We start from the raw sequence: 72089 nt of genomic DNA, 5'->3' as shown, positions 1-72089 counted from the left end.
AATGGTTATAGATCCTTGTCAATTAAAAATTATGATATTTTAGTAGATGTAAATATTATTTTATAAAATTAAATTTAAAGTTTATTTTTAATGATAACAACATTAAAGGATAGATGATGCTGAAGAGAGGATGTTAACTCTTAATATGCATCAATGCAAAATCAGTGAGAGAAGGAGGATGTATAAGATGAAAAGGAAGACAAAGTCTCAGTAACAGGAAAGATTCAAAAACAGAAAATTGAGCAATATGGCATAAAAGGTCTCTTAGGGTGCAGAATCTTAGATATGGTTGCTTTACTAGAGGATGAATATGAAAGAATATAGCTGAAGCTCCAAAATAGGAAAATATGATATATATGTCCACCTTCATTTGGATTTAAAAGGATTGGATGTACGAGGATGGAAAAAAATAAGAAGAAAGTGAGTGCTTTTAAATGGAGTTTGTTAATTAGTAAGGAAATTTTGAATTTTAAAAAAATATAAAATATAAAATACAAAATTACAAATTTATTTTTATTTTTAAGAATATTTGAATAATGAAATATGAGATATTTTTATTTTAGTTTAAGTTAATTATAATTTTGAAAATTATTTTCAAATAAATACTCTTAAATAAATATTTAAAAAAAACATATGAATTACTTAATATTATTGAAATAGTTATAAAAATAATATTGTTTAAATATATATATATAAATTTATCCTTATATTTAAATTAATTTATAAAAATAATTTATTTATTTATACATTTTAATCATTTGTAATTAAAACATTATTTCTAATATTATATACTTTTCTTTTCTTTTTTGAAAAAACTACACATTATATACTTTTGTCAGAACATTAAAAGTTATCACCGAATAATTATCTTTCAATTAAAAATAAAATTTTAATTTCAATATAAATAGAAAGTAATTTTGTAGTTGATTTAAGTAATAATATTATTATTATAATAATTTTTTATAATAATAATCATTACATAATTTTTTATTATAAATAACTATATGTGTTTTTTTTATATTATAATTTTATTTTAAAAATTATTATTATTAATTATTTTTATTAATAATATTATTAAATATTTTCTAAAAGTAAATTCATATAATATATAATATTTTTATTATTACTTAATATTATTTATTGCTATTATATTATATAATGAATTATATTTTGTATACATTTCCATATTTTTTAAACTACTCTTAGTAATTTATTTAAATATTTAACAAATTTATTTTACATTATTTTAAATTATTGTGTTATAAAATAATAATTTGAAAATAAACAATAAATTATGTATATGAATTAATATAATATTTTTTATTTGTTATTTTCATAAATTAAATTGTGTTTTTTTATTAGTTAAATTAATTTTAATTTAATTCATTATTTAAAAATAAAAATAGAGATTATTTAATAATTATATTTTTGAATCTGGAATTTTTGACAAAAGAAAATGAAAAATTATCATAAACAGTAAAAAAAAGTGTCTAATAGGATAAAGTGGGATTAGGTATAATAAAAATTAAGGATATACAGGATGTCTCACTTCTTATAACTCTAAAAAAAATAATAAAATAAAAGTCAATTCTAAAAACAAAAATAATTAATTGTTATATTCACTAAAGTAAAAGTAAAAAAAAAATAATAAATAAAAATCAATTCTAAACATGTTTAACTACTTATTGATTATCCATGTCCAAGATTTAACATCTACTAATAAAAAACTTCTACATCATCATCTGATTTTAGATTTTTAAATATAATATTATTTCTATATGAATGCATAAGATTCACATTTTAGTTACCCAGATAACTTTCCAATTTTAGATACCTATTACATGATGGAATTTAAAAAGTTTCTGTTTAACGTTATAATTTTAAACTAAGATGATAAATTATCTGCTCATTGCACCCAAACTGATGCTGACTGAAAGAAACTATCTGGAATGAAACACTTTCTAGGTAGCCGCATGATGTGTTTGGCGTCAGAATTACTTAATAATTTTGATTTGATTCGTTCAATTCAATGCCACTGCAGATTCTGATCTCTATATATGTTTTTATTATAATAAAATTATTAGAGATACTTATTATAATTTGTCTTCTTTATATTTTATATTTTAGATTTTTATTATAATTTGTATTTATAAAAAGCTACACTTACAAACCAAATGAGAATTTCTAATAATTAAATCACGATGACAGTATCCAAAAAATAGATGTTATAAATGGTCTCTTTGTAGTTTGAATTTTGAACCTTCAAAGTGTATGCCGAGTCAACCCAAAACTTTTCTTCTTCAATGAAGACACCTATCACTCAGGTCAAGGCACACCACCTGCGTGAATATATATATTCGTGTATGTGATTCTGCATCCTCCACAACATTCACATTACAATCTCTCATTTTCTCTGCCAATCACTTTCTGTTTCACCATTTCAAGACAACAAAAACACAGACAGATAACTTCAATATTCATTACGTACAGATATGTCTTTGTCTTGTTGCAGTGACAGAAGGATCCTCTTCATGGTTCTGTTTCTGATATTGTTCTTTCTGGTTGCGTCTTCTCAATTTGGAGAAGCCTGCAGGCCATTACAGGACCAGCAACTACTGTTGCTCAAGCTTCCAAAAGGTTCTCCTGTTGTTTCAAGTCCAGATCCAATTCATACGTGAAAACCTTGCATGCGTCCATTACACACACATATATATTATATATATATATATATATATATAAACTTTTGTTTTTCTTTTTGGAGCTACTAGCTTGGAACAACCTTAGCAAAAATGTTTGGTTAATCTCCAGTTAAATGCTCAGTTTGTAATACTTATTCAATTGCAATAATCGGACAAGTTGTAACATTCATTCATTGAAATAAGTCATTATCCTAATCTTCATTATTTATTCATCATTCCCTTTTACATTTTGTACAATATCTCTGTTGGTGATTGTCTTGTATTAATATTTTTGAAAAAATAATTTTAAATTAGTACAAAATATCATTTTTGATACGAGAATAACAGTTATGTAAGAATTTTTTTTTTATAAGGATTTAAATATCTATATTTATTTATTTTATTATTTACTAATAAAAATATCCTTTATAGTTGTGTACATTTCTTTATTTTTTTAGTATCATATAAATAAAAACAAATAAATATATACTCAGGAAAAAAACACATATATATTATATATGTTTAGGGTGTGTAAATTGATATAAATGGTAAGAGATTTATAAAAAAAAATTATTAAATAAAAATTAATTTTAAAAATCAAAATAATTAATAATTATATTGATTAAAATTTTGATACTAATTTAAATATCAATTTAAAAATCATTTTATAATATTTATTAATAATAGAAATTACTTATATCAATAATTTTTTAGTCTTTAAATTAATATCTAATTTAGTTAATATAGTTATTAAGTATTTTTTTCTATAAATTTAGTTATTATTTAATAATTTTTTTTAATATATATATATATTATGTAAATAATGATTTTATTTACATAAAAAATTATTGTGAGAGACTTATATATTATGTAAAGATGAAGGGTTTTCAAGGAATAGGTTCATAAAATCATTAATAAAAAGAAGAACCTTATTTTTTTTTAACGATTATCGAGGTTAAATTTATCGCCTTTAATATATACAGCCATATAGATCATATATGGCAAACCATATACCAGCTACCAAACCCTTGTTATTATTATTATTTTTCTTGTGAAGCCAAATATATGACGTAAGAAGTGATAATTATTTTCCGCTATATATATATATATTTATATTTATATTGACATTCTATTTATGATTATTGTAATAAATATTGTAGTGATCCCTCAAAAGTATGTAGAAGAAAATAAATAACGTAACAATTTTTCAGTTAATTATTTTCAGATTTTATATATTGTTATGTACAAGAATTTGAGATTTTTACACTTTTTTTAGACTGGCTTTAGAATCCTCTGTGCTATTTTTCAACTTTATTTTTTTTATCGGCATTTTTCAACTCTATAATTTTATTTTAAAGTGTATAAATGAGTTTAGATATTATTTATATATCTATTAATTTTACTCCTTTCTCTTCTTCATAAAAAATTAGGATTATTATAGTAATTGAGTTCCATATATCTAGAGGTCTTTTCTTTAAGGAAATCATAATAGACTCTCAAAGAAAAATCAAGGAAGTTGAGCTACAACAGACTTCAATCGTAGAAAATAAAGTCCAACACACCAAGATTTTTTTAAAAAAAACAACAATTTTTTAACATATTAAGAAAGTGGACTTTAAGCCTAACTCAACCCCATAAAACCGGCTCATAGAGTTGAGGTTTGCACCCACTTATATACAATGAAAGGCTCTAATCTCTAGTCGATGTGGGATCTCCAACATAACACTCTAAAAATTTTTAAAAAAAAGTATTCTACAATATTTTTTAAAATAAAATATTATATTATAATAAAATAATATTTTTGTAAGGGAATGAGATTAGTGTCATGATATTATTATCTTTTTTGAAAATCCAAAGGCACAATTTGTTAGGTAACTTCTCAAAAAATAAATAAGATTTTAGTACGTTTTCTAATATTGGTTTTCCTATTCATAAAATTTAAGAGAAATAAACATATTTTATGAAGTTTTTTTTTTATTAGCAAAGAATTAAATAAATTAAAGGGGACACTTCAGGGGTGTCTCAACCCTTATACAGAACCAATAACAACAAGTCTGAAAACATTTAAAATCAAAAAATAGACATAATACACCCGGAGTGACGCCAAGGCAAGCCAATCTTTCCATAACAATAAGCATGAGCCCATGTCCATTTCCTCAGCACAGTAGCATAAAGATTGACCCTAAAAAGCAAAACCAGCTCACATGATTAGCTGTACATGCAAAATTGCTCAATAGACAAAATGTTGATTCTATCCTTCAAGAGAGCACCATATAAAACTACACTTGTCTTAGGAACCATACCCCTACTCACCAGGACACTCCTACCACTCCAACAGCACCGAGCCTACTATTTTAAAACCTTTCCACCTTCGGCAATTGTCTTGGTTGGTTCGGTGTCAAACTAACACTGCCCGAACAGGGGCTCCATCAATGCAACCAAACCATCCTTCTTGCGATGACCACTTATGACGAATAACAGAGATTTGCTCCTTTCTCCCTTCACAGCAGAGGGTTCATAATCAACACGCACGTAACTTAATTCCCTGCATACCTCCTTGTGTTTAATCTGTGTATCATCACCCCATTCTTTTCCTTTGACAAAGCCAAAACTTAAAACTACAACACCAAAGCTTTGGCACTGCACAGACCCCTAAGAGCTTCCTCACAAGATACCACGTAACTTGTAGGGGTTTTTCCAGTGTGTGGCATCTGGGGAATGGTACCCACAACCCCATTCTTGCCACCTTGTGTAGATGGCTCAAGATTGACATCTCAGCACATGAGGGCAGCATGGAGTTGGCACGGATTTGGTCCATGCAATCATTCAACATCTCATAAACCAGTTTAGCTTCTTTGGAGTGTCACATGAAACAACTTTGTATGGTTCAATTCTAACAGAATGATAAGGGACATGATCGTCCTACACCCTATGCATAGGCTGCGTGTCCTAGCTTCCCACTGGACCACACGTAATTATGACGGCTGCCAAATACTTACACATTAAACTACGCCACATCCATTTGTGATTCCTTTCCATTTCAGCCTACCAATTCCTTCAATGCTCCTTGGCTAATACACATCCAACAGAACCAGCAAACGCCCTCCGTCCCTGCTTATAGTTCTTCATTTAGATAGTTGAACCTGCATCAACTTGTATACCTCCTACTAGGATACTCCTACCATGCCAGAAGAGCACCTCGGCCCGTCCAATTTGGCCTACACAACCACTAGAATCCCATAATGAGTTAAAACATAGATGAAGATGGTCATGGACCATAATTACAACCTCTGGAGTACACTGCAAAGGGAATCCCCTTCTCGGCACCGATTGACACCAGCACTGCCAAGTTGGTTCTGCTGGAATAAACCTGCAACAGCGCCCCCTTCACAGCATCCATTAGCTCCAACTAACAGATCCAACAATCCCAGACCCACATCCCTCACCATCAATGCCTGTTGCCTTCACATTCAACATCTCCTTCCCACTCCTACACTTAAAGTGCCTTCGCAGATCCTGCTATTTGTAGCTTTTGATGCATAACAGTGGGTTCAAAACCCAATCCACTAAGGAATGGTTAAAGGAATCTGACTTATACTTCAACCATTGCCAAGATTTGATTTGTGCTTGCTGAAAAATTTCTTTTGCATCTACAACACCTTGCTTGAACACTACCGGGTTCTTGTGATCCCAAATGTATCTTACTATCGCTGTCCATACCCCTTTCCAAACCAGATTTTGATTATGGCTAACCTGAGGCAGGTTAAAACTCTCAAAGTGGGCCACAACATCATTATGTTGAACAACCAGAACTCCAATCCACCTAAAGCACATGGACCACACTTGAGAGGCATATTTGCATTCCAAGAAAAGGTGTTTACACGATTCTCCTTGACCTGGCATAAAGCACACAGGGTTGTTTCCACCAACACCCCTCTCCTACTCAGACAGTCTCTAGTAGGTAGTCTATTCAGCAAAATCTTCCATGCTACAGTCAAAACACATGGAAAAGCCTTAGTTTTCCACAACGACTTGAAGACTTCATGTTGGTGGCCTCCTACATGCTGTGTTAGACATTCATAAGCAGAGGTCACTGAGAAACGCCCTTCCTCCTCTTTCCTCCACACCTGAACATCCTTTTCTTCTTTATGCACTACTATCGATGCTATAAGCATATGAAGATCTTCTACCAGCTCAGATTCCCACACAAATCTATCGCGCCTCCACCTCAACCGCCAACACCATCCCATCTCCTCCCATACTCCTACCTCTTCCACCTTTTGCCCCTGGTTAAGAGACAACGAGTACAATCTGGGAAACTGGGTTTTTAGGTTGCAGTTACCAATCCACACATCCTCCCAGAACCTTATTTTATCCCCACATCCTAGTTTCCATCCTACCTCTTTACCAAACCACCCTTCTCCTCCCCCCTCCCGACAGACTTTAAGCAAGTCTCTCCACCACCATGATTGCAATTTGACCGTGTTCTGCATTTCCGATCCATACTTTGATTCAAGCAACTCCTTCCATTTCCCCATGTCCTCCGAAATATATCTCCATCTCCATTTAGCCAGTAGAGCTGTATTAAACTTCCTAATGTCTCGCACACCCAGCCCACCCTCCTCTGTAGATTTACACACAACTTCCCAACTCACCCAATTGATGAACTTGTTCTCCTTCCCCCACCCCCACAGGAACCTCCTCTGGATTCTGATGATACTCTTGCAGATCAAGGTCGGGGCTTTATACAAAGATAGGTAATAGAGCGGGATTGAGGTGAGGACCGATTTGAGTAGACAAACTCTCCCTGCCAAGGATAGAAATCTACCTTTCCACACACTAAGTCTATCTTTTAACTTGTTTAACACAGGTTCCCAAAACTTACTCTTCCTAGGGTTCCCTCCCACTTCAAGACCTAGGTATTTAAAAGGTATCCCCATTTGAACACAGTTCAAAGACTTAGCATAGCAATCCAGGGCATTCCTTCGGAAATTGATACCCGTAAGTTTTGATTTGTGAAAATTTATCTTCAGGCCTGAAGCTAATTCAAACCCCCTGAGAATAGCCTTCAAAGTCACCACATTGGTGTATGATTCCTCACAAAAGAACATGGTATCATCTGCAAATTACAGGATACACACTTCGACCTCCTTCCTTCGAATCTTAAGGCCAGTGAAGAGATTCACCCTTGCAGCTTGTCTTACAAGACCTGCCAGACCTTCTGCTACTACTATGAAAAGGAACGGAGCAAGAGGATCGCCTTGCCTGAGCCCTGTAGAAGGTTTGAATTCCTCTGTAGGACTCCCATTAACCAGAACAGAAACTGTGGAGCTTTCCATACATCCTCTGATCCACTTACTTTGGAACCCCAGCCTATGGAGCATATCGTAGAGAAATTCCCATCTTACCGAATCATAAGCTTTCTCAAAATCCACCTTCATGCACAATCCACTTCCCCCACTCCTCCTTATGTCTTCCACCACCTCATTGGCCATCATCACACTATCCAAAATCCCTCTTTCCTTGACCAAAGCTGATTGGCACTCATCAATTACTGAGGCATTGACATTCCTAATTCTACCGGCCAGCACCCTAGAAATGATTTTGTATATAACCCCCACTAACGAGATGGGCCGATAGTGGTCCAACGTAACAGGGTCTCTAACTTTCGGAACCAACGCAATGAAGGATGCATTACATCCCTTCGAAACAACACCTGTCATGAAAAAGATTCATGATTGCCATAACCTCCCCTTCTATGAATTCCCAGCTTTTCTTAATGAAATTGAAGTTAAACCCATCAGGACCTGGGCTCTTAGAGCCTTCACAGTGCCACACAGCATCCCTGACTTCTTCCACAGAAAACTTCCTAATAAGGCTCATACTGTCTTCCCAGGTTAAAGATTTAAACTCAACCTCATCTAGTCTAACTCCAAGATCTTTCGTTGCTGCGAATCTACTTTCAAAGAACCTCTTCGCTTCTCCCCAGACTGTACAGGGTTCTTCACACCATTGATCCCCCACCTCCACACCTTTGACTTCATTCCTAAGACGTCTCCACCTTAGAGAGGAGTGATAGAATTTAGTACAATAATCCCCATTCTTGAGCCAGTTGGTCCTAGCTTTTTGGCTCAATAGAGATTTCATCCTTCTATCAGTTTCCTTTAGCCGACTCACTAGGCCAAGCCTCTGTAGATCCTGATCATCATCTAGGGCACCATTACATGCTTGGCAATCCAGAGTCTCAATCTCCTCCAGAATCTTCTTCTTAGTAGACTCAAGGATACCAAAAACATCTATGTTCCATACCTTCAGATCTCCCTTCAGACATTTTAGTTTCTCTTTAAACACCGTAAACGCATTCCCCTGATCAGAGTAGGAGGACCACCTACCCTTCACCATGTTTAGAAATCCCCTTTCCATAAACCATGCGTCAATGGTTTTAAAGGGTTTTGGTCCCCAATCCTTGTCCACTAACGCACAGTGATCGGAAACTTCCCTCCTTTGCACATACTGCTTACCCATAGGCCATTCCTGCATCCACTCTTCAGAGACTAACACTCTATCTAACCTACTCATTGCCTTCCCATTTGAACTGAACCAAGTGTATTTTTTACCTACAAATGGTAATTCAACCAGCATGTTTGTATAAATGAAATTATTAAACCTTCCCATCTCATTTGTGTGGTTATCTCACATACTTATTCCTTTCCTTTCTCCTCGTCTTCTTATGGCATTAAAGTCACCACAAAAACACCAACCTAGGTCCGAAGAAGCCAATTTAAGAGTAGTTAATCTTTCCCACAAATCTGTTTTTTCTCTCAAGGAGCAGGCCGAGTATACGTTTACTACCGCGCACCTACAACTTGATTTTACATGCTGTCCAACCACCGCAATAAACCCCTTACCCATTTCATGACTTTCATAGGCAAAGGCATCCTTACACCACATAGTCAGTAGGCTTCTGCTACCATTATCCCCACCAAAGTGAATTCATCCCACATTGTTATCCACCCATAAAGCAAAGCATCTAGCGTCTGTACATACACTTAACTTCGTTTCTTGAAGACACACGAAGGCTGCTCCCTTGTTTGCTATAATTTGTCTCAAGTATCTAGCCTTTGTGCTTCCCCCCAACCCTCTTATGTTCAGGTTTACAATTATCATAAATGAGCTGGGTTGTTACCCTCCTCATGCCTCTCCAAGAACTCCAAGTCCCTCTCCTCAAGACACATATTCCTTGACCACCTCCTCCTCATCCTTTATGCAGATTAGCCCCACGTGTTTACCAACCTCTCACAGCTTAGGTGGCTCCGCCACATTACCAGATTCACGGTGGCGAGAATTACAATTAATAAAGTACCCATCAGAAATGGATTCTACAGGCGTACCTTGTATATGATGGGAGGAAGCCCCGGCCAGAGTAGTTTGTGCATTAATTCTCATTGATCGTCTCAGAAGAGGAGGAGAGTCCCCCAGATCAAAGAGACCTTTGATCTTGTTCCGTAGTGAGAGCATGAGCCTGTTGCCTGTATTCGCACCTTCCTCTCCTATCTCGGTTGGTTTCGGCGTTCCAACTCCTCCGTCGTAGTCTTCCCTCCCTAGACTCCCAGATTGCAAGGGCTCAATCTCCATCCCTAGATTCCTTGACCCACTTTTGGCACACTTCAGTCCGGACCGCCCCATACTCCTCCACCTGCTTCCCTCCGCTAATGCTTCCCATGTTGGAATTTCCGTTAGCAGCGACGCACCGGGCCTCCTCTTGCATCGTGTAAAGCCCAACTCCTCGTTTTTCAATTTGTGTTACACAGGGGGACCGAACCATATGACAATGGGCCTCCACTTGGCCCACACTAGGAGTTGGTGCAACTCGTGAAAAAACACTTTCTATTTCCACAACTACTTTGGCCAGCTTAGCATGGACATTGTGACTACTACACAGGGAATTACGGCCTTGGTCAGGGTTGATATCTAAGTCAACACCTTGACACGCTACCTGGATTAGCCTTTCTTCTTTCGTGCTAGACGTGCAGCCTATTTCTTGACCAGAGTTGCCTTTGATAATAGATACCTTAAAAGGTATTTTTGTCTTATTCGCACATCTCTCTCCGCCTTCCTCCGCCTTGCCACTGCCCTCCACCCCTTTTGAACAGAGTTCCTTCCTAATCACGGGTTTTATCTCCTCCTCACAACTTCTGTTCGAGAAAACCGTTTCTTCCACAAAGGTTCCAGATAACAAAGCACTATTAGACGACTCTCCGAACCAGAATTTCGTGCGCCTACCTTCATAGCATGCAAGGGGTTTTTCTTCCAGAAGGACATCCCACACCTGATCGTTGGTCCGCAGACTCCTCTTCACCCTGATGTTGCTTCGATTCTTCAACCGGATTTGCAGTCTGGCGTATTCCAGATGTTCCCATAACAGAGTAGATGTGTCCACAGATACTAACGAGGCCATATCTCTTAGAACTTTTGCAAAACAACCTCATTCCAGAGAGGTAGCGGTAGCCCGTAGCACCTCACCCAAGCCATTTTATGGTCCGCCATACACGAAATCGACCACGGTTTGATGTTCACAAAGAGGTTGTCGAACCAATCCTTGTTACACTTGACAATATCCTCCATTTTCTCCCCTTCTCTTGGAGTCATCATCACTAATCTATCCCCCAACCCTTTTCAGTCCTCCTTTGACGAACTCTTCTCTTAGTTGGTCAACATTCAATACCTCCTTAAACTGTCCGACAACACTATTTACCATCCAGGACAAAGTGTGGGATTGCGATTTGAATGTTGGTCCCTTCCACTTCTCTTGCTGCACATCTCCATTCACAGCGTCAGCATGCGATCTAATCTTTCTCTTCTCAACCCATAACTCCTTATGTTTTCTTGTGCCCCTCTGTTCTTCCAGGTGGGTGGCCTTCGTCTCCCCTCCTCTCCTCCTTAGCAGGTTCCAGTTGGTGCCTTCTGTATCTTGGCACGTTTACATGGAGTTTCATACTCCCAATATATAGACTGTCCAACTCCCTCTCGAGACGTTCCACATTTCTGACTTCAAAGAACCTAACAAAACCAAACCTTCTCCCCCATCTGTTCAATCTGCGTGATATACCCTAGCTCTCCTTTGGAAGACCTTGATCATGTCCTGCTCCCCGTAGCCATGAGGAAAGTTCGAGAAATAGAAGGTGGTATGGTCGTTTGAACGCCCCGCATCCCCTCCCCTCCTGGATCGATCTCTGCCCAGTTTATTCGTCGCCATCTTTTCCTTAAGATACAACGTAGAGGAAATGATGCACTAGCTTCTTCTCCTCAATAATACTGCTTCAATCGTCACCTTTTTAAACTTCTCTAAACACCTCCCAGCCCGAATTGTGAAAAATAAAAAAGTTTTGCAGATAGTATAGACGGGTACTGAGTGTAATGTTTCTTCATGTTGACCCACAATTTGCTACGTTTCAACAATTAAAAAATATGACTTCTCATATTCCTTATCCCAAAACATTTTCTGAGTCTTAAAACCCTAGCTTTTCATAAACTCCTTCGTCCTCCACTTATGCCTTCATCTCCTTCCGACTCTGCTCCTTCTCTACTTGCAGTTCCGGTTCCTGATTCTGTTTCTTTTCTTGTTCATGTTCATGTTCCCGTTGCTTCTCAGTCTCCTGGTAAGTCCTTCACTTCTTCAACCTAACTTTGAAATCTATTATTCTAGTACTGTGTTTGACGCTATTTGGGATTTTGATAAAAAAGTGATCTTGAAAAATCCTTTTTAATTAATTTTGACTAAGAATGAACTTGGAAAATCCTTTTTAATCCTTCACTTCTTCCTATTTATGAAGCCAATGATCATAAGTCAAAACCTTGATTTTTTAACATATATATTTATCTATAAAACAATATCCTCACATATTTTTCTATTAGCAATATTTTTTTTTAAATTTAATAAATGAAAAATATGGACACAATGGGCTAACATAATTAAGCCATGTACTGTTGATACACAAAAATATGTGGAGTGTGTGTAAACATTTAATATTAATAAAAGGTGTGAATTGGTGAGCCACATGAAGGAACTTGATAAAAAGCTAGACTCCATAATATGCTAAAAAGCCAGAGCAACCTGGCTTAAGAATGGTGACTCCTGTACCAGATTCTATCACTCGACCCTGAGATGGAGAAGACTCAGAAATGAAGTAAAGGGTGTAGAGGTTGGGGGCAGTGGTGCGAGGAACCTAGTACTGTGCGTCTGGAAGCAAAAAACTTATTTGAGAACAGATTCAAGGCAACAAGAGATTTGGGAGTAAGACTTGATGCGGTTGAGTTTAAATCCTTATCGGTCGAGGACGACATGAGTCTGATAGCCAGCTTCACGGAGAAGGAAATAAGATACGCTATTTGGCAGTGTGAAGGCACAAAGAGTCCAGGCCCTGATGGATTCAATTTTAATTTTCTCAAGAAAAGTTGGAAAGTCCTAAAGGATGAGGTGGTGACAGCGGTGACACTTTTTCACGAATCTGGGTGTATCTCGAAAGGTTGCAACGCCTCCTTTTTTGCTTTGATACCTAAAGTAAGGGACCCTTCTAAGCTTGAGCAATATAAACCAATCTCTCTGGTGGGTGCCATGTACAAGATCATAGCCAAGGTGCTGGCAGACAGGATCAAAAGGGTCCTCCCTTCTGTAATTGATGAAAGTCAGTCAGCATTCCTGAGGGGTAGAGGAATCCTTGACAGTGTCCTTCTGGTTAACGAGGTGGTAGAGGACTTAAGGAGAAGTGGGAGAAGTGGCTTGTGCTTAAAAGTGGATTTTGAAAAGGCTTATGACTCAGTCAGATGGGAATTCCTTTATGATATGCTACATAAAATGGGATTCCACTACACGTGGATTAAATGGGTTCGAGGATGCATGGAAAGTGCAACTGTGTCAGTGCTGGTCAATGGGAGTCCAACGGAAGAGTTTAAACCATCAAGAGGACTAAGGCAGGGTGATCCTTTAGCACCCTTCCTCTTTCTTATGGTTGTGGAAGGCCTTGCCGAGCTAGTAAGGGAAGCTATGAAGGCCAATCTGTTATCTGGCCTTAAGGTGGGAAGAAAGAACGTTGAAATGGGCTTACTCCAATTTGCAGATGATACTTTGTTCCTATGTGAGAACTCTTTCACCAATGTGGTGACTCTGAAGGCAATCCTAAGGGGTTTTGAGATAGCATCAGGTCTAAAAATTAACTTCCATAAGTCAAAGTTAGCAGGTTTTAATGTCCTTAGCAGAGATATTGATTGCTACACTAGGACTATGAACTCTTCTAAGATGGGAATTTCGTTTAATTACTTGGGTCTTGAAGTAGGGGGTAATCCAAGGAAGAGAAAGTTCTGGGAGCCGGTCCTGAATAAACTGAAATCAAGATTGAATGTGTGGAAAAGGAGGTTTTTATCCATGGCAGGTCGAATATGTCTAATCAAGTCTGTCATCACTGCAGTACCACTCTACTATTTGTCACTGTACAAAGCACCGGAGTCGGTATGTAAAAGCATTATCAGTATTCAAAGGAGGTTCCTGTGGGGATGGGGAAAGGACAACAAACTGATATCATGGGTTAGTTGGAAAAACATCTGTAAACCGCGTGAGGAAGGAGGTCTTGGCATTCGAGATATTCGAAAGTTTAATGTCGCACTCTTGGCCAAATGGAAGTGGCGTTGTATCTTTGATGAGAAAGGGAGGTGGAAAGAATGTCTGGATTCGAAGTATGGCATGGAGCAGGATGTAAATCACACACCACTGAAACTCCAATCGTGGTGGTGGAGAGATTTAATGAAGGTCTGTAGGGAGGGAGAAGGAGACGGATGGTTTCAAAAAGAAGTTGGATGGAAGCTAGGGAGTGGAGATAAGGCGAGATTTTGGGAGGATGTGTGGGTTGGAAATGCTAACCTCAAAACTCTATACCCCAGATGGTTCTCTTTGTCGCTGAACACGGGTCAACAGGTGGGTGAGGTTGGTGTATGGGAGGATTCGGAGTGGTGTTGGAAGTTAAGGTGGAGACGTGACAGATTTGAGTGGGAGATCCCCTTAGAAAACGACCTTGCTATGCTTATTTCAAGGGCCACTGTAATAAAGGATGAGAGTGACATGCAGGAATGGAGACGTGATGACTCTGGGAGCATTACGGTGAGGTCCGCTTATGAATGTTTACAAGAAACAGAAATGGGTCCACAAATATCGGGTTTCGGGTACTTGTGGAAGATTAAGGCGTTCCCTAATGTGATGATCACAGCCTGGAGAGTACTTTTAGGGATACTCCCAACAAGATAGTGTCTGAGAAGGAGAGGGGTGATGATGAACACCACAGTATGTGGCCTTTGTCAGACTAAGGAAGAATCGTGCCAGCACCTTTTCTTGGAGTGTGAACATGCGCTGCGTGTGTGGGCTTTGTGCTTCAGATGGGCAGGAATTTTGTCTGTCCAACATAATAACCTTATGACCAATTTTGAGAGCTTTCACTTGACTCAGCACAACAAGAAACAAAATCTGGTTTGGAAGGGAGTGTGGGCAGCTGTAGTCCGGTATATGTGGGAGCATAGAAATACAATTGTGTTCAACCAAGGAGTTGTTGATGCAGAAGAAGTACTCCAAAACGCTCAGCTTAAAACTTGGTTATGGCTTAAACATAAGGCACTCAATTTTAATTATTCTTTTGCATATTGGATTCTGAACCCATTGTCATGCATTGATAGTGTCAAGTGAGTGAGGGCAGACGGAGGAGGATGGGAAGCGTTGTGAATTCAGAGATGTCACAACTCTAAGTTAGGATCTATGACTTTGAAGAGGATGGGGACGGTTGGTGACAGTTTGAAAAGGCTAAAGTGCTTCCCCATTTTAGAGGTATGGCTCTGGATTAGCATTCGATGTCACAGGGCGAGTAACTGATCTGATGGGATGCTGAAAATGAAGGAAGGTATATGGTGACTGCCAGTAAAACATAGCAAGAAGGAACCATGAACTGCAGTAGGTCTATACTGTTTGAGTGCAGCCAATGCTGAGTAGGAGGCATTGTCAAGACTAGTAAGGTGGTGGCATGGACTATGTTGTTTGTAGCTATTGTGTGGTCTGGTAAGGCATTGGGATGATGGAATGGCTTGATGAATAGAAGTTGGCCGTTAGTGCTTCACGTAGAAACACTACGCTAGTACCAAACAGTTGTCCAATCCTAACTTAAAAGAATTGCTCTCACGGTTAAAAGGAGGGTGTGAGCTAGACCTTGAAGGGTACTACAGCCAAAGGAATGTCAAAGCTGCCGTAATCTTTTAATGGCATGCAGTTTTGATCATTGGGAACAAATCAACTGTGGTGCTGCAGTCCTCTTAAACCTCTAGAGGCGGTAGGATGTATATGGAGTTGTGGTCTTGTGAATGCAGGTGCAGGTTTTATGAATTTTTGCAAGCGCGGCTTTAGGGGGGTCTTTGGAATGATATACCTCAGAAGAATATTTCTTGGGCTGGTGTAAATTGTTATGGCTCTTTTGGAAGGCTCTTTTGCAATCTTGAAACATTAATGATACGTTTTTCTGTCTAAATGAGTCTCTGCAGATGATGGCTGTTATGAAGGTAGAATTGGTATAATCTGAAGTTTAGGAGAGGTAGGTGTGAAGTATGGACGTTGATACGCTCTGCTCCCTGGAATCATGGAATTTTTCATCTTATTAGTTGAGTAGGGTATATTCATGCTTTGTTCAGTAAATGTAGGATGTTCGGAGATAGTTGGTAATGAAGAACCATCTCTTATCTTAACTAGAGCATATATCTTATGTATACGAGTTGAGACACCCTAAAATGTCTCATTTTTAATTCTTATCATTTTTTGTTAAAATAAAAATAAAAATTAAGAAGCGTTTTGAGAGCCTTTATCACAAACTCAACTCTAGCCATCAAAGTTTGGCTAATACTTCATGTCGCAAGCAAGACCAAGTCAAACGAAACGCAAGTTCGAAGAATATAAACATAATTTGAAATATAACAAATTGAAGAAAATTTGGGAGAATACCAGAAAAAATTAATTATCGATACTTAAATATAGGATCTAATTACAAAATTAGCTCTTTACTTTAATTTATATATATATATATATATATATTTAAAATAATGATGAGAATCATACGATGAAGTTAAAATTACTGTTAATAAACTGATATATTAATTATATTTTTCAGTCTATATATTATCTTTTAAAGAAAATAAATGCATTTCCTTCTCATAATAAATATCATCTTACGTATTTATACAAACACAGAAAAAATAATAAAGATTTTTTTATAATGTTAGATAGTTTTTTTAATCAGTAATAAAAATAAATAAATAAAAATCACTTTGGTATTTATTTAACTTCTTTTAAAAAAAAACAGTTTTTAACATCTTCAGCTTAGATATAAAAAAAAACTAAATACTGCATAAAAAATACCTTATCTCCACAAAACATACTAGTATTTTCCTTAACCAAGTTCTGCATTACTCCTTTCATAAACAACAGAAAAAAAATATTCCTCTCATTTATATTTTGCCGACAAAAAAAATTTCACCATCTATTCTTTATCCTCACCATTGACCCTTCTTAGACTTAAATCAGATTCAAAACCTTCATCGTGTTCGTGTTCTCATCACACAGCTTTTCGATTCCCAAAGCTACAAATTTGATTTGAAAAACAGATTATTTTTTTTAATCGGCTTACATTTTCATATTTAATAAATAAAAAATCGTAATTCATTGACTAACAGTAAGAGAAATTAAAATCAATTTAACATTCTCCAAAGTAAAATTACATATTTTTAGTTTACTATTAGTTGTTTTATAATACTGTGGTTACATTAATATATAAAGATTTTCTAATATATATGTGGGTTATATGTGGGTGTAAGTTTTTGAGATTCGGCATATATGTTTTCTTTTGGTTGGTTTATATTTTATCTCTTTGTTGTTTTTTTTTGAGTTGGGTGCTAGTAAAGTTGATCTTTGGTTAATAATGAAATTTAGTATGTGTTGGAGGTTCTTGATTTGGTTATGAGGTTATGAAGGATTGAAGTTTGTTGTTTCTCTTCCTTGTATTGTTTTAATTTGTTTCTTTTGGATGGAAGGACTTTATAGGCTTTTGTTAGGTGTGTATACGGTGTTACTGGTTTGTTCAATTTAGTGTTTTCGATACTTGTATTTTCGAGACTTGTATTTTCTGACCCTTTGTCTGGTTTGTGTGCGTTGTTTGGTTTGTAGATTGAAAGGTATAACATGCAAGTTTTTGTTTGTGACTTTTATCTTTTTAACTAAGGGATTTTGAACAATATGTATAAGAGTCGAAACACTCCTGAAATGTTTTATTTTATTTTATTTATTTATTGTTAAAATTTATATATATATATATATATATGTTAGAATGTGTAATAACATTTATAAATTTATCATTTGAAAAATTATTATAAATTTATAGTATAATAGTATTATATAAAAAAATATTTAAAAAAATACGGATATCCAAACAGGATAAAGCTAATTATATAATTTAACTAATCTTAATGCTAGCTGATAATTAAGTTAATTATTTTAGAAGTAATTCTGAAAATTTAAATTTTAAATTATTTATGTAAAATAACATACGTCATTCCTGCATGGATAAGTCAGCATGGGACAAGAAGTTTTACATAGGTAATTCAATATGGGTGGATTAGCATGCAATACACAGCATGACGAAGGATTGTGTCCTTTTGACTTTCTGGTTTTAATAGGAAGAAAAGGGTTTTATTTTCAATGGAGAAATATTATTTATTTGCATTTTAGTTAAAAATCACAATTAGTACGTGGTTATGGGGATTAAAAACTAGGTTTAACTATTTAAACGGAAACATACATAAGTAAGTGGTTGAGTTTATAAGGCATTTTAACGTATAAAACAAAGCATGGTATTATTATTATATATACTTGTCTACACAAGTCGTTTTCATATTTGGTGACCATGGTTTATTAGTTTTCGAGGTTTGATTCGTTCAATTTTCAATTCAACCTTCAAGTTCAAACCCTTGTATATTTGCCCAGTCAAGAAAAACGAGTCACAACGCATTCCCAATTGCAAAACTAAATAACCCTTACCTATATATATACATATGCATGCAAGCTTCTTCTCCATCCTCACCAATAATCTGCAACATATATCAGTGTTCTACCAAAGACAAACTTGTTCCTAAGCTCGATTCTAAGAGGTGCATTGTTTGAAGAGCATTGTTGTTTTTGTTTGACTGCATTCACGGGCATGGCTAATTTCTCTGCTAGGAGGATACTTTTCATGGTTATAGTGATCGTGTTCATCATCATGGTTTCTTTTTCTCGAAGTGGAGCAAGTTGCAGACCTTTGCATGATGAACAGGGTTCTGTGGAATTTGATAGTCTTCTGTTACAAGTTCTTCCACGTGGTCCTTTGAAGCCTCCATCACCTGATCCAATTAGACCATAAGCCTAGCTAGGTTGCAATTTTTACCACATGTGAGGGTTTGCTCATATACCAACATGCCTATACATTCTTTTAACTGTTGTATTATATATATTTTCAGATTCTTTTATTCAGATTTGTTCTTTGTTTATGTTCAAGTTTTCAAACTCATCAATGGAGTTGAAGATTATTCTATTTTTCCAATAAATTAGTTATCTCATAATTTGATTTTTTCTTGTTCTAATATATAAATTGAAATAAATAGGATATTTTATAGGTGTATCAACCCTTATACACAAATTATCTTTACAAATACAATTCACAAAAAATCAGATGTGCTTAACTAAATTACTCCATAACAAATGTGCTTTCCAAATTTGCAGCCAATCATATGTCCCCAGGCTTCACAAGTAAGCAACTATTATGCAGCAAAAAGCTTAAAAAAATTCAGCAAAAAGAGAGAAAAAGAGAGAAAAGGGGTTGCATCAATGAAATGGTTCACATGCATTATATGGATGGATCCAACTCTTACTCTCACTTTTAGAGAAGCGAGCTAATAATTTCTGTGTTTAAATATTTTAATTACTGAGATCTTCGTAATTTAATAATAATAATAATAATAATAATAATAATAATAATAATAATAATAATAATAATGAATATCTCTATTATTTTTTTTTTGTCAATCTAAAAAAAACTATCAGTAAAATATAATTATCAATTTTAAATTTTAAATGTGGAGTAGTTTCTTAGAGGTGAGAATGTTTTGAAGAATTTTTTTTCATATCTTCATAGTTTTTATTTTTTTTATTATTTGATTTAGTTTACATATTTTATTTAATTTTTAATATTAAAAATAATTATATATAAATAATAAAAATAAAAAATACAAATACATAAACACTATTTTAATTTAATTGACATATTTTATTTAATTTTTAATATTAAATATAATATATATAAATAATAAAAATAAAAAAGTGGATAAAAAAGTCATCTTTCCGTTAGTAATAATAATATAAACAAACCTATTTCAAGATCGCACGTATTGTTCTTTTCAATAAAAATGTTAAAATTCCGATACATTTTTTATTAATACACTTTTTTCTGTTGGTTGAAATGTATTAAAAATCATAAAATTAGATGGGCTACATATTATTTAATAAATTTATTTTTTAATAAATAAAAAATTGTATTAATAAAAGTATGATAAAAAGTACACTACTAATACTCCACTTCCTCTCAATTTACAACATAATTATTGATTGGATGTACAAATATTATTTCTAGTGAAGTTTGTCACCGTATGAAAATATTAACATGTTTCTATAATTAAAGTATACATTATAAAATTAACATTAAATTATTTACATTTGCATACACTTTAATAATTATGTTATTATAAGTTATCTAAATGTGCTAAATTATAAACTACTAATATATATACACACAAAAATGTCACCAAAAGAAAATTATTAATTAGTGTTAACAAATTTAGAGAAAAAAATAGTGAATCATTAAATTATATCTTATTTAATTAACTAAAAAATTATTAATATTTAAAATAATTTTTTATTAATATAAAATTTATAAAATAATTTTTAAATTGATAAAAAAAATAACTATCAAAATTTTAACTACTAACTATTTTAGATTCTAAATTAATTTATAATTTTAAGTGAAAAGATAATTTAAAATCTAAAGTATTTAGCAATTAAAAAGTGAGTAACTATTATAAATTAGTTTTTAATTTTAAATTAAATACTAATTATAAAGTATTTAGTAACTAAAACCTGAGTTACTAATGTAACACCATAATAAAAGTGTCTCCTCAATCAGAGTTTTTTTCTTCTTTCTTTTTTCTCTTTCCATCTCCCCCTTCTCTCTTTTCTCTTCATTTCTCACTCCATACCTCATTTATTTTAAAACCTGATCGTACCACGCTGTAGCTGAGGAGTTAAGAAACATTTTTATCCGATCAGATTTTCAAATAGAGTAAGTTCATCATTTTTGCTTTAAAGATCTTTTATTCTCTGTTTTTCTTAGGATTTAGTCATCAATCTTAGAGGATCAGTTGAGAAGAGTAATCCTCTCAACTTATTCTACTATAAACTGAATTTTTGTTCTGCTTGGATAACTTGCATTAGGCCCTTAATTCTTAAAGCTTATCCATATTAGGAGGATAAAATTCTAGAGGTTGCTTGGAAAGTAATCAATTAAAGTAAGGGAAACTAAATTTAATTTTTAATAGCACCCTAGGCTAGAAGATCTGAATGTGGAGGGGACGTGGTCTCAATATTCAATTTCTCTTGTAGGGATGTTGTGTGTTTACATATTGTGTTATTTGTTTATATATTATTTAAACTTGTATATGTATATTAGATTTTGATGGTTTAGTATTTAAGTATTGTTTTTTTTATGTTAAATAAACTTTTTAATGTTGTGGATCACATTTTGAATGATATTGTATGATGAAAATGGTATGAAATTGAATTTATACATTTGGGATAATGTATGGACCAATGCTTGTAGTGTATTAAGTATTGATTTCTATGTGGTAACAAAGTTCTTTGAGTTCCAATGATGATCTTAGTCACATAGACTAAGATAACAGGTGGTGAGAGTTAATGAGAAAGTTCATGCATATCGTGACATATGAGATGCACAACTTGGATTGTATTGAACTTTCCATGATCATTTCTCTTGGATTCGCTGTTAATCTTTGGATCAGGTGTTATAGTCCCTGGTAGAACTTACTTAATACGGATCCTCCAGAAGGTGTTGTTTGTTGAATATCCTGGATGTGTAGATTCATGCGAGATCTATGTGATTGTTTTATGTTGAGATTTAAAGAAGATTGAATAATTGAGAAATTGATAATGTAATTTGGCTTTCTCTTTTGATTTAATTGTGTATATTATAAAATTTTATTTTCACTAGCTTACCCTTATTTTTTTTGTTGTGTTTGAATTGCGATGACTGTACACGAACAAATGATCATACCAATGTCAGAGATCTGAAGAGCTTTAAGGTGGGGTGTTGATTTGAAACTTGTATGACAAATAAATGTATTTCTATAAGTCTTAATTATGTATTAGGAATTTTTTGAAAATTTTTAAGGTTATATAGAAATATGTAGAACTTGTATTGTAATAGTTAGATAAATTTTTTGGTATTACAACTAATCTTAAATACCAATTTAAAAATAATTTCTTAACTTTTTATTAATAAAAAAATTTATTTTATATAATAATAATTTTTTAATTTATAAAATAGTAAATAATTAATTATTTTTATTTCTAAACTTAGTTGTTATTAAATAATTTTATCGTAGTATGTGTATACTGTTAAGTTTTCAATTCAAATACTCTCATATGTTTACTCTTTATCATATTATTATTATATTTTAAAAATAAAATATTTTCAATTTGAAAACTTTAGTAATTAAATATTAGAAATATCTAAAATACTAAATTAATCTTAACTACATATTTAAATAAAATTAACAGAATGAAAATCACGAAAAATTCAAGAAGCATATAGATGAAACAGTGTAAAGTTGATAAAAAGTGAATAAAATAATAAATAAGAAAAAAGTAAAATTAAAAGCAAGAAAAATGTCATGTTTTTTTTCCAACAGAAAAAATAAAGATTCAATTATCACAAAACATAGATTCATCAGTAAAACGAAATAATGAAATATGTTTTTCTTTATTTTTTTATTAAAATTTATGTTGATATCTACTTTTAAAGAGATTCATTTAAGTTGTTTAATTCCAAATTTGAGTAATTTTTTTTGTATTTTTTAAAAGAGTGTTTTGTACCTTTTAATAGATTCAAAATATTAAATTTGTTCAATCAAAATTTATCAATATTAAAATATTTATTCTAAATAATTTCCGATTAAAAAAATCACAAATAAAGTAAAAGTCGTATGAAAAGTGAGTTTTACAAGGAACTGAATGATAGAGAATGCAATAAAAAATATTTTTTTGATTGTTTGTAAGGCTTTTTTAACACATTTATTTTATTATATTTATGATTTTTTAAATAAATCAAATTTTATATTTTTCATTTATATAAATATAATAGGACCAAATTTATACTTTGAATCAATGAAAAATAATTAAATCATACCACAAAATTAAAAAAAAATCAAAAATGATTTTAGTAAGAATAAAGGAAAAAATCAATTTAAGTAAAAAAGAAAATAGTTCCTCTCTATATTTTTAAATATGGATTTTCGGGAATTTTTGTTGTTTATTTATTATTTTAAAAAAATTAATATCATATTTTTTTTTAATAATTATGTTTTTTTTTATATTTTTATTACTAATTGATACATGTATTTATTAGGTGGATGGAGAGAAGAGAAAATAAATTAAGATAATGTAGAATATTGTATTGAAATAAAACAATTTATTGTATTTCTTTGATTATTAGTGAAAGAAAATCTTAAAATGTTAAAAAAATGAAGCAGTGGAGGGTATATTACGTGGTTTTCTTTTCCAGCAAATTGAAAAGATGAAAATGACTTGAAAAGGGGGTCTTCCATTTTCCAGGTTCTTGACTTTTGACTTAATTGATGTCAAAGCATTAAATATTGAATGGGTCATATCTCATGACTAATTACTTTTTCAAATCAGATTTTTATTTCACAATATAAAATGATTTAACATTGTAATGAGAAAAAAACATGCTTCTGCTGTTTTAGTTTCATAAAAGTCTTTCATCCATTCTTAAAATATTTGCAAGGTTTAATAGTTTCTTTTATTAGTAAGCATATTTAAGGTTTAATTAAGTTTTTAATTACTTTATAAATTTTAATTTTTTGTTGTATTAAGGGCTTAATATATTTATTGAAAGTTTAATATATGGTTTTATTTTGTTTCAAATAGTATATGATAAAGGTGAGATTGAAAGTTCTCAACGTGTATGGTGGGTACCCGCGAAGTCCATGCGGCGAGGAGAGAAGAGAGAAGAGGGAAGAGTGCGAAGCACAAGAATGTCTACAAGCATGGCGATTTTGCAGGGCCTTCGGACATTTCTGCTCTCACAAACCTTCATCACTATCACTCCTCCATTCGCGCTAGGCAAGCTCCAACACAACGCTTCTCTTCGCTTCTCTTCTCATTCCGATCTCTCTTGCAAGTTCAAAACCTCTGCTCCCTCGCCTCCAAGTTCGATCCCTGATTTCTCTTCCTCATCGTTGGAAAATGTCCGCACGTGCTTCTCTTGGCCTGTGACTCCTATTCGCCCGAGGTTCATATTCTCAGAATAATGGTACGGTTATTGCTGATTTCGATTTGAGTGATCGGTGTTTGCAGAATCGAATCCTTGTTAGTTAGGCTTCTAGTGTTCTCTCTACGTTGGTTCGACGTTACACGAGTTTTAAAGACATTTTACGATTCGTAAAGTAATGTGACTTTGGACGTTGATAGGGATATTAAATGAAGTGGTTGAAAACCTAGAAGGCGAGGAAGCTAATGAATGCTGCTGAAATTGGCAGATGCAAAAGTTTTGGTGAGAGTGAGATGTTTGATTGGACCAATATATAGTCATATTTTGAGTAAACAATCAATTTCGTAACTCAAGTATTGTGCTCTCTTTGGAATGATGCTATATAAGTAGTCCTCAGAGTATTGAATATCCATTAATTTAATTCTTATTTCGATATATTTCATCAACATCCAAGGACTAATTTTAAGGATTTTTTAATATTTGAGGAACTATTTTGTATGATTTCTAATACTTCAGGAATTATTTATATAATCTGTTTACTTTAAGGGCTACTTAGGAAAGAGGAATTCTTTAGGGGGAAATTGTTATTTTATATACTGCAATTCTGACCGAGATGCTTTTCCGTACTAAGAATGGGAAGGAGAGTGCAATTTAGAGTCCGATATAGCGAAGAATCATGGCTACATAAAGTGTATGGTCGTGCTAATAATGAATATTTGCTCTGGTATACCAAATAAAAATGTTAATTAGGATATCAGTCACAAGATAGGATTTGTAAGTATCTCAAGTCTCAATAACTTGGTGAGACTTGAAATATTCTTATTTCCCAAATTAGATATGAATATTTTGAACCGAGCTAACGACTTCCATGTCAAGGGTATAGACTTACCAAATCATGTTTTCCATTCATAGCAAAAGCAGGGCAATAAGGTGATATTGGGTCCCAAGAGTATGACCACAATCTCTCTGTGTATAATCCAAATATTGAATTTTGATTTGTTTAAAGTTTAAAACTAGTGCTGTGTTTGTTAATCTGAGACTGAACTTCCAAAGTAAAATGAGTTGTCGGAAATATCCTTAACCTATTCCAACATTCTTTAGAAAAATAAATGAAAACTAAAGGGTTATGGGGCAGATAATGTTGTTTTTGTTATCAGCTGTTCCCTTCGAAAGATACTTAAGAGTTCAGACACATCAAATTGACTTTGTTTTAGTCTGGACATTTACCTTCATGTGTTAATTGTAAACTTTCTTAATGCTTTTGATTACAAATGATTCAGGGGATTCCAGAAAATATTGTTGTTGGTTCTTATGTTTGGGTTGGAGATCCAGAAGTAGTTTGGACTGATGGCCAAGTACTGAATATCAATGGAGAAGAAGCTGAAATTCAAATTAGTAATGAGAAGAAGGTAAATTGAGATGTTTAACAAGTCACAGCCTTTCAATGTCGTGTTTCCAAATTATGTCTAGTTCCACTTTGTGATATTCCAGCTTTTAAGGATTCAAGATATTTTAACTTCATTTTTGTATTTTTGACATGTTATTTATTGTTCTCAGAAACACACACACATATTAGTGATTTATGAGGAGGTTCTTGTGCTTAAAATATTTAGCAAGGGTAGACTAGAAAACTTTGATATCCATTAAAATATGCTTTTGTTTACATTTTCTGTCAACATATTCGGTGCATGACATGATTAATCCTTAATTATAAAAGAAAAACTCAAGTTCAATGACAATTTTTTCGTTCTTGTGGAAGATATAGATCTTACTAGTTAATTTGCACATCCTATTTAAGAGGGATGGAGAAATGGTTGTTTTCTTTTATTTTCCAATTGAGCAGAATCTATGTTTTATGGTGCCCTCCTTGAGTTTCTAGTGTGTGTGTGTGTGTGTGTGTGTGTGTGTGTGTGTGTGTGTGTGTGTGTGTGTGTATATTCTTTTTGTTAGTCCTTCTCTTTTTGGGGAACAGTTAGTTTCAGAGCCTTGGAAGGGTAGAAGGGGATGCCTTAAACAGTGAAAGAAAGAAAGGAAAGTCTAAGCTGTTGCCCCATTGTTACAATAGTTATTTGTAATTTGAGAGGAGCACATAGACAGGCTGTCTCGTATTTGAAACACTTAACATTTCATTCTCTATCTGTATTAGAAATGTGATTGATTTTGGCAATGAGAAATGCATTCCATGGATTTTGAAGCCATTCTGTGATTATGCGACTCAGAATTGTCACTTCTTATTTCTTAAGAACTACAACTCTATAAAAGTGCAAACTGAGAAGTTCTTTGGAGACATCTATTTAAGTTCTTCAGTCAATAGACATTATGCCAGATGAGACTAAGAATGCAACTAATTTTACTTCACATGAGCAACATTGCTGCACATATGTGTGCTCATGTAATCTGGACCAATCATCTTCTTTTCTGTTTCCGTGTTACTAGGTTGTTTCCCGTTTGTCAAAATTATATCCCAAGGATGTGGATGCGCCTGCTGATGGAGTTGATGACATGACCAAGCTTGCTTATTTGCATGAGCCAGGAGTGCTGCATAATTTGAAAACTAGATACATGATGAATGAAATATATGTAAGATTACCCCCCACATTCAGTTTGAAATCATGGCAGACAAAATCTAGATACAAGGGAAATATGATACATGATGAATAATTTAAACTGCAGCCATGTATTGACATCTCTTTTATGATTAATTTTACATCATGGCAGACTTATACCGGAAATATTCTCATTGCAATCAATCCCTTCCAAAGTCTTTCACATCTCTATGATACTAATGTGATGCAAAGATACAAGGGAGCAATGACTGGAGACTTGACCCCACATGTTTTTGCTATTGCTGAAGCAGCATATAGGTGAATTTGCCCTGCTTTTACTCTCAACTTTTCTTTTTAAATGTTATTCTTATTGCTGACTGGTTGTTTAAATTAGGGAAATGATTAATGAGGAGAAAAGCAACTCTATTCTTGTTAGTGGTGAGAGTGGTGCTGGTAAGACAGAAACCACCAAAATGCTTATGCAGTACCTGGCATTTTTGGGTGGTCACACTGCATCTGAAGGACGAACTGTTGAAAAACAAGTTCTAGAGGTAAGAAGGTTATCTAACTCTGATTATGGTTGCTATTATTTCTGCATATTTGGTTGTGACTTTTACTGAAACATATTTTTAAAGCAGTTTGCATGCTCTTTTCCAAAGTAAGAACAATACAGTGATGCTTGGAAAAATAGTATCACAGACACTTAAAGAAAAATAATGAGGACCAACTATCTTACTCTCACCAGTCATTATCGAGTGACAAAATGAAAAGAATGAATTCAAATGTGAAGATAAATTGGCATAGTTAATATTTGTTAGCTAATGAATTATTTACTTTTATCTTTTACTTATATTGGTTTATGACTAATGTATAACTAACTGCTGTATCATTTAAGAAACATAGATAACATGATTATTTTTTAATAAATTTAACAGTTCATTTGTTGATTTGAGATGAAAAAATAGGAGAGTCCATAGGAGACAATCCATTTGAATAACATACACATTGGAGAGTATTATTTACTGAATAAGTCATAAAGAATGAGACAGTTTATATTCTGCTTTTTATATGTGATCTTACCACAACATTTTGCTTCTTTCCAATCCAAGAAATCAGAATTTCTCCAATAGAAAAGAAAAATCTAGATATGGATCACTTGTCAATGGGAGAGCTAGCCCAATCTATTATCCCACAAGATTGTATGTTGTTGCCCTCACAGGAGAGGTCTCAGGACTTTATTAAAATATTTCATGATACGCATCACTGCATCACAGGGAATGTTGTGGGGATAATTGATGAACTGGCTTTCCACACTAATTGGAAATGAGATATCTAGATGAATCATTGAGGTAATTTAGTTTTCAAATTAATCTTCCATTGTTTTGGGTTAAATTGGAAAAAGGCTTCCTTGTCCTAATAGAAGTTTGGTATTGGGATTCATAGGACTCTCCGCAGATTTAGTGTTCATCAACTTAATTTCCTCCATAATGTCCATTGCATATTTTCTCGGTGAAATCATGATGCCGTTCTTGGATTATGCTACATCTACCTAAGAATTAGTGAAGTATGTCAATATCCTTTGTCTAGAAAAACGATGACAATGGTTTTGTTTTACTTAAGTGATGTGATATATGGTGATCACTTTATGTGATTACACTATTATAGACGTACATAGTCTAGTATATTGCATCTTGTGGCTAAATGGCACTAAAGATTGATTACCAAAATTTTTAAATATAGTGCTGCTGAGTTTGCCAAACCATGCCCAAGAAGATTGTTTGGGACTATACAAGGATTTATGGAGATGACAAACTAGACAAGAAGAACCCAATAATAAATCTAGGAGGTGACTCCATTTAAATTTCCATGAGATCACTGTTAAAGAAAACATTGTTAGTATTAATTTAGTTGAAGGGCCAATGACAAATAACAATTATACAAAAATAATGTTTGAGACCATTTTTGCAATGAGTGAGAAAGTACTACACCTTAAGAAGACAAAGACCTACCTTTAGCAATCAAATGATCCTTGAGGTGATAGACCTGACCAGCAAGGCCAACCTTCATATAAAATTCCAATAATAGCCTACAACAATTTTCCTTAGTGGAACATGAACTAGGTAGGTCCTAAGTGCTACTACTTTAAAAGAAGTGCATCTAATCAATCATGACTTGTCTTTTGTCCAGGATGATAAAAAGGCTTTACCTACAATCTTAGAGATAGAAACAAAAGACAAAGAGGATAAAAAAACATAACGCGAAAAACAATGATAACATATGCGAAGATTATGTGAAGATGTAATGGGTAGAACATATATCTTTTCATAAAGTAATTAGGAGATCAATTACTGGAGGTAATGTTGAAAGGGGCATAGTAATTGGTTTAGAGGAGAGTTAGTCTAATCAGTAGTGGTGGTGGCACAATATATGTCTGTCCTCAATACATCTATAGGGGACAAATAGAAGGTGGTTTGCTTTGGAACATGGGACAACTTCGGAGGGTGAAAGTGTGCCAAAATTGATGGGAGAGGAAGTGAAAATAAAATCTTTAATAAAAAAATGATAATCAATAGAAGAGTTAGATGACTCATCGATAATAAGATTAAATTGAGACTCTGGAATATTGAGGAAATTATCAACCAAAAAGATGGTACAAGATGGGGAGTACCAAATTCAATGAAATGTTTGAGACCAATTAGCCAAAGGGATAAAGGGTAAATTACTAGAAATAGAGTAAAATGGAGAAAAAGGATTTACTACATGTGATATGATCAGTAGCACTAGAATTAAGGACCTAAGGACCAAGAGATGTGGATGTGGACTAACAGACACCAGTAGTAGAACTGGAAGTCTAATGTTCCTCATATCATTTGAGGAGGTTTGCAAAGATGGCTGGGTTGCCTAATTGTCAGAGTCTGCATACCAGCTATGGATCACCAAGGAGAGAGAGGGAGCAAAAAGGGCTGTGCAGGTAATAGGCAGCCCACCAAGGTAGTGGGGGTAACCCCAACATTTATGTATGTATGCTGGCCGAAGGCGTGGCCAGTGATAGCCATGACTAGCAAAGTTGTAGTGGAGAGAGAAAATGGAGCTTCTAGGAGGGGTGCATTAGAGCACATGCTGTGTTGTTTATTTACTGCAAAGTTGCAAATTTGTGTAGATTTCTCATAGTGAACACGGTGGTGGTGTTATTGGAAAGATTACTTGCCAAAAAAGTTGCTGGAAAACAGTATTTGTTGGCATGAAACATGTTCAAAAAAAGGAGGCCTAGTGGTAGAAAGGAAACTTGAAAGGCACATCGTTTTCCAAATTTTTTGGTATGGTACTGATATATATAATGGGACCACTAGGTAGACATGGATTACGGTTTTCTTGTTAGGATCTATATACCATGTTGAGATGAAAAATATGAAAAACCATTGGAGAGAATCTGTGTATAACTAACACGCTTGAGAGTATTATTTATAGAATGAGTCATGAATACAAGTATCATGATTTCCCCATTTCTGTCTTTGCATAAAGACATAGCTACCTTATTTACATTGATTATGACAAGTTCCAAATGGATCTAACCAATCAGGGCATTCTTTAATGTACTTATTGTAGCAACCTGATAGGAGTAGAGTACATAACATGCAGTTGATCAGGTAAATAAGTTTAATTTCAAGTTAGAGAGTCTGCTGAAGTAGACTCGCTATTTTTTAGGGATGTCAGGATATTGGTTGTGTTAAGATCATGAAGTAAACTAGTCCAACTAAATTCCAGTTTTATCTCCTTCTGTTTTTCTAATATTTTGTAATCTTCTTTGTATTCTCCTTCTCATTCTGGTTTTGATTACCCTTCTTTTGGTGAGTCAAGTTGTTCTTATTTCATGGTTTATTTATAAGGAATGTTGAACTCAGCATTCTAATTTTTAAATTGTAATGATGCAGTCAAATCCAGTTCTTGAAGCATTTGGTAATGCAAAAACTGTTAGAAATGACAATTCCAGGTAAGAGGTTTCTGGTTATGTTTCTATTATGCTTGGTTTTCTTATATTACATTATGTGCGTGATAAACATATCCTTTTTATGCTACATTTTTTCAGCTATGTACTTGCATTTCCATGTGTTATTTCTAGTATATGGTTTATATTCATATTATAGGTGCAGGTTTTTGAATACTTGACTCAAATTTTCTTCATCTTTTGACTATATCATCATTTACAGACTCAATGCTTTTTAGTTTGTCGCTAATTTAATTGGGAAAAATGGTTCTTCATATGAAATTTTTTCATTGGGATCTATTTCTTCTTTTCATCTTATTTGTATTCAGTCAGTAAAAAGTACTGGGCATCATAAAGGTTGTTTCTCGTTTATGAATTAGTGATTTCAATAATTAGTAGCAGTTTCACACTTCTGTTTCTTTTATTTTCTTGCAGCCGTTTTGGAAAATTCGTTGAGATCCAATTTGATAGGTATGGACGAATATCTGGTGCTGCCATTAGAACTTATCTTCTTGAGAAATCTCGTGTTTGCCAAATCTCAGATCCTGAGCGTAACTATCACTGTTTCTACCTTCTCTGTGCTTCTCCTCCAGAGGTAAGCAAGTCAAAGCTTCATCTTCTATCCACCATTCTTCATGTCATTTTATTGGCAGCATCCTGATTTTATTTAGGAAAAGGAGAAATTTAAGTTGGGAGATCCTAAATCATTTCACTACCTTAACCAATCCAATTGCTACGAATTAGTTGGTGTTAATGCTGCTCAAGAGTATCTTAGCACCAAGAGAGCCATGGATATTGTGGGAATCAGCCAGGACGAGCAGGTATAACTAAAACATTTGTGAGTGTTTCTAATAATTCACTTAGCTGTCTCTCAAAAAAACTTCTATGTAAAATTAGTAATATATTTCCACCCTTCCTCCTCTCAGGAAGCTATTTTCAGAGTTGTAGCCGGTATTCTTCATCTTGGAAATATTAAGTTTTCAAAATCAGAAGAAACTGATTCAGCAGTTCTAGAAGACGAAGAATCCAAGTTTCATCTACAAACAACAGCAGAACTTCTTATGTATTGCTAAATTTTTGCTGTTATCCTTTCCAAAATCTTGTATTGATATTATTTTTCAATTGAATTTATTCATATTCCAGGTGTGATATGAATGCTTTGGAAGGTGCACTGTGTGCGCGTGTGATGATTACTCCAGAAGAAATCATCAAAAGAACTCTTGACCCTCTGGGTGCCGCAGTTAGCAGGGATGGTTTAGCTAAAACCCTATATTCTCGTTTATTTGACTGGTAATGTGTTTTTTTCACACACACACACATATAATGTTTAAGTCTGAATGATTTTTTATTTCACTATAGAAGGAATATCAAATACAATTATGCGTTTTTGTCATGTCCAGGTTAGTTCAAAAAATTAATATCTCCATTGGGCAGGATCCTAGCTCAAAATGTCTCATTGGTGTTCTTGACATATATGGCTTTGAAAGCTTCCAAACAAATAGGTGAGAATAGATTTTCTTAACATAATCTTGTTATTGCATGATAGGATGGGCTCTAGACCCAAAATTAAGTGGTCCAAAGATTTATATTGAATGGGGAGTTAGTTTAATTATTTCACATTTCATTATTTTTATTTTCTTTTTATTTCATCAAGTTAGACGATGACACTTGTAGGGTTGTTATCAAATTAGTTAGTAGTTTTAGACTATTTAAGGTATTATTCTTATGTATTAAGGATATGAAGAAATGAATGATATTAGTATTATTTCCTTTTTTACGTTCTTTATTCTCTAGATTGGGTTATTTATTACAGTAGCCCTAGATTTAGTTTGTTGTCATTGTATACTTGCATACTCTAATTGAGGAAGACACAAACAAATATACGCACAAAACAAAACAAGGTCTCATACAATCCACATTCATCATGTTAGTTAAATATATATAATTGAAACCAAGAAACAAAAATAAACTGACTCATTGGGTAGAAGATGAGAGAGTACACTTATTTATATCTAGCTAACTGCTAACTTAACAGCCTGTTACAGCGATGTTAGTTACAAATGTGAATACCTGACTAACTAGTAGTAGTAACTACTGCAACATAATATAAAATACAACAGAATAGTAATTCTCTATTTTGAGCTGGAAAAGACAAATTTGCAAGCAAGCTCTCCCTTTCATTTTGGTGTGGTTGTAAATAAGATAAATCCATGCTGATATGTAATTTCCTCTTTGTAGCTTTGAGCAGTTTTGTATAAATTTCACAAATGAAAAGCTGCAGCAACACTTCAACCAGGTATGAGGTTAGTTTTTCATATATTTGACAACTCCAACTGAGACTTTTCTCTCGACATTCAATCTGATGCTAATGATGCACTGCAGCATGTGTTTAAGATGGAGCAAGAGGAATATACAAAAGAAGGGATTGACTGGAGCTACTTAGAATTTGTAGATAATCAAGATGTACTGGATCTCATTGAAAAGGTTTCTGCCAACTTTTACTCTGTGCTTTAGTATTTATTAGAGGATCTTTTTAAATCATACTATATAGGTTTTTATTTTAGTAATATTTTTGAAATTCAGAGGCAAACAATTATTGACCCACATTTCTAATCTGAGGACCATTGTGAAATTTAATATAATGGTTATATATGAATATAGTTTTGTTGCAGTCATTTAGCTGGAGCAAATATTGATACCCTTTGTTGTTCAACTCCACCTACTTTAAGCGTATCGAATTTCATGAAAGCTTAAACTTAGACAGAGGACTAGAGCCCCAAAAATGGATTTTATAACCCAATTACTGACCTACAAACTTTGTTTTCACAGGCTCAACAATGGCTTTTATAATTCTGACAAAAACATCTCAGCAGTCAATATATTAGAGAGATTGAGGGGAATTTCTGGACTTTTTGTGTTGCATGGAGGGCTTTTTATCACGTGTTATTTTATTTGTTCAGGATTTCTTATCCTCAGTTTTATCTATATGTTCCTTTAAATAAGTTCTATCACTGAAGAAAAATAATGAAATCTATTGTTGCAAGCGTGTTTTATAAATTCTAATAAACTGTGATAATTGATATACAATGTATACTTTATTCTCTCAGCCATAGTTATATGTAGATTACTTAGGCATCCAGCATTTCTCATAAAGACTAGGTTTTCTGATAGATTATGCTTTGCAAAGGACTGTGTGTTTGCTTAGACATGTGTCATTAACTGTCATTACCAGGTCTAAATTACCTTTTCAGTGCAAGGTTGTTTACATGAATAATAATTTTGGGTAATCAATCTTATAATAATTTCTTATTGTAAAAGAGAAACTAGTTAAGTTGAAATATTGTCTGGTAGATATCTCACCTATTGTACTGCTGCTAGGCTCAGATGTCTGGCAGTTGGCTATGCTTACAATTGATGGTGTGTATTTGTTGTCTTGTTTTAGACCTGTACACATTGTTCATTGCCAATGGACCGCATATGCCTCCATTCTAGCAAGGGAAGCCTTGAGGCAGTTATCATTAGTCATGGTATTGGAACGATTCCAGGATTATCATCCACAAATAATTCCGTATCTAAGATATTTTTTATTAATATCTTCTCACAACATGCTTTTACTATATGCTGGATACTGTTTTGAAATATTTATGGAATTTTTTTTTTTAGAATTTTCTAAAACTGTATCCTCTGAATCCATTTTCATAATGTCACAATACTGATATCTAAAAATGTCTATTTTTCAGAAACCTGGTGGAATTATTGCTCTGCTTGATGAAGCTTGGTATGGAGAAATTTCTTTATTTTTTATTGTTTATCATTTATATTTGAAATAAGAGAGAAGAATAGAGAAATGGAAGGAGTTATTTCCTCACAAGAAATGATTTTACGCAATGTCGAACTTGCTCGATGGCTGTATTAAGTTCCATAACTGTGTGATGCAGTATGTATTAAGTAAATAACTGTATTACTTATTTGAATTGATTGTACCCTTATTGGCTTGTTCATTGACTGCTTGCAGTATGTTTCCTAAGTCAACTCATGAAACATTTTCACAGAAGCTTTATCAGACATTCAAAGATCACAAACGCTTTATTAAGCCAAAATTGACACGCTCAGACTTCACTGTTATTCATTATGCAGGAGATGTGAGTTTGATTTTTCAACATTGCCATGCAATTTTTTCCAGAGTTTCTGCTAAAAATTGTTATTTATCCACTTCTTTTCAGGTTCAGTATCAATCTGAGCACTTTTTAGACAAAAACAAAGACTATGTTGTTCCTGAACATCAAGAGATGCTAAGTGCTTCCAAATGTTCATTTGTATCAGGTCTTTTCCCTCCACTTTCTGAGGAGACAGCCAAATCTTCTAAGTTTTCTTCCATTGGTTCTCGTTTCAAGGTGTATAAAATATGGTTCTTTATATTGTCAGAGTATCTGATAGGCCTTACCCCAATCCAAAGGTCAGAAGGTTAATACTCTTGTACTTATTTGTACAGCTACAATTACAACAATTGATGGATACACTCAATCATACAGAGCCACACTATATTAGATGTGTGAAGCCAAATAGTCTACTAAAACCTTTCATATTTGAACATATGAATGTCATCCAACAATTACGATCTGGTGTAAGTCAAATTGAGAATTAAGTTCTACCATATTTTCTGAGAATTAACTAGCTACTAGTTTCCTATTCTCTCAATTAAGTAATGGAATTATTCAGTCAATCCTTAATTAATTACACTCCTATTTGTTTATTCATATTTAGTGGGGGACAATTAGAAATCCCAATTGAAAATAACCTGCAGAATGTGATGAATAGGGAATTAGAAGTTCCAATTTGCTTCTCCAATTAAACTTATCTCTAAAGAATTTTCACCCATTGTGTTATTGTAGGGTGTTCTTGAAGCAGTAAGAATTAAATGTGCTGGATTCCCCACTCACTGGACCTTTCATGATTTTTTAACTCGATTAGGGATTCTTGCTCCCGAGGTTCTTCGAGGGAAGTAAGTTCAACTTAACCCAATTTTTGGCCATGTTATTTTTACTCAATAGTCTTGATATCATGCTTTCTAGTTTGATTTTTTTTTGGTTCCCCATCTTGAAAGTGATCTGTATTTATGCAGTTTTGATGAAAAAGATTCATGTAAAAGGATTATGGAGAAGATTGGGCTGACAGGTTATCAGGTACAGCAAGAAATCTATTGAATTTTGTGATGTTTAAAGAATCCAAAATTATTATATTTTAAATAATTTGTTATCCTCCTACATTAAAGTTGCTGTCATTTATTTCCCAGAATCTCTTTCTGGTATTCGTCCATTTTACTGGGGGCATGAAATGAAATGTGTAAAACCATACTTGATGTATGGAAAATGATGCATATTCTGAGTCACATGTCGACAAAAATTCTTTCTTGTAAGATGCTTTTCTATGTTCAGCTGAAATTTGTTTTGATCTGCCAATTTTGCAGATAGGGGAAACAAAAATATTTCTAAGAGCTGGTCAGATGTCTGAATTGGATGCTCGGAGGGCACTCCTGCTTAGTAATTGTGCTACAGTTATTCAAAAGAATGCTAGAACTCGTTGTAGTCAGAAAACATATATTGGATTGCAAAAGTCCTCTGTTTTTCTACAATCCATTTGCAGAGGTTAGTTTTTTGTCTTTTTTGTATTATGTGAAGGACAAAAGGCTGCCTGGTAACTCAGGGGGAGTATCTCTAATGGCAGGAAAATATGAAGCCTTTCATTTTTAGATTTACCTTCATTCTATTCAAATACAGATCCTTTTTCTTTTATAGTTCTCACAGATTATTATGTAGTCTTGAAGCCTAATCGCAAAGGGTGGGGAATGAAATATAGTACTGTCATATAATCTTTGGAGTGAAATATTATATTTAATGATCTTTGAGAAGAAAAAAAGAGAGAAAGTTATGCACCCAGGCACACGAGAAAAGAATCTTCTTCTATATCTGTGGACAGTGATTTTTATGCGGAAAAGTTACTTTCCATTCATTTATTGTGTTATCTCTGTGCCCTATGTTGATTTTTCCCTTCTAGCTCTTTTAAAACAGTGTGAAACATAGAATAGTTGACAGAATATAAAGTGGTATGGAGATTACTATCGATAAAATCCCTCCACTCAAGAATACGTGAAGATAAAATAGTTTAAATATAGAAGCAATTAAAATAGTGCAAACATATGGGAGACATCCAAATTTTTTATTTAGAAAACTCTCTTGAAAAAAACCATCCATAGATCAAAATGGGTACAAAAGTGTCTCAAACAAGTGCACAATCTGTGCTAACAGCCAGCCCATCAATAAAAAAATAAAGCTTACAATATAGAATGAAGATGAAAAACACCCCAGAAACAGGGTTTTTGAGCACAATATCTCCCATTCTAAACAAGAATCACCAATAGAACTGTTGAAAATGAAGAACTATGATCCTACTGATAAAATTTCTGCCTGATCCAAAAAGTTAACAAATTCACAAATATAGTTTCACTGTAACTGCTCTGAATAAGAGAGGATAACTTTCTTTTCTTTTCTCTCAATGGAGGTTATTTTCCCTTGGAATTGGTCTCTCTCTCATGTGCCCTAATCAGACCTCTCTCCACTTAGACAAGTGAGACATGAAACGGGTTTCAATTTTTGGGCCTTTCTCCACCTATGAACGGAGTCATTACCCAAAAATATCTATTAGTTGATGAAATGAATAAATAATGAATACTTTTTAGAGTTCATTTTGCCTGGCATTTTTTTTTCCGTAACTTCTGCATTGTTTGCTATGACAGTTTCAAAGGGACTCTCTAAAGCTTAGGTTTGAGATGTTTTGCATAAAATTCTTCAAGCATTTACTTTATTTATTATATTAAGCACTTATTGTTTCAACTTTTAGGAGAACTGGCTCGAAGATCATATTATCACATGAAAAGTAGGGAAGTTTCTGCAGTTAGAATTCAAAAGCAGATGCGACGAACTCTAGCTAGGAAGAAGTATGTTGAAATAAAATTCTGTGCAAATGTCTTGCAGACAGGTTTTCGAGCAATGGCTGCTTGTAATAAATTTAGATATATGAAGCAAACATATAGAAAGCAGACTAGTGCATCGACTACTATTCAGGTTAGAGCTATCCTGTTAATGTTGGGTAAATTATGTTTTGTCCCTCAAAATACTTCAAATTTTGGTTCAGTCCCTATCAAAATTAATGCTTGTCCCTAGATTTAATATAAAGTTGTAGGGACTAGCAACATATTAATGTTTATGAGGATTAAAACCAAATTTTTAGATGTTTTGAGGGAAAACATATTTTACCTAATTTTTCAAATGCCTTTCAGTAGTCTGAAGTCTTAGGGATGAAAAATATGCAGTCCTATTGGCGTCGGCATAAAGCTCTTGCAGACTATCAGAACCTTAAGAAAGCATCAATCACTCAACAAAGCAACAGCTCATGTGATGAACAGGAAGAGAAGGTTGCATATTTTAAATATTTATGCTTAACTACACTTTTGGTCTAATTTTTTTTGAAGTTAATTTAGTTCTTCCATTTTTAAAGTAAATAATTTAGTCCCATGTCAATTTTATTTAATTAACAATATATTATTTTCAAATTCAAATATTTTTGGGGGGATTATGATAGATATAGAATATGAGATAGAGTAAATTTCAATCGTATTCCTTTTTTTGTTTGGGATTTCACTTGATATCTTTTACACTAACCTTCCTTAATTGTTTGAAAGATATTACACTGTGTATCCCTAAAATAATTGGGAGGTTAGATGTAAGAAATTTAGTTGAAACTTAAAAAATTTGAAAACAAGATGTGAAATTAGGGTTTAACGAAGGGAAATTTTGAGGTTCTCTTATTGTCAGTGAAATTTGATATTTTGGTTTATCAGTTTTGGGTAAAACACTATTTAATTAATTAAATTTTATAAATATTTAAAGCAGAAATTGAAAATGAGGAATTGGGATAGAAGAAATTCATTGGGGACCAACATTACTTAGTTTTAATAATTAAGGAACGTGATTGGCTTGGAAAATTTAGAAGACCAGAGTCATAGTTCAAACTACAGGGACCAAACATGCATTTAAGTCTAATTTTTACTTTGATAATTGATAAATTTCTGTATACTTCCAATTTTTTACATTACTTGTCTTGATAATTATTAGTAACCAGTCAGCTTTATAAAGAGGGGAATATGTAATATTGTTAGAGATATAATTCAAAACTATTTTGGAGCCTTCTAATTGCTTACAGCTTTTACGAAGACTACTTTTTCTGGAAGAAAATTTATTAGGATTGTCTTTGAAGCTGTAAATGACAATGAAGACAGAAGCACATGAACTACCTTCTAGCATAATCATATTGAAGTTCCTGGTGCTGACATAACAAAGTTAACTAGTTTGCTATTATGGTATGCCAGGTTTTGGAGACTTCTGTGCAAAATGATAGTCCTTCTATGGAAGAATCTCCAAATCATGTCCAAAAGGAATCCTCAAATCCTGTCCAAAAAGAATCCTCAAATCCTGTCCAAAAAGAATCCTCAAATCCTGTCCAAAAAGAATCCTCAACTCCTTTCCAAGATGACGAAAGCATTGAAGCTATCAGGGATTCTTCTAGTCCACTCAAAGACACTGAAAAGATTGAGGTTCTTGCTGTAGAAATAAAAAACTTAAAGGTAAGCGTATACTACGGAATATCTATAAAATATGCATAATAATATCATTATTGTATTTTAGAGTAGTGGTTTCTATATATGTTTGTTTTTTTAATTGTGATTGGGAGTTTAGTTTTGATATGAATTATATTTAGTTCTGTCTTTTGTAATCATTACATGTCATATTTAATATTCTAGTATTTTCTTTCTTACCTAAATCCATATAATTTCATGATGGTATTAGAGCTATAGCAGCCTCCATGGCATGTGTCATCATTTTTTCTATTGTTGAGGTCTTTAAAATCTAGCACTCTATTGTGATGATGTCACTATCTCCATGACTCTTTTCTCTTCCTATTGGCCATGCACAAGATTCTGGCCACCTCTTTCATACTGACAATCAGTCCCGCAGTCCACTTGTGATCATAGCAACGGTGACTTTTCTTCCCTTTGAAAAGTATTCCATCTGGCCATGTAGCCTCTAGATCCAGATTCTTTTGCCCATCTTTCTCATAGATGTTTGCAGTTTTGCTCCCATCTCTAGTCCTAAATGTAGTTTGTCTCCTTCTATCTTAAGCACTTTGGGCCTATCTCTAGCCACAAAAGCCTGCGACTGCATTATATTTTTATTTAATTTTCTCTTGTGTTTTCATTCTAACACGCTTAAAGCCCAATGAACCTTAGCTTGTGTGGAATGTTACTATATCTAGGTGATATTGAATAATATAATCATTGTATTTATTTTGGAATATTAGAGTATCTTAGATGACTTTTTAGAAGTGGTTTTCACATTTCAGTATGTCTTTTATTTGTTTCCTTGATAGGAGTACCCGTTCACTGTCATTATAATAAGGGCTAATGCTTTTTATTTGGTTAAATCAATATTTTTATTTTAGGATTAAATATGTTTAGTCTCCTCCAAATTGGGGGTACTATTTCTTTTGGTCCTCCAATTAAAAGTTCTCATTTTTAGTCCTTCAATTTTGTGAAATGTTATTTTCAGTCCCTGGGGTTAGACAACATTAGTTATGTTGATGATGTGACAAATGTTGCTCTACTCAAAATTTGTCACATGAACTTAACTGAGTGACAGTATTTTGAAAGTTTATTAAAGGCTTAAATATATTATTAGTCTTCCAAATTAGATATATTGCGTTTATTGGTCTTTCGATTAAAAACTTTCACTTTTTAGTCTTTGATTTTGCAGAATGCTATTTTACTCCTTAGGGTTAGATGGTGTTAGTGACGTTCATGATGTGGCAAATAGTGGTCTACTCAACATTTGTCACGTAGATTTAACTGAGTGACATGATTTTTGAAAGTTTATTAAATTTTTGTTATCACGTCATTTAGAAACAATGTTTTGGTCATCCTGTACAAATGAGTTTGCTCTAAGAACCAAAAGATTGACTAACAACCGTCCACCACTACTGGTTTCAGTCTTCGGCAAGTTGTGGTGCTCATCTTTAACCTAATCTCCCTCTCCATTCACCGAAAAGTAGCAACCCCATTTAGAGTAGGGGAGGAGCTCCACTTGACACATGTCATTGGCAACGCCACTTCACTCTTCAATGATTAGCACAGTAGAGGAGTGCCACAAATTGGTGTAGGGGTTTGACTCTAATAAAGGAATTTTGGTTGGTGCTAGGATTATTGCGTCTCTCACTAGGATTTTGGAATGCGATAGTGAACTGGAAAATGTTGGTGTTGTGAGGTGTTTGCATAGGTTGACTAAGAATTCCAATAATGATGAAATAAAGGAAATATCACTAATGTCGTTTAACTCCAAGGACTAAAAATAGCATTTCACAAAATTGAATGACTAAAAGATGAAAATATTTAATTGGAGGACCAAAAGAAATAGTGCCTCCAATTTGGAAGACTAAAATCATATTCAAACCTTTGATCAGCTTTCAAGTAACCATGTTACTCAAATCCACATGGTAAATACTGAGTAGACCATCACATCATCAATGTCACTAAGAGCATCTCTAATGGTGGTTTCTTAATGAGTTCCTTGACTTGAAGAAACCAAACCATTCCCACCTTTTCTACCAAGATTCCTATAATTTCAACAACCTTCACCATTTGAAATTTAAAGGCATTTTTAGTTCTATACCTGTGTGTTATGTTCTTGTTTTCTAACATTATATTTCTGTAAAATAAATATTCTTGTAAGAGTTTCTGTATAGAATGATAACATGTGCTGAAGTACTTGAAAATGAACTGTTAGGAGGTAAGATAGCAATAATATTCTTTTTGTCAGAGCCTATATTTATTATAGAGGATAGACAAGAGGGATAAATATTTTGTTTGATGCTAACAGCAAAGAAAATTTAAAGATGAAATGGATGCAAATAATCTGTAAATGAGTACTGATTGCGAACTGATACAGTGGGTAATTTGTGTAGATGTTTGTAGTTTATAATCAAGGAATATGTGATATAAGACCATATGGAAGCAGGGATGAACAATTCAGAACAAATGATCATTTTAAACAATCAAATCACATGGTCGTCGCTAATAATTTATAATGATCTGCTGCTATTTTGTCATTCATGTCCTATTTATGTATATAATGGGTTTTGGCTTATGGTTGTAGTTATTGAATTCAAACTTACCAAGTTTTATTTAATTATTGCATTGCCAGGTCATGTTGCATGCAGAAAAACAAAGAGGTGATGAATATGAAAGGAAATACGTAGAAGCTCAAGGATCTAATGAAGAGTTACGCAAAAAATTAGCAGAAACTGAAAAAAGAGTATATCAGCTTCAGGACTCTTTGAACAGGTAGTATTAATATATCCCCTTGCAGATTCATGTAATCTATCAATTTTGATTTTGCAATACCAAAATCCGTCAATATGGTTAAATCATAGCACATGATACCAAGAGGAAAATGGATAGAATAAAGGAAGGAGTGAGACAGGCCCAGATTAACTGTGCATGTGTGTTCTCTTTGTACTTCTAAGGGATATATCATCTTTCAACTGAATATAGAACTTGCATAAACAATTATAAAACCATATGATGGTGCTGAAAGCATCAAAATCGTTCTGTCAACATTCATAACCTCTCTTAGTATACATACATATTATTACGACGTGATTGTTTCAAGTTTAACATATGTTGATAAGTCATGCTTTTCTAATATTATATTTTATTTAATCCTATGAAGTCACTAATTACATTTTATTGACCTGGCAAACTTGTTGGATTGAACTTCTATAGAAATATCTGATGATATATAAACAGTACTATAATCCATATTGCAAAACAATTACTAGAAACTTAGACTACAGGGGTCGATAAATTTTAGGTAAATTAAGGGAATAGTATTTAGAGTTTCTAAAGAAATAATTCTAAAGTCTGTTCGTTGAATATGTCAAGTTTAGACAGTTGCTTATTGAAGGGGGGCAAAGGCAAAGCTGTAGAAGAAAAGTTTGGCTTCATTCCCTTTGGGCATAGTCCCTTCAATTGAATGCGTCTTACAACCATGAAACAAATTTCTTAATTAAATAAAACTTATAATTACCGAAGTTACCAACCTCATTAATTTTCCCCAAAGTATCTTCTTCAGAAATCATAAGGAAAACCGATACATGAGATGGAAATGATTTTTTGTTTGTTAGTATTACTGATCTTCACTTCAGGGCTGCTGCTATAATTCTCCATCACTATCCACTTGAATATTCGTTTACGTATGTTAGGTAGCTCTGAAGTTGACCTTTGGGAGGAAGATTTAAAGTCACCCTATATTTATGAAGTGTTACTTTCGAAAGATCTGCTTCAATATCCCAAAATTTTCCAGATTTTATGTTGTACATTTTGAGTATTTGTTAGAAGGGACTGGAAGCAAATGTCTAATGTACTATTTCATGAGTCATTGCCAGTCTTGTTCAAAAGCCTATTTGGAAAAAAAATAAAAAATGACCAAGATATACCATATAACAGAAATCATACTTTGTTGGGCCTAAATGAACATTATGGTTTAAAACTTCAAAGAATTTAATCTGGGGGGAGACATTAAACAGGGTTTAACCATGATGACATTCTAATTTTTTATCCCGTCTGCCTTTTATGGACACCACTATAATTTGAATTATGACTTTTAAAACTGAATTCTATTTTATTAATGCTAGATCTGAATTAGTGTGTATCAGGATGATATCTTCCATGTCAAGTCAAGTTGCCGAGCTGAAGACGATCTTGAGTACTTCATCAAGATTGAGTTCAACTTTTCGACCTATTGCTAGGGTTGACGTTGCTTCTAGTAACTCTGATACTTCATCTACAGACTCCGATTTCACATTTCCAGCTCCTGTTTCAAATCCAGAACCTCAACAGGAGGAGTCAAATTCTTCGCGGCTAGTAGTTCAGGATGTCACTGCAGGGGACGGATCGGGTTAGTCCAACTTTCTCCACAAATGTCAATGTACTAATAATCTTCCCATCAAACTTTTCTTACTGCTTTAGAAAATAATTTGGTTGTCGTAGAGAGTAAAGCCAACATATAAAGATCCTGTCATGTATATTATAAATGTAATTTTTTAAATAAGAATAGAAATACTCTTTTTGAGAGCTTCGCAGCCTTTAATCTTGGAGTGGAATATCAAAGATAAGGTAGTGGTAGTAGCGTTGTAGGATTTAATTGCTTCCTGTAATAATGTAATTACATGCATTTATAGGATAATATTTGAATTGTCTTTTTGTAATGTGTGAGAAGAAGAAAATAAGATGAGTCTGACAGTATCATTTGTCCTTTTCTTCATGGTTGCATTTTCAGGATCTGAAAGTGGAAAGGAGGGTTCATTTGATGATTTCTTCTAGTAAAACTTGTTTTTTTATATCGTGCTTAAATTTTAATATCCTCGGTGTCCCAGGGGAAACAAGGAGGAAAAATAGAAAGATATGGAGGTGGCATCTGTTAGGCATGTACATGTTCATTCCTTCTGCCACTTTCACTAAAACATTTGTAGATACACAGTTCATCCCAGGATCTTGTAGAACAGTAAGGTAGAGATAGCAAAAGTGTCAATCTATGATGAACACATTCACGAGTGTTTCACCGTGTTGACATCCCTTCTGAATTCTATATAATTTGATGTCAAATGACACAGTGACAATTGTGTATATAACATTTCCAGAGCTTTTTCTGGTCTTCTGTCTTTCTTGTTCTCAGTCTTACTTAGTTGTAACCACCCTAAACTCTGCCTTTTACAAATAGGTAGCTATCTCTAACTTTCATCTCGATTAAGTATTAAACCCCGCTCTTAATAAAAATCAAAGAAAAAATATTTGAGGAAGTGGAAAGGTTCATAATGCGCATTTTGTAAACCACTAAGTTTTTGTTCTTTTCTCTAATAAAAAAAAAAAACAAATTTGTTTAGTATTAATGGCGTAGTCCCCATGTTAACAGAATAGTCTGTTATAACATTGGAAGAGTTTAATGTTTAACTTTGACAAAATAAAAGGTTGAAATAATTATATTTTTATATCGTTTAAGAAAACAGGAAATTCAAATTTTATTATTATATTGTATCTTCACGAAAGGAAATAGGGAAAAATTCAAGTGCAAAAGAAAGTTAGAATATTTTTTTTTCTTAAGTTAAAGGATATTTGGTAACTTTTAATTTTATGTAAAATATAAATAACGATTATTTAGATAATAAATTGTCCTAGTTGTGTCATGTATTAGTGCATTACACGTGTTTGGGTGAAAAATTTGTATAGATTAATTTATTTTTATAAAGAATGTAATTTTTTTTATAATAAAATATGGTGTTTGGACTAAAATTTAAAAGAAAATAAAATTTAAATAATTGATAGTAAATTAATTGTATAAAATGAGACAATTTCAAATTTTATTTATGAAGAATTCATGTCGAGACTAGTCGGTACATTTTTTTTGGTCATCATCACTAGAGTTATGTTTTTCTGTTATATTGATCAGTATTATTTTTTGGTTGACTTTATTTAAAATAAAATTTTCTTAGTCAATATTAGTGGTGTTTTTTGGTTGATGTTATAGTTTATTTTTAGTTGATAAATATAGGTTGCTTTTTTTTTTCTAATATATCATTAATGTTATTTCTTTTTTGTCCATCCAAAGTTTGTTAAGATGCTTCTTAATGTTGGTTGGGAACAAAGTTTTGACCAACATTGACTAGGATTTTGTTGTCTATGTTGAAATAATAACTGAACATAAAAAATGGGGTTGGATAAAGTTTAAATTTTTTTCCCTATATTCTTGGAAAACAAAAAGGATTTGGTAGACAATTTAATGAATAAAAGCCTTCACTTAAAAGAAAACTTTTCATAAAAACAATTTCACAAAACTTCTGTGTAAAAATTTATCAAGTAGATAATTTATAAGTATAATAAAAGAACAAATAAAAATTGTTTCTATATAGCTTCACTCAACTTCAGCTGTATTTAGTTTTCCTTCAATAAGCTCTTCAAGAGTTCCATTATAATCAACCATGATTATACATGCATGAATAATGTAACTATAAAAATCTTATTAATATTCATGAGATTAAGAAACTAAGAATTCTTTGTCACTCAAGTTACTTTCTACTTTCATGATTATTCTTTTATTACTACCCATGACTAAAAAAATAGATGTTTGATAAAGATTATAGGAACAACTCTCATAGAAAGATATATAATTAAACACTAACATTTAGTTTCCCTCAATGATTGATAGAAGGTCTAGTTTATACTACCTTATATGCTTAAATGATTAACGATGATTATTTCTGTATGAGAAACTTGTCATATGTATTGTATAGACCTGAAGAGTATAGACTTCAAGAGAGTATATGTTGCAAAGTCAATATTTAGGTTTTGATTTGCTGAACCAAATTTTCTTGTAATTTTCATATTTTGGAGAATAGAGAATTATTGTAATTAACTTTGATGTCTTGTCCAATACTTTTTTTTTGTCCTCTTTATGATTTTTTGAAATCTATTATAAATATCAAAAAGGAAAATATATAATAGATAAAATATTTTTTTTATGTGATATATTATATATAAATAGTTACAAGAGTTGTTAAAGGATGATTCATTTTAAATTAAAACATTAAAATGATCTTCATATTTTCAAAGATAATGGCTAATCCTTTCAAATAATAGTAGATTGGATGTTGGATGTAGTTTGATAAAATAATTGAAGAATTTTCTCAAAAGATATTGATTGCATTTGTTTTTAACACATAGACAAGAATATATATAAGTGAATATTTTTCAAAATAATAAAAAATAAAATTATTTTTTCATAAGCCAAAAATAATTGAAACATAATCTAATTTGTAAAAGTTATTTCCTACTAATTCTCCAAAATCTATTTTTAAACCATATTTAACCTTTCAGAAAAAAATTATTTGATTTTTTCTTTTATGCTTTTAGAGTGCGTATATAAAGAAGTTCAAAAATATTATTTGTCAACATTATTGTGGAGATGGAAACTCCAAGATCGTAAAATAAAACTCACTACAAAGTTTTGTAGGATACCATGAATAAATTTGATAAAAATTACGCCTCATGCTAGTTATCACACTTTTATTTTTGTTTATAGAATTGAGCGAAAATACGTATACATGTCATGCTAGTTAACACAGTTTAACACATTTAAATTGTAAAATTAATACATTATTGCTTTTTCCAATTGAGAAAAGTTTCTTTGATACTGTGAACTAGTCTGTGTTAATTTCTTATTACCAATGTTGTTTGCAAACCAGGGTTTTTCTACTGGTGTTTCAAATACTTTTCATGACGTAATTTTTTAAGTATATATTTTTAAATAATGTTATTTTTTTTAATAAATTTTTTAATGTGAAGTATTATTATATAACTTTACATGATGTATCAAATATCAACAATTATCTCCCATCGCATATACATACAATTTCATATTAATTAACTGGCTCTCAAACTAATGTGAACAGAAGAAAATGTGAAAGAGAAATGTTTTCAAGTGATTAAATTGGTTTGATAGTTTACCTTATTCTTTTGAAGTCAAATACTGAAATTCTGTTCAAAGTCACTCAAGTGCAACAGTATCAGCATAACCTGCCATATGCCAGAGCTTTCCAGGATCAGGCAAAAGGGAAATACCACTTTCACACAGTTCCTCCATTTTATGTGTTAAGCAATATCCAAATACAGTAGCTACAGGCAGTGGCAGATGAAGTACACCTGCAGATAGAGATCTTCCCTTTCTGCCTCAGTACATGATGTTAAGCTTCAATATGAAGCCATTCTTGGATCAGTTTCTCTCACTCACTCATCTTTGAAGTCTCTTAATTGTAAGAGATCTATAAGTCTAAATGATTATTTATTCTATATGAAAAAAGTCAAATGTTTATCTTTTTAAATAATCAATACATGGTTCTCCTTTGTTCTCTCTACAGCTTACAGATTTGGATGAAAATTACATTATAAGGAAAGCTCCATGGAAGGAAACTATCTGAACAGAAATAGTACTAGTACTCCACAGAGAGAAGATAGCTTTGGCTTTGAGGAGCATACATGGGGAACTTCATGGCCTGCTAGAAACTATGCCTGCAGCTTTTGCAAGAGAGAGTTTAGGTCTGCTCAAGCATTAGGTGGACACATGAATGTTCACAGAAGGGATAGGGCTAGATTGAGATCATCCTTATCTTCATGGGTTTCTGAATGCCCTAAGCCTAACCCTAGCACTAAGCCTAATAGCCCAACTCTTCTGCCAACATCTTCATCACCATCTCTTTTATCTGATGACCCTTTGAACTGTGCACATCCTTCTCCACGTTGCAGTCCTTGTCTCACTTTGTCTTCTTCACCCTTCCCAGCTTCTTCCAGTGGAGACAAGAAACCAAGACTCACACCTTCTCATTCTCAGTTTCCTCTTTTGAGTCCTCAAAGCTGCGAAATTAAGATGATGATGAGTAACAACACAAGGAGTGGTTTCAGTGCTGAGGAGGAAATGAAGGGCTGTGTAGAGGAGGAGGATCACAAGGGTTTCAAGGACAATGAGAAAAACATCACGTTGGAATTAGGAATAGGGTTGCTTAAACACGAAGAGGAGAAGTTAGATTTGGAGCTTCGACTCGGGCATTTCTAGCCAGGTGCAATTTTACCAAACTAATTAATGTATGGCCAACATTTCGAGTAATTTGCAAGTTCAGATTTGTTTAAATTTCTTGCACCAGTAATTCAGGAATCTATTCAAGCTGCAGTTTTACATTGTATATGTTAATTCTACATTTCAAGGTCTTAATCATTTTGTGTGCTTTGATTTAGTAATTTGGGGTTACTTAAAGCTGAATATAACTGTCATGTAGCTTGAGGCTATATTCAAGCCAATGAGTGGTCGATCCAAGGTATCTAGAACACCAATTTGGAGCAATAGTCAAGTGATAGAAATAAAAAGACATAATTAATCACTAACAAAGGGTAACATTGAATCTTCAATTAATTAAGATGTCAAATTATCACAATGTTGCAATAGGTCTCATGAATAGGCAATCAATTCTGCTCTTGGATGATCTTCATTCTTCATCCAAAGAGTCTAAAAGCCAATGAGCATTCTTGTTTTGTTTCACGAACATGTGACTCCCAAAATGTATTCTAAGAACATCCATGCATTTTCCTGGGTATATGCACCCTTAGCCTGTAGGGTTATGATTTTTTTTCCGCAAAAAAATGAATAAATTATATATTAGAAGCACCTGAAGTGTTTCAATCAATCTACCAGGATAACCTGTTTTTCTGATCTTATAACCTAACCAAAATAAAAATGATGCGTCCAACTTGTATTAAAAACTAGCCTAGTTTGACTGAATGTGTTTTGCATAAATAAAACATGTAATTATTAGACAGAACGTTTTGGTTTGAAATCTAAAATCCTACCAAGTAATTGAATGCTTGGAATGTTGTTAACATGTTAACAGCATCGTAGTAAAACAACCTTACACAAGAATATGTCGGTGCTGTTTTGATTTTTAGATATATTGTCATCATAAAACATAAAATAACTAGTTCATCCTTCTCCATAATTTTCACACACACGCACATGTATTTAATGCTGCTGCTTTTGGTACGTGATGATAGGAGACCAAAAAAAGTATACGAACAAGAAACAATCATGTATATACGATTACGTTAGCATAACATAAATGCGACTATAGGAGTGGAATGAAAAGGAAGACCCCAGAAATGATGTCAGAATCAGGGACATTCAACATGTCACGAATTAGAAGTCTTTTTCAGATTGAACTGTTGAACAGAACAAAGAGGACAGAGAAAGCAAGGCGAGAGAGATGAATGCACCACTACATAATATAAATAGTGTAGCAATTCATACTTTGATTGGTGGAAAACTCAACTCTTTTTTCCCTGTCAAATTTATTCAAAATGGTTCCTTTGGTGTATAACGAAAGCATGGTGTTTCCCAGGATTAGATGTTTCGCATGTTCCCTATGTGATGTGGCTCCATACCATGATGACCTTTCCCTAAACAGAAACTCGTAGTTTTTTACAGTACCAATCAAAACAAGAAATGCTTTTCTCTCACTTATTGGTGTGTTAAATTCAGTACCCAATATTAAGTAGCTTAGTTATGTATTAGAATTTGAATTTTCATCTCATCATAGAGTGTTTGAGTTGATGTTCAGAAACTTCAATCTATAATTTAAATGTAAAATAATAAAAGTAATTTCTACTTGTAGTTAGGATGCATTCCCAATATTATGTATTAATATTAACTTGATGACATTGTATGAGTAAGGAGAGGTTTTAAACTTAATTGGAGGGCTTAATTAGCTTAGAAGAATTGAATTGAAGTGTGTATAGTGCAATGATGTCAGAAAGGTATATGAATGAGGAATGAAGATGGGGAAGATGGACATATGTGTACAACAAATGCTGCTAAAGTGCAGTTTTAGTGAAAGAAAGAAGAATGGGATAAAGTAAGCTAGTCGGCGCACGTCACTATCCTCTTCCATTACTTTTCCTTTACCCAAACTACCTTTGCCATCAATGACTACCCCCCAACCTTTCCCTAAACAACTAACAACAAAAATGATAAACCACCTTTTCTCTCCTTTTTCATCTTTAATCATATAAAATTTTGTGATTTTCTCACACTGCCATTTACCCTTTAAAATCCTTCTGCACTTCGTACAAATCCTTTCACTATTCAACGTTCTGTGGCTACATGTTTTACTATATGGGCTTCATCACATTTTGGATCACAGTTTAAGTCCACCCAGTAATTTGAAAGTATGGCACATTAAAGACACTTTGTGCAGTTCAGCTTCAATTTACTTACAATAATGTTAATTATACTTTACTTTTAATAACTCAAATTGCATATGCATATTCTAGTATGCATCCGGGTATTCATCAAACGTGAAATCCCTTAATCATCAATAAGCTATGTTGAGTTTATTTGGCATGAAGCGATAATTAGAGTTTTAAATAGGGTAAATTACTGGCCAACAGGTTCAACAAGCTATATTTCAATTCTCCTGCTAAGGATGGCCCAGGTTAGAGGATTGGGCAGGTGGTAAGAGGGAGCATGGATGAAGTGCATAGTTTCAATGGGAACAACCTAAAGTGAAAGCAGTCATGCATGTTATAAACTCAAACCTACCAAGTCATGTGGTTGTGGAAAGGAAGAGTGGGGACTATTTTCTGTCAGTTCACTCAATTATACAAGACAATTTATTGGGATAGAAGTCAAGCTTTTACTCCAACCTCTTGTGCGTGGAAGTTATCTCTAAGGAAATTCATTTCATTTAGAGGTTAGTCCGGGGTAAAATTGCAACAAAAGATAATCTTAAATGTAGAGGAGACAACTAATAATTTATTATTTGAGTGTGAAATTGTTGAGAGTTTGAAGTTTTTGTAGTAAATGAGTTTGTATATAGTATAATTGTAAAGAACATATGCCATTATCTGGTGGGGATCTGAATTGCAGTAGCAACAAAGGTCTGGTCGATTGAAGTGGTCTATTTGGCTCTAAAGGAATGATATCAGTCTGAAGAGATTGATCTAGTGAAAATTTTCACCTTGGCTGATCAGTGTGGCCTTAGATTGTAAATAAAGTCAACTAGACTGAATTTACATACTTCAATTTGTGACTTCAACCTATTCAATGTTTGGAGTATTCAGGGTGAGGGGTAGGATTTTGAGGGAGCCTGGGGCTGTAGCTTTTATTTTATACAATATGGTGGCTATTAGGGAGAGGAGGAATTTGGTGGGCGGATCTGCAGAATTAACAGTGTGAGAGTATTGCATAGGGGTATATGCTAGAGAGTAATGGAAAGTATTTTTAGTTAGAAACTGTTTGTTAGTAGGGGGAGTGGAACAATTTAGTGGTTGTGGCTTGATCTAGAAAGGTATCATGAATCACATTCTAAGAAGAGGAGTTCGAGTCAATTGGTTTATGTCTTCTTTGATTCCTCTCTTGTGTAGATCAGTTAGTATAGGTTGCAACTACGGGTTGGATCAATGGCAAAGAGTTGATGATATTCTACTAAAAAATCAGCAGGCGTGTTGGTTAATTGTTGCTACCTTTTTTATTAAGTGTACTGTCAAGATTTGCACAAGGAGTGTTGTGATTCAGAATTGGTAAGAAAGAGGGCTATATATGTTGAGGCAGCTGATCCATGGAAGGTTTGTTGGAGTATAATTACATGGAACCAAAGGCATTGAGTGCACTTCAAGTCAACGTATACGTATAAGTGTTGTAACTAAAAATGTAATTAGGGAATTGATGTAAGACTTTCAACAATGTCAAGCTTCACCCACGGATGAGAAGCTCTCACCCAAACCAAAAAATAATTACAAATTAAGATAATTTGAAAAACCCAAAAATTAATTATAGAAGAAATGCAAAATAACATGTCAACTAGTTGAAAGACGGAAGACAAGGATAAACAAATTTCCTCTAATTTCAAGTGGGATTTACATGAAGTGAACCTTAATTATAGGATTTGACAAATCATGCTTACAAATGAAAAGAAACAAAACATCTTGCATGAAAGTGATACTTATAAGGTGTCACATGTATATTTAGGATTTAGAGTTTACGTGCATAAAATTGTTTTGTAGTGTTATATATAGATTGTCTACTAAAGACAATTTGAAGTAAGTGGATAGGTATTGAAACTATGCTCATAACAATCCTAAGTGTAACCTAACACAATTTTGACTCGTGGTTAAAAGAAATCATATTTGGCACACTAGTGTGGTGCATATAAAGAAGTTGAATATCATCATCGACAAAGGCAAGGGAACATTTAGCTTGTTAGGTTCCAAGGAATGGGAAACAAAATAGAGCTGGAGAAACAGCCAAATAAGATTTGGAACCAAAATATCGAGCATGAAGTAGTGGTTGCAAATGGAAGAACATGGAATAAGAGGAGAGAAGAAGCAGCAGGTGAACGAGCTAAAACTTTGAATGTATGTAGGAGAAAGGTTCAAGAAATGGCATATGCACAGGCAATAACAACACACCATGAATGTTAGAACTAATGAAAGATGGGATATGAGAGTTTTAGGTGAAGGAAGAGGAGAAAGCATGGCTGAATAAGAGCTACATCAGAAGGTTGCATCATCATACCAAGTTGGACACATACAATTCAGTGTTAACGATTCATCAAGAACCTAAATTGGTTGATCTCAAAGAGGCACACGCGGTTGAAGATGCAACTATTAATTAACTCAATTGAGGAGATGCACGGTCACATCACGCTTTTAATATTTTGGATTCCACAATCCACAGAATAATGCAATCTCAAATATTTTAAAAAAATTATTCTGTATTATACTATTCGAAATATAGTATTTTGGAATTTCTAAAATATGGGGTGTGATAAGAAATTATGTGCAGGAAGAATTTGATTGTAGAATGATGTGCATTAGGTGAAATCGATTTTGCAATTCAAAGTCTTTTAGGTTGGCTACACTGAGATGTAATTATGGGTATGCATGCATTAATAGTGTACTTGCTAAGTTGCAAGTGAAGCAAACAGAGATAACTATGGGGTAAATCCCAACTGCATTTGTCAAGTTACATTTGCCTTCATTTTGTACCACGCAATCCTCTATACACAACACAACCCTAAAACAAAACAAACAAAAAACAGCAACTGCTTATAACTATGGAATCAATTCTGCTCCTTAAAAACACCACTCTGCCCCACCCCACAATACCCAAAAATATGTATTTGCCTATTTATACCCCTGTTGCACTCACCAAAGGACCATTATCCATATTATTCTAACCAACTGGGGTTTAATTTTGGGTGACCGATTCAGTTAGGGGTTCGATCACATGTGTCTAAGCCTCTCTGTCACATAGTAACAACCTTCTAGAAACTTCTAAAATTATTACAATTATTTTTTGTTTTCTAATTTTCTCTCCAAACTTCTTCATAGTGTTTCTTCTTTATTTCACAATTTTTTTTCTTTTTCTCAAACATTGTACTATGCTTAATGTTCTTATGAGGCAGTGATGAGGAATGACTCACAACAGTGAAATTGGTTCGTTTGAGTAGTCTCATTTTATATTAGTTAGGGAATCAGAAGAATTTTTCTGTGTACACAGATTGGAGAAGTTCACTGGAGATGCTAGTTATGCTACTATGTTGACAAGTGCAGCAAAATGCCAAGGATAGCAATTTCATTGTAGCTGGACCTGTGGAAAAATGTTACTGATGTTTATCCTGAGTTATGTTTTTGCTGATGAGTGATTTTCATTATGCTGTAAATCCTTTTGGACTTTTTTTTTTGTACTCATTTCCTCTCTGCTTATTAAAAAAAATATTATTATTTAAATGATAATAGTAAGATGTTTGAAAGTAAGCATTGATTTTTGTATAGACATGGAATTTATTAAATAGAACAAGGAATATCCGCATCCATCGACAAAAGTTTATACGTCAAAAATTCCTTTCAGTACGTATACTTATGCTTGAAATTAAATAAACAATTGTGGGACCACTCTCTACATTCTCATGTTTTTTAATGTTGTCTTTTTAGACTTGTGTTTCGTCTTTCTTCTACACGGAAATATAAAAGATCATTTTTTTTTTGTTCTCAGTGAAAAAATATAATAATGCATGGTTGATTGATTCAATATTGGACGTTGAAGCCACTCGGTATTGACTTCTGACCATGACCAATGTATTCTAGATCTTGTTTAGGGTTTAAAAGAATGGTGACCTATGAAACATCATTTACTTGTTATTGCCAAAGGAAAAGACATTATAGTAAGTTCATTATAACTGTAGAATTTGTTACTACAGTGAATTAATTAAGCAATTGAAGTAATATAATGCAATTTTAAGGAAAAGATTGAAGAACATACCATCTCATCCCTACTTAACCTGCTTTTTGGCTAATTAACAACGCCAAGCAAACAAACATTGTAAGAAAATATTAAAACAAAAGAGGGAAATTTGGTAGGAAAATCCTTGACACTTGCGTTGTTGTCTTTCATTTTCTTGTCATTGTCCTTGTCTTGTGTCTCTCGTCACTTCTTGAAAGTTTCTGGCTGATTAAGCCTGAACACTATATAATATCTAAATGAAAATCAATGAAATAGCTTAGCTTTAAAATAGTGACTACCAAATTTTAACTCATCTTAACCATATGTTTGGGAATAAAGCCAGAATATACTGGTTTCAAGCAACTAGAAGAATATAATGTAAGTATGTTTTAGACTGATGGAAGAAAGGGAAGTAATTAATTGGATTTTGTGGAGTGTGTGGATAACAGGTATAGGAGAACTGTGAAAACATAGAAATAAAAGGATATTCAGGAACAGACACATAGACCATTCAAAGATTTTCTCGATGATGCAGTTGAAGGTTTGATTTTGGGTGATATTGAATGTACGTTTATCATGTTTCTCTTATTCTGATTAGTGTCTTGAATCTTTAGTTTGTATGAGATCCATAAAAAATATAAAAATTAGTAGTGAGATGAGAAATAACAGTTTTATTTATGGGTAGAGAACGTACTGATTTGTTTTGTATACACTTCTTGTATAAGGGTTGAGGTATCCCTCACATACCTCTATTATTTATTTATTTTTTTTATCGATAAAAAAATGTAAGTATGAATGGTTGTTTTAATTAGAACTTTAATAGTGAAATTAATTTGTTGTTGGTATCCTTAAAACTAATGACTTGGAAGTAGCTGCAAGTTACCGTCGTTTCAAATTGTTTTCTGAGTGTATATTTGTTATTTAATCTGTGATTGGAACTAAACGGGAGCAGGCCAAAATATAGGAATCTTGTCGCTTTTACTTGATAAGAAAGGATTGTCTCTTAGCATTGTTAAACGGAATAAGGAATTTGATTTATCAACAGAAAATAAAAGAGAATAGAACACACAACACAATCCAATTTGTTAGGGTTGCTAGGGTGTGAACAAGGTTTTAAACTATTCTATGTTAGTTTTGAAATAAAAATGGTGTAGTTCTCTTTAGTGTTTTTTTTTTTTTTATCAATAACAAAATAGAATAAATGAAATTACTAAGGATTTTGTTTTTTATCGACATAAAATTAGTAAAGATACTCCAATCCATTATAAAAAGTCTTATAAATAAGAGGATTTTAGTTCTCTAATCCTCTAACAACCGTGAATTAAAGTCAACTTATCTCATAATTAAACTAAGTTTGATGATTTCTTCCATAAAGATCCGTGTATAACCTAATAGTTTCCCAAAACATCCACAAACATCGAAACTAGATTAAACTCTCCAAAACACAAAATCTTTTTCCAATGTTTACAACACTTAAAAAGTTAAAAACATTTTTATGCTTTTAGTATTTGCATTAACAACCTTTTCTTCCAGAGAGAAACAAATAACATATAAGAATGAAGCTTGTAAAGTTAGTGAGGGTTGAAATACCCCTCACATACTTTATACTTATTTATTTAATTATTTATCGATAATTTTTTTTTGAATATGTGAAATCCTTTATTAAATTTAAATATTCATGATCTATATCATTTCACTTGTATCATTATTTTTCCTCCTCATATTTCATATGTATGTAAAATATAAATTAAAACAGAACATGACTACGGACATTATTGGGGAATTCTTTCTAAATGGGTTTTTGGTGCCTCGGGCAATTTGACGTAAGTACACGTCACTACGTAGGACTTGGAACCATAAAAGTTACTGTGGAATTCACCACTGACTGATAAACCGACAAAGTGGTTTTTTCTACACGCACGTGCATGAAAAAAAGGAAGAAATGAATGATGTATATACCTCGTACATACATATACGGTAGAACATGGAGTTCTTCCTTCTATCCTTGCAGCAGAAACTCTAAAAAAAAACCTAAAAATTATTAAAAAAATAATTATGATTCTTTTTCAAAGAAAATTCTCTAAAGATAAAAAAAAAATGAGAGACGTACATTTTCACTTAAAAAAAAAATATTTATTAAAAATTTAAATCTTATTCAATTCAAAAGTGGTTTGAGAATATATATATATATATATATATTTATTTATTTTATTTATTTATTTTTATTTTTTGTTTTGTTAACCCAAGGTAAAGTTTTCTCTGTTTTTATGAAATCTCTACATCTTATTCAAAGTGTTGACAATAGGCTATATAGCCATACAATCAAAGTTGAAAAACTGATTCTACACCCACTAACTTCACGTATGAGTTCATGGGTAGTTTCCTAAATGCATGATACCTAATCCCTAAATAATAGGTGGTTTTTCTAAATGTATGACACTTAATCCCTAAATAATAGGTCAACAATACCCATATTAATCAAAAGAGAATCAAAACATAAAAATGCATTTAATTGCTAACAATTCCCTCCCTTAAACTAGATGCAGTGGCATTTAATTTATCTTTGAAGCTTCCAACATGCCTAACATCCTACGCAGCATTGAGAATTGCTCTAACTTGAGTGGCTTTGTCATTATATCAGCAACTTGAATCTGTGAGCTATAGTAATTTAACTTGATAGTTCCATCTTTCACTAAGTCTCTTAAAAAATGGAATTTAATGTCTATATGTTTGCTCCTCCCATGAAACACTGGATTCTTTGATAATTGTATCGTGGAATTGTTGTCACAGAAAATCAGTATGTTTTTCTGTTCTTCAAGGCTCAGCTTCTCCAACATCCTTTTAATCCAAATACATTGACACGTACAAGATGCAACAACTATATACTCAGCTTCTGTGGTGGATAATGTAACCACTGGTTGTTTCTTTGAGGACCATGAGACTGCTCCAGAGCCAAATAAAACACAAATCCAGAAGTGCTTCTTCTATCATTTATATCCCCAACAAAATCACTATGAGAATATGCTACAATCTTTGCATTTTCCCTTTCTTGTAGTAGATACCTAGTTCAGTTGTTCCTTTTAAGTACCTTAATGTTCTTTTGGCTGCAAACCAGTGAGATTCAGTGGGACTGGACATAAACCTTGGTTCCTGCATCATTTTTTGACAATCTTGTGCCTGGAACAATTGAATTCTTTACAGCATTACAGTTTTCCATGCCAAACCGTGACAATATTTCTTGTGCATATTTCTTCTGACATATGAAGATTCCATTTGAGTTCTGCATAACTTCAATACCAAGAAAGTATCTCATTTTGCCTAAATCTCCCTCCTTTGATTTTGTGAACAATGTATGTTCACAAAGGCATCTATCAAATCCATTTTGAACAAAATAAGCTTCAATTTTGTTGTACCAAGCTCTCGGTGCTTGTTTAAGGCCATAAAATGCATTTTTTAATTTGTACACTTTTTCTTCTTCACCATTTTCACAAAACCATTTGGTTGCAGCACATAGATCTCTTCTTTAAGGTCACCATGAAGAAAGACACTCTTCACATCTAGCTGAAACACATTCTAACTATACTGGGCTGCTATAGCAAGTATTAAGCGAATTGTGTCAAGTCTGGCTATCGGGGCAAATACCTCTGTGTAATCCACTCCATATTGTTGCACATACCCTTTAGCTACTAACATGGCTTTGAGCTTATCAATTTCTCCAGTCTCTTTAAATTTAGTTTTGAAGATCCATTTGACTCCAATTGGCTTTACTCCTTTTGGCATATCAGTTAGCTCCCAAGTCATGTTTTTCTCTATTGATTCCATCTCTTTCATCATTGCATTTCTCCACTTCTCACTCTTAACCGCTTCCTCAAATGAGATTGGATCATCCTCGGTGACCATCATTACATTTAGGCCATTATCATCTGATAGACCTTCTCCTCTTTCGTAATCTTTCATCCAAACTGGTTTTCGTCCTACTCCTTTTACCCCTCCCTTCAACTGGAGTCTCATAATTAATAATATGAGAGTCATTAGAATCTGTATCAGTACTTGTAGAACTATTCTCAACATCTTCATTTCTATCCTCGGTTTCTTGAGCACCAATACTTTCTACAATGTTTTCTTCAGACTGCTCTTTGGAATCACTCACGTACTCTTCATTATCTCCCCATTTTAGAATATCTTGCTGATGTTCTTTTGTATTTTGTTTCCAATTCCAACCCTTTTGTTCCTCAAAAATCACATCTTTGCTGATTAAAATCTTTTTGTTGAAGGGATCAAACAATCAGTATGCTTTTGATTCATCATTTACTCCTAGAAGAACACATTTCTTGCTTTTATCATCCAGTTTTACTCTATGTTGATCCGGTACATGGACATGAGCCAAACATCCAAATACTCGAAAGTAATCAACAATAGGCTTCACTCCACTCCATGCTTCTTTTGGAGTTTTATTTTGTACAACTACTGTAGGACTTCTATTGAGAATATGACACACCACCTTGCAGCTTCAGCCCAAAATATTTTAGGAACATGTTTTTCAATCAGCATAGAGCGCACCATGTTCATAATTGTTCTATTCTTCCTCTCAGCAACTCCATTTTGTTGAGGTGTATAAGATACAGTCAGCTGCCTACGTATGTCATGGCTTTTACAAAATTCACCAAATTCATTTGAAGTGGATTCACCCCCTCTATCTGTCCTCAAACTTCCAATACTTACACATGTTTCCTTTTCAACCAGCACCTTGAACCTTTTAAAGAGTGAGCAAGTTTCTGATTTTTCATTCAGAAAATAAAGCCAAATTTTCCAAGAGAAATCATCTATAAAACTCAGAATATACGTCTTGTTGCTGCTTGACATTGGATTGATAGGTCCACATATGTCTGCATGCACAAGTTGAAGTTTTTTTTATGCTCTCCATAGACTTTTCTTAGGCATAGGATTTCGGTGTTGTTTCCCAGCCAAACAGTGTGTACATATCTCTCTTAGAACTGTGACAGTAGGCAGTCCATTCACCAGTTGTTTGGAGGAAAGTGTCTTCAAACCATTGTAGCTTAAGTGACCAAATCGGTTGTGCCAAAGTTGTGATCCTTCCTCTAGTTCCATTTGAAAACATTTTGAATTCAAAGGTGCATGGGTAGCTGTTAGTGCAAACATTCTATTTCCCTTCATATCTGTATTCATAATCTGTCCTCTTTCGGGGTGAGAGACTTTACATTTCCCATTCTGAATTAGTATAGACAAGTCATTCTCTTGGAGTTGTCCTATGCTGAGCAAATTGTTCGTCAGTTCTGAAACATAGTATACATGTGAAATTACATGTGTGACTCCATCAACATTCAACTGAACACTTCCTTTCCCCATTACAATTATTTGAGTGTCATTGCCAAGTTTTACTGCATGTCTAAAGTTCTCATATAATTCTGAGAACCAGTTTTTGTTACCACTCATGTGGTTGCTGCACCCGGAATCAAGAAACCATTCCTCTGTCTTTCCTTGCTTAAAATCAAGAGAAGCCATTAGCAAGAGTTCATCCTCCGGATCTACCTTATCTTCCACCTCAGCATAGTTTATTTTTTTCTCCCAGGTAGGACATTCATATTGAAAATGTCCATATTTGTGACACTTGAAACATTCAATTTCAGCTTTGTTGATTGGCTGTCTCCCTCTTCCTCGTCCTCGTCCTCCCCTATCTTCATAGGTAATCTGTAGTGTCTGTTCCTCCTCTACATGACACAACATCCTTTGCTCATGAACTAAAAGACTACTCTGCAGTTCATCGATTGTCATAGTGTCCAAATTGTTGGATTCTTCAATTGAGCACACAACATAATTAAATTTCAGGGTCATAAACCATAAAATTTTTGCAACAATAATGTTCCCCCGCATGCATTCTCCACACACCTTCATACTTTTAGCAATTCTCAAGGTGCGGGCAAAGTATTCATTCACCGTTTCATCTTCCTTCATTTGCAGGATTTCAAATTCTTTGCAATTGTGCTCTTTTCACCCTTGTCGACCCTTGAAATTTTTGTTTCATAGAGTCCCAAATGTCTTTGGAAGTATCATCATTGAGGATAGTATCTAAAATTTCACGATCAATGGCCTGATATAGATAGTTCTTTATCTTCAAGTCCTTCAGTTGCTGTTCTTCCATGACCTTGAGTTCAGCTTCTGACGCAGTTGTTTTATTTGTAACAACTGAGATCCCATCCTTTACCAAATGCCAATACTCTTTAGAGCGGAAAAAATTCTCCATGATTTTTGCCCAATGATCATAATGCCCATCAAATCTAGGGATTGCAGGTTGCACATATTTGTTGTTGTTCAATTCTGCCATCTTCCTTTGTTCACTCAGAGGTGTTCTCACACACTCACTTATAAATGTTTCTCTCACTCACACTCACAACTATTTCTCACACTCACAACTGTTTCTCACACTCACACTCACAATTGTTTCTCTCACACTCAATAAAATGGATCAGGCCCCTATTACGGAGCTCTGATACCAATTGTTAACACAAGGTAAAGTTTTCTCTGTTTTTATGAAATCTCTACATCTTATTCAAAGTGCAGACAATAGGCTATATAGCCATACAATCAAAGCTGAAAAACTGATTCTACACCTACTAACTTCACGTATGAGTTCATGGGTGGTTTCCTAAATGCATGATACCTAATCCCTAAATAATAGGTGGTTTTTCTAAATGCATGACACTTAATCCCTAAATAATAGGTCAACAGTACCCATACTGATCAAAACAAAATCAAAACAGAAAAATGCATTTAATTGCTAACATATATATATATAATTTAAATTGATTTTTTAAGGGCATGTTTTACTGTTTTTAATTTTGTTGTGTTTTTGTATTCAATCTAACCATGCATGGTAAGGTGATCAAGAATCATTTTGACTTAAAAAAAAAAAAGCTTTTTGGTTAAAAATATAAAACATATGCATGAAAATTGAGGATGATATGAGGGATGTTGTTCTTTTGGTTGGTATTGATTTGTGGAGTATGGGAAGGCATTAACAAATAGTAGATTGAGGATCCAATATTTGGACCATTTTTGTGTAGGACGTAGGGTTGTAAGGTCTTTTGCAGACAAGTTTTTTTTATAAGGATTGACACATCTCTTAAATGTCTCATTTTTATTCATTTTATTCTTTGTTGAACATACATATATATATATATATATACATATATATATATACACACACATATATATATACACACACATATATATATACACCCACATATATATATATATATATATATATATATCAACATATCATGTCACTCAAATTTTGTACAAAAAAAATCCTTAATAAAAAAGTTATTGTTGAAGGGTTTGTCCAAAGGATTGCAGATGGTGATGTTCCTGAAACCATAGAGGGAAAGAAGGTTAGTAGAAATTATTTGATCCTTATGCTCTATAAAATTGTATTTGTAACTTAGTAGATTTACTATTTCATTTTCAATGTTATATTGTTGTAAAGTATATAAACATGTTCATCTTGCTGAATTTATGTAAATCGATTCATTATAAAACAATGACTTATCTCTTCTATTTTTTATTTGGAGTTTAGGGCTTTCTTGCTTCTATATAGCTTTATTCGAGTACTCAACCTAAGTTTTTATTATTAGCATGATGTTTTGCATACGTGTTGACTAAAGTTCTTGGATTTTAGGTTTTTATATACTTCTCGGGAGTTTTGGATGGCATGAAACCTTTGTTATACATGACTTATAAACCTTGATAAGTCTTGGGGGCTTGGACTTAGTGCGTAGGATTTAGAATATAGGGTGTAGACCTTTAGGCTTTGGGTTTTGGGCTTAGTATTTTGCGCTTATGGCTTAGGACTTAGAACTTAGGATTTATGGGTGTAGGGCCTAAGACTCAAGGTTAGGATATTAGGGCTTAGGGCTTTTGGTGGTTGACTTAAGACTTAGGACTTATGACTTAAAGCTCAACGCTTAGGATTTAGGATTTAGGATTAGAGTTTAGGATTTTGGATATTGGTTCTATTGTTGGCCTTGGAAGTAGTATTAACAAAAAAAAATGCCAACTTTGAAGGAGTATGACACTAATTTGACCAAGCTAGTTGAAGAGTTAATTGTCAATTCCTAGTTTTCTTCATGCCAATGACAGATCAACTTTCACGTATTTTACATGTTAACTACAAAAGAGTTTTCTTGCTTCTATATAGCCTTATTCGAGTATCTTGTCTCAGTTTTTATCATTTATTAGCATGATGTTTTACATACATGTTGACTAATGTTCTTGGATTTTGGGTGTTTATATACTTTTGGGGAGTTATGAATGATATGAAACCTTTGTTCTACATTATTTAGGTTATAACCCTTTATATGTGTTTAGGGCATAGGGTGTAAGGCGTAGGGCATATGATATAAGGTTTAGGATTTAAAGTGTATGGCTCAGGACATAAGGCTTGTGAATTAGGGCTTAAGACTTAGAGCTTATGGCTTAAGACTTATGGCTTAGGAGTTATGGCTTATGGCTTAAGCCTCATGGCTTATGGCTTAAGACTTATAACTTAGAACTTTTGGTGTTGGGCTTAAGACTTAGAGCTTAAGTTTAAGGCTTATCACGTAGGGTTTAAAGTTTAGGCCTTAATGTTAGTGTTAAGACTTATGGTTTAGGATTAGGGTTTATGGTTTAAGATGGTGGTGTTATTGTTGACCTTGGAAGTTGTAATAACAATAAGATGCCAACTTTGGAGGAGTACCTGCTATAGTGATAAAAAAGATAGTGAGCATTCAAAGGAATTTCCTTTGGGGGTGGGGCTTCGAAGGGAGGAAGATCGCTTGGGTCGCAAGGGAAAAGGTTTGCGAACCTTGGGAGAAGGGAGGACTTGGAGTTGTTAACATTAAGGACTTCAATTTGGCTTTGATGGATAAATGAATTTGGCGATTGGATTCTTTCGAGGGAGGTTTATGGAAGGAGCTTTTAGAATCTAAACATGGTGGCTAGAGAAATCTGAAGGAGGATAGATGTATTTACAGTGCTTTCGTTTGGTGAAAACATTTGAAGAAGATTTGGAAGATGAAGAAGTGGGGTAGTAATTTCGGAGACTGTTTAAATTAGAAAATTGGCAATGGGAAGGATATCAAGTTTTGGGAAGACTAAGTTCCCAAGGTTGTTTTCATTGAGTGTCGAGAAAGATATGTCATTGGCTTGTAGTGGATTTTGGGAAAATAACGGTTGAGAGTGGTACCTGGTGTGGAGAAGAAGTCTTTTTGACTGGGAAAAGGCTCAGGTTTGTTAGCTTCTCGAGAGTAATGCACGACTCGTGCCCTGTCTTGGAGAAAGTTGATGGGTGGGTATGGAAAGCCAATAAGTTTCAAGAGTTCTCAGTTAACTCGGCTTATGGGCTTCTTAGAGGTGTCCGTGAGGGGGATGGGTCGAGGATGTTTAATTCATTTTGGAGGATTAAGGCTTTGCTCTCAGCTTAGGTTACAACTTGGAGGGTGCTGGAAAATAGGATTGTTATTAAGGTCAATATACATAGACACGAGATTGCGGTTAGAAGTGTATTGTGTTGCTTTTGTGCGGTTAAAGAGGAGGAGGTAAATAATTTGTTTAGACTGTAGAATATCCTGGCTGGTGTAGAATCTTTGTCATGCATGGTTAGGCATTTCGTCGGTAGCCCCCATCCATGGCTCACTCCCATTTTCTGCTTTTGATTAGTGTCTTGATCCTTTAGTCGGTCTTTATTCGCTTTAGTTTGGTGTTGGAGTTTGTTTTCTGACAAGATTAGAATTTTGAGCAATTGATTTGTTTCAATGGAGCAATACCTAAAACTCACACCAGACGATGGAAAGTTACTAAAGGATCCAGTCAAATACAGGCGACTCATGGGACGACTGATATACCTCATGGTTACTCGACCTGACATAGCATTTTCGGTTCGGACCCTAAGTCAATATATACAGACTCCACAGAAACCTCATTGGGATGCCGCAATTCGAGTCATAAAATACATCAAAGGATCACCGGGACAAGGATTGCTATTGCCATCCGAGAACAATCTGACATTGACAGCTTATTGCGACTCAGACTGGGGAGGTTGTCAGACAACTTGGAGATTAGTATTTGGGTATTGCATTTTTTCTTGGTTCTTTTATTATCTCATGGAAGTCAAAATAACAGACAAACGTATCAAGATCATCAGCGGAAGTAGAATACCGCGCGATGGCCAATACTTGTTTGGGGATAGTTTGGTTGCCATATCTGTTGCATGATTTAAAAGTGCCATGTAACTTGCCAACTCAACTTTTCTGTGACAATCAAGTGACATTACATATAGCAGCAAACCCAGTATTTCATGAACACATTGAGATAGACTGCCACATTATGCGAGAAAAATTACAAGCCGGGATAATCAGTCCTTCATATGTACCGACACAGTATCAACTCGCAGATATTTTTATGAAGGCACTAACAATTTTTTACGCTACGAGACAAGTTGGGGGTTCATGATCTTCACCTACCAACTTGAGGAGAGTATTAAGGAAATAATAATGATCAAATTATACGCAATTATTGTATGCAATATTGTAAGATATTGTATCCAGTTATATGCAATTAATTGATTAGTGGATCCCTACCTAATTAGATGGTAATTTGGAGAGGGAAACTCCCTACACTAGTATATATTTCGTATACATGAAATGATGTAAATGTACACACCAGAATAAAAACATCTTCTTACCTACAATTTTCTTATAACCACAGGGAACTCCTGGTTCCAAGAAAAAAGTCATAGTTGATTTAAGAATGAAACGACCAAACTCATATGGAATCCATTTGGAAATATTTTGTTCCTCCCTAACGATGTTATGGTTAAAAAAATGAGGCATCTGCAGTTAAGACAAGGAAATATTCCAATCACAACTAGTCCAAAACTGATAGACGGTATCCGGAATGCTAGCATCATTCGATAACCCTACAATATTTGTTAAAGAAGTAGTAAAACACTAGTTATCATTCCAGAAATTAATAAAGTACCTATACCGTCCAAGAAGTATAGTTAAGAATAATGTCATAAAACTGTTTAATTTCAGGTCAATAATAAATGAGAATTTATAAATCATTCTAAACTTATATATAGTAGTCGAAAGAAATATTGTGATAAGAATATTATATAAGTATTCTTTATATTGTCATAAATGAGTTTTTTCTTATAAAAAAATGTAAGAGAAAAAAAAGTCTATTACACAAACTATATATAATAAGCCTCCTAGGTGCTAGCCTTTGTTTGTTATTAAAACGAAAAGGAGAATGTTAATTACCTATAATGAAATTGCCAATAATAGGCCTAAAGAAAAGAGCCATAGAATATGAGCTTTAGGCTAATTAATTAAGTGGGTTGTTTCTTCCTCATTAACGATGTTGATTGTGATGACATGATGATTTCACAATGTGTCGCCACTAATTCCAAGACCAAAAAGACAAGGACAAATCATACACATGCCATGTTCTCTTCCATTTTATATGAACTGCTTCCTGTTAAAAATCTCCACACATATACAACAATGGAGGGTGAAGCTCTTCTCTTCCTTCTTCATATAATTATTTCCCTGTACTCTAGAATCTGTTCCATCACAGGATCATAGTTACCATAGTAAACCAATTAAGTGTCATCTCAATGAGCAGGGTTTTGCTGTGTCATACCTAGCAAATATCTACGTGGAATATCCTTTTAGACTGTGAGTTAATTGGCTCCTCAAGAACCAAAAGAAGAAGAAAATTAAACGTGTGATTGCTTGGTATCAAACAGAGATTGGACCTGTAAAAATTAATGCCATGCTTCAATTTTTCCTGCTTTCTGAGGGTCTTTGAATAACGTAATCCTTTCGCTACATGTTGGGGCTGTTAGGCTTTGATAGATACCTTTGCTTTGTTCAAAATCACAGTCTCACTTATCATGTTAATTACCATGCACACCAAAGTAATATTTTTAATGTAAAAACTATACCAAATTACATGCACATATATGGATTTGATGGAGTTAAACTAATATTCCTTCCACATTACTAATCCATTATGCTATTATATAAAATTAAGAGAGGTTTTGTAATGAAGGTACAGAGAGAGAGCTTAAGAGAAGTTTTGTTAAATCTTAGAGCAGCGTTAGAAAATTTGTCCATGTACACTAAACAAATCTTTAAATAAAAATTAATTTTAGAGACAAAAAATAATTAGTTGCTATAGTGACTAAATTAGACTTAAAAAATTATTGATTTCTAAATTAGTTTCTCTTTATTGATAAATAGTTTTTAATTTGGTATTTAATTAACTACCAAGGTTTTTGCTATAAAATTTAGAATTTAAATAATTGATAGTTAAAACATTGATAGCTAATTAGATACCAATTTAGAAACTATTTGTTAATAATAAAAACTAATTTAGAAGCTAATAATTTTTTTTAATTTTTAAAATGGTTTAATTTAGTCACTATAATAACTAATTATTTTTAATTTTTAAAATTAATTTTTTAATCTCTAAAATTAATTTTTATTTAATGATTATTTTAGTAGTAGAAATTTTTATTCAGATGCAGCTATTGATTAATCATAAAAAAATACAAATTAAAATGTAAAGGGGATCATTGTTAAAGATGTTATTACTATTCTAGCATTTAAGTGATGTCACATGACATCAAAACATTAAGCTAACCAAATAGTTAATTAGGATGTGTGATATATGTATCCTTATCCTTCTATTTTTCTGAATGAAAAAGTTAAATTTAAGCATAGATATGTTTGATATATATCGTCAAATTAACAGTTAAAATGTTCTGAAAGTTATTTGTCACTAACCACTAAATTGTACAAATTTGAAACTTAAACTGTTATGCGAAAACTTTCAAATAATCAGGTTAAAATGATTAGTCCTTATACGTACTTCTTTTAGTTGGGTTTTGGTTCCTATTAATTTTTTATAATAATTTAGATAAATTACATTTCATTCTTCTGTAACTTCTCACTTTATTACCTTTACTTTTTTTATGTATCATTAAACTCCTCTTAAGTTTGGGTTAAAATGAAAAACTTTTATAGTTTAAACTAAAATCATAGTGAATATGCGCTAAAACTAAATAAAAAAATCAAGGGACTAAGAAAGCTAACTGACAGGAAAAAAATATAAAGAGTTTAGTAATATAAAAAATATAAGTATAAATTGAGAAAATATAAAACTATAAAAGAAATCAAAATTATCAATAATAACTTGTCGTTTAAAACTGCAGGGGAACTATTCTGTAGAAAATAAGAACCAATATGTTAATAATAGAAATAAAATTAAATAGGCTCCAAATAAAATGAAAAATATATACTGACCAATACAAATTGAGGAGAAATGAAATCCAAAAAATTGCAAAAAAAGGGTTATTCTAGGATACATTATAATGACTAAAAATAATTTAGGTGCTAATTGTATAATTTAATATTTTTTATGAATAGAGAATTAAATCAATTAAAATAAATACTTTAGGAGTGTCACAAAAGAGTTCTAACAGCCCTACAAATTACATCTACAAATCACTATATGATTAACTCTACTGGATTAACTCAAAGGATTAACCAAACACCATTTCTAAATTCAGTTCTATAAATTATATAACTTATAATACTAGGAGAAACTCCATTACACATTCATTGAATTCTCCCGAAAACATACCAATAGTATAATTTAACCATAATTTTGTATTTAACAGTTATATTATATTACTGAAATAACAAAACTTCATATGATTTAGTTATTTCAAGCCTTGTAGTTGACACAGGCATCTTTAAAAGGTGATCGATTTATCAAAAGTTGTAAAATATATATCAAAATGTTTAAGGTTTATTCTGAAAATATTTCAGCAAGAGAAATTAGATTTGGATTTGTTTTCTATGGAATTAGAACGTCGTGTGTATATAATTAATAAACAAAAACCTCCACCGGCCTCCAGCTCCCAGGCAATAAGGTTAGGTTTGTTTTGAAGCATGTAGTGCATAGATAGAGTATTGATAAGAGTAGGAAGTGGCCAAATATTTTGATGAAAAATATTTTTGTTGGATATTATATTACAAGAAAATTATTAAATAGAAACTAATTTTAGAAACAAAAAATAATTAATTGTTACATTAACCATAGAGATATTTTAGAGACTACAAAAACTTTGATTTTTAAATTAATTTATATTATTGTTAAATAATTTCTAAATTGGTATTTAGCTACCAATGTTTATCAATTATTTAGATTCTAAATTTAGTAGAAAAAACTTTGATCGCTAATTAGATACCAATTTAAAAACTATTTAACCATAATAGAAATTAATTTAGAAACCATTTTTTTAGTTTATAAAATGGTGTCTAATTTAGTCAATATAGTAACTAATTACTTCTTGTCTCTAAAATTAATTTTTATTTAATGATTTTCTTGTAGTGTTAAGGAGTTAGAGATTTTTATTATTATTATTATTATTATTATTATTATTATTATTATAATATATGGTCAAGTTGTGTGACATACAGTTTTACAGCAGACTAAATCTGCTGCAATTATATTCTATAGGTTCCTTTATAACTATGACTTGTTATTGTAACTAGTTAACAGGATTCACACTAATAGTTAGGATTGTAGAGTTTTTATTGTTGTTTGAGTTGTTTTGAGCTAATTTTTTGTTGGCAAAAGTGTGGAAGGCAAGCATAAAAGGCATAAACCTTTAGGGGTGAGAATTTTTTGGTTTTTTATATGGATTGAAATACCCTAAATATTTTTTTTATTCATTTTATTTTTTACTAATAAAAAATATTAGATCATATATAGAATGAGTGAGATATGTTTATATTATAAATTAAGAAATTATATTGACTAAATATCGGTATTTTTCATGTGTAGTTGATTATAAATTGGTGTTTTCTAATGTGGTGTAGTTGTTTAAGTAGCATTTTCTTTAAAAAGTTAATATAATTTTGTACTAGCCACAACTTTTGATGGAAAAAATTCATGATTCATCCACATATGTTGATCCCTATGTACGTGTAGAAAGAAGAGGTGGGGATGGTTTGAAAGCAAAGGGGGTGCTTAGCTAGATGAAAGTCAGAAGAGTCCAAAGGGAGACAAAAAAATGAAAAGAAAATATAATGAAGATTAAAAAATTGAAGCCAGAATTTAAAAAATATAATTGGTATGATATTGAGATGAATCCACAGCCGGCTAACAGAATACATCTCGAAGCAAAGTTCTAAGACTTTTCCACTTTACACCATTCACTTCACTATCTTTAGGTAATGCCTATGTCCTTCATTTGTCTCTTTCTCAAACCTTCTCCACCTTCTCCTTTCTATAATACTCTTCCCTCTTACACTTTATTCCTCATATTCACCCCAATTAACAATTCATTCATTCCTTCACCATGGAATTCAGCTGCCAAGAAGATTATTCCAAAAGCTCCAGCGAAGAAATTGATCGATCATCTGAACAGAATGACGAGATGGGCACTGGCAGATCCTACGAGTGTGTCTTTTGCAAGAGAGGCTTCACCACTGCACAGGCTTTGGGTGGACACATGAACATACACAGAAAAGATAGGGCCAACAAGGCCAAACCCAATTTTCCTCCTTCCACTTCAACCAAGGTTGATGACAGTAATAGCTATGCAGATCTCGGCTTATACTCACCATCATCAAATACAACCTATCTTGCAAGAGGGAGTTACTACTCCACTCTTCCTGATCCAGAGGTAGACATTAATTACAACTACTACCATCAATTATATTTTCCCTCACACGCTTGTGCTGCCAAATCACCTTCACATGTACAATACAGTGAGGTTTTGTGTGTAGAGAACCAAAGGGATCCTCAACTTCTGTTTGGACAAGATTGGAGACAAAGGGGTTTGAGTCTCTACACCAACCCACTATGTGCACGTCAAAATAAAGACAAGACACAAAACAACACTGAAGAGGACGATCTGGATTTGGAGCTTAGACTTGGTCATCATCCATAGCATACTATATATATATACTACCTAGCTATAAAGTTTATATATATATATGTATGTATGCATGTATAACTATGAGAATTAAGCTATGGCTTTCGGGCCTATATATATATATTTATGTCGTGCAATTGTATAGAAAGATGGGTTAAGTTGGAAGCAGAAAGAAGCAGAAGAAGCAAGATTTCTATAGCATGGAAGCTAGGTTCTTGAAGGAAGGTTGCAAGTTCGGATTTCTGATGAGGGAAGGTACTCGAGATTTACGTTTTCAATCTAGAGAAACTATATATCTACCTCTAGTATATATCTAGGGTTCTATCAGAAGTTCTTGCTACTCTTTAATTTACTTAAATCATGTATATGCACATCTACATGCCTGTTGCAATGGAAATTAGGTTAATTATGCGTGTGCTTTTTAATTTTTAGTAAAAATAAAAGTCTCTATCTCTACGCACTCTGATCCAAAGTCTATTGTTTCTTGTTCCTTCTGTTTCCAATGTTTGAAGTATATGTTCCAACAACGAATTGTCACAAATTCAAAGATAGATAATGATATGTGATTACTTAGTTAGGAGTATGATCAGTATAAACTAACTATATATAGAGTACATAATTGCTTAAACAGTTCAGCTAGTCATGAGTGAGTGTGAAGCTATTTTGATTTCAGCTGTTTGGATATGAAGGTATTTCTATGTTTACTTGGCAACGAAGGAATAAAGAAAATTATTCACCTTTTTTGTTCAGAAAAAAAAGGGTAAGAGAATGTCTTAGATATATGCATTTGTCTTATTTTATTTTATATATGTAAGAAATCATGTGAAATTATATGATAAAAATGATAGATAAATAAGATCATTTTACAACCTTAATTAATAGTGGAATTATATCTGTGCTACTGTGTATAATTTAGCTACAAGCAATTTGGTCACTATATATCTCAAACACATGTTGTGAGGTATTTTTTTCAATGGGGAAGATGAGAATTTTAGCTTTGGAGACATTCCCCATACTTCAGAACCCAAGTCCTCTTCAACCACATAAACCTAATAACTAATATGATTTTTTTATGGGCAAAAGATAAATATATATAAATTAAGTATTATTATTTTTTGAAAATTATAAAATTTAAATATATGTTACATAAATATTAGTTAAGATTATATAGATGCTAATACAAAAACATGAC

General features: G+C 33.1%; 3 protein-coding genes across 9 annotated transcripts; all 3 read left to right on the top strand.

Annotated features, from left to right (window-relative positions):
• The first annotated feature begins 23822 nt into the window (after positions 1-23822).
• LOC137830013 (myosin-9) lies at positions 23823-44725 on the top strand. 7 transcript variants are annotated; one of them, XM_068637084.1, is made up of 27 exons: positions 23823-23902; positions 24025-24409; positions 25648-25776; positions 26804-26947; positions 27086-27231; positions 27308-27464; positions 30846-30904; positions 31334-31493; positions 31570-31719; positions 31825-31961; positions 32042-32188; positions 32299-32400; positions 33137-33194; positions 33281-33382; positions 34639-34676; positions 34914-35040; positions 35122-35292; positions 35391-35522; positions 35791-35900; positions 36021-36081; positions 36366-36543; positions 37796-38019; positions 38268-38369; positions 39324-39578; positions 42208-42347; positions 43721-43962; positions 44344-44725. In XM_068637084.1, the coding sequence occupies exons 2-27, from the start codon at positions 24407-24409 to the stop codon at positions 44385-44387; spliced, it is 3318 nt and encodes a 1105-aa protein (XP_068493185.1). In that variant the 5' UTR covers positions 23823-23902; positions 24025-24406; the 3' UTR covers positions 44388-44725. The 7 variants fall into 7 exon arrangements, 5 of the variants coding, with proteins under 5 accessions (XP_068493185.1, XP_068493189.1, XP_068493184.1 ...); XM_068637088.1 differs by lacking the exon at positions 23823-23902 and having other exon boundaries at positions 24058-24409; positions 25658-25776; XR_011084126.1 differs by lacking the exons at positions 23823-23902; positions 24025-24409 and having other exon boundaries at positions 25639-25776; positions 43711-43962.
• Positions 44726-47587: 2862 nt separating this feature from the next.
• On the top strand, positions 47588-48848 carry LOC137828395 (transcriptional regulator SUPERMAN-like). Its single transcript, XM_068634953.1, has 2 exons — positions 47588-47869; positions 47975-48848. The coding sequence occupies exon 2, from the start codon at positions 48016-48018 to the stop codon at positions 48664-48666; it is 651 nt and encodes a 216-aa protein (XP_068491054.1). The 5' UTR covers positions 47588-47869; positions 47975-48015; the 3' UTR covers positions 48667-48848.
• A 21338-nt stretch (positions 48849-70186) lies between these two features.
• LOC137830012 (transcriptional regulator SUPERMAN-like) lies at positions 70187-71357 on the top strand. The gene has a single exon (XM_068637082.1). It carries the CDS (start codon positions 70319-70321, stop codon positions 70910-70912), a length of 594 nt encoding a protein of 197 aa, XP_068493183.1. The 5' UTR covers positions 70187-70318; the 3' UTR covers positions 70913-71357.
• The last annotated feature ends 732 nt before the right edge of the window (positions 71358-72089 follow it).

This window comes from Phaseolus vulgaris, chromosome 7 (genome assembly GCF_000499845.2).
Source record: "Phaseolus vulgaris cultivar G19833 chromosome 7, P. vulgaris v2.0, whole genome shotgun sequence".
NCBI lineage: Eukaryota > Viridiplantae > Streptophyta > Magnoliopsida > Fabales > Fabaceae > Phaseolus > Phaseolus vulgaris.
Note: the sequence above shows the minus strand (reverse complement) of the source record. Positions and strands in the feature narration are given on the sequence as shown.

Coding starts and splice junctions, on each gene's coding strand:
- LOC137828395 (XM_068634953.1), top strand. CDS start 48,016: ATGGAAGGAAACTATCTGAACAGAAATAGTACTAGTACTCCACAGAGA.
- LOC137830012 (XM_068637082.1), top strand. CDS start 70,319: ATGGAATTCAGCTGCCAAGAAGATTATTCCAAAAGCTCCAGCGAAGAA.
- LOC137830013 (XM_068637083.1), top strand. CDS start 25,639: ATGATTCAGGGGATTCCAGAAAATATTGTTGTTGGTTCTTATGTTTGG. Junction 26,948..27,085: donor ACATGATGAATGAAATATAT/GTAAGATTACCC, acceptor ACATCATGGCAG/ACTTATACCGGAAATATTCT. Junction 39,579..42,207: donor TAGAAATAAAAAACTTAAAG/GTAAGCGTATAC, acceptor TTGCATTGCCAG/GTCATGTTGCATGCAGAAAA.